The sequence below is a fragment of the Mobula birostris genome, chromosome 2 (assembly GCF_030028105.1).
Source record: "Mobula birostris isolate sMobBir1 chromosome 2, sMobBir1.hap1, whole genome shotgun sequence".
NCBI classification, from domain to species: domain Eukaryota; kingdom Metazoa; phylum Chordata; class Chondrichthyes; order Myliobatiformes; family Myliobatidae; genus Mobula; species Mobula birostris.
Window position 1 is genome coordinate 26,378,466 of NC_092371.1, and position 60,948 is coordinate 26,439,413.

Consider the following 60,948-nt stretch of genomic DNA (forward strand, 5'->3'; position numbering starts at 1 on the left):
CATCTATGGAGGGGAACAAACAGTCGACATTTCGGACTGAGACCCTTCACCAAGGCTCAGCATGAAGGATCTCAAACCAAAACGTTGACTATTTATTCCCCAACATAGCTGATGCTGGACCTGCTGAGTTCCTCCGGCATGTTGTGAGGGTTTTATTTTGTTTCAATGCATCACCAGATCTTCTAAACAGAGCACACTCAGTAATTTACGCCGTCTCTCTGGGACAGATGATCAAAACCGTTCGCCACCCACCTCCCCTGGCAACAGCTCAGCTGATTAGTGTATCCCAGGGTATGAACAGCCAATCAGCTCAGGGCCAGCCCTGAGCGGCTGGGTGGCCATGATAAGCAGTGAGTGAGGAGTCCTGATCCTGACTCTCCACCAGCTCTTAGGCTGAGACCAGAGGCCAAGTGTCTCTTGATAATCACCACAGCACTTTGCCTAACTGCATCCCACAGGCCCTTCCTTCTCCTGCAACGTACAAATCCGGAGGCCCTCCTGCACAGATGTAAGAGGTGCCGTTGTACACTATTGATAGCTCTGGCCAACTTTGGACTGACAGAAATCAGTTGGAAACAGACCTGGAGTGGAAAGTGTTGCACAGAGCATTACCACTGAGGAAATTGCGGGCCCAATGTCTGTGAACCCTCAAGTTTGCTGGAGGCCAGAGGCCGAAGATAGCCTGTCCTGGGGTTAGAGGACTGTGTATGTGGTGTGGGTGGGCAGGAGTGGGGCACAGGACTTGTTTTGTTTTGTTGCTTGGTGTGTTTGTTGTGCTCTGGGTCACTCTGCTGAGCATTGTGGCATGCTAACTTTGCACTGAAATGTGTGGTGACACTTCCAGGCTGCCCCAGCACACCCTTGGGTGCGTTGGTTGTTAACACAAATGACGCACTTCACTGTACATTCCAATGTGCACGTGATAAATAGATCCAAATTGGAATACCATAAGAAAAAGGAGCAGAAGTAGGCCATTCAGCCCATCGAGTCTGCTCCGCCATTTTATCATGAGCTGATCCATTTTATCCTATTTAGTCCCACTGCCCCGCCATCTCACCATAACCTTTGATGCCCTGGCTACTCAGATACCTATCAATCTCTGCCTTAAATACACCCAATGACTTGGCCTCCACTGCTGCCCGTGGCAACAAATTCCATAGATTCACCACCCTCTGACTAAAAAATTTTTTTCGCATTTCTGTTCTGAAAGGGCGCCCTTCAATCCTGAAGTCATGCCCTCTCGTACTAGACTCCCCCATCATGGGAAACAACTTTGCCACATCCACTCTGTCCATGCCTTTTAACATTCGAAATGTTTCTATGAGGTCTCCCCTCATTCTTCTAAACTCCAAGGAATACAGTCCAAGAGCAGACAAACGTTCCTCATATGTTAACCCTCTCATTCCTGGAATCATTCTAGTGAATCTTCTCTGTACCCTCTCCAACGTCAGCACATCCTTTCTTAAATAAGGAGACCAAAACTGCCCACAGTACTCCAAATGAGGTCTCACCAGTGCCTTATAGAGCCTCAACATCACATCCCTGCTCCTATACTCTATTCCTCTAGAAATGAATGCCAACATTGCATTCGCCTTCTTCACTACCAACTCAACCTGGAGGTTAACTTTAAGGGAATCCTGTACGAGGACTCCCAAGTCCCGTTGCATCTCAGAACTTTGAATTCTTTCCCCATTTAAATAATAGTCTGCCCATTTATTTTTTCTGCCAAAGTGCATAACCATACACTTTCCAACATTGTACTTCATTTGCCCATTCTCTGCCCATTCTTTCAATCTATCCAAGTCTCTCTGCAGACTCTCCGTTTCCTCAGCACTGCCAGCCCCTCCACGTATCTTCGTACCGTCAGCAAACTTAGCCACAAAGCCATCTATTCCATAATCCAAATCGTTGATGTACAATGTAAAAAGAAGCGGCCCCAACACTGATCCCTGTGGAACACCACTGGTAACCGGCAGCCAACCAGAATAGGATCCCTTTATTCCCACTCTCTGTTTCCTGCCAATCAGCCAACGCTCTATCCACGTATATAACTTTCCTGTAATTCCATGGGCTCTTATCTTGTTAAGCAGCCTCATGTGTGGCACCTTGTCAAAGGCCTTCTGAAAATCCAAATATACGACATCCACTGCATCTCCCTTGTCTAGCCTACTGGTAATTTCCTCAAAAAATTGTAATAGGTTTGTCAGGCAGGATTTTCCTTTAAGGAATCCATGCTGAGTTCTGCCTATCTTGTCATATGCCTCCAGGTACTCTGTAACCTCATCCTTGACAATCGACTCCAACAACTTCCCAACTACCGATGTCAAGCTAACAGGTCTATAATTTCCTTTTTGCTTCCTTGCCCCCTTCTTAAATAGCGGAGTGACATTTGCAATCTTCCAGAACCATGCCAGAATCTATCAACTTTTGAAAGATCATCGCTAATGCCTCCGTAATCTCCACAGCTACTTCCTTCAGTACACGAGGGTGCATTCCATCTGGTCCAGGAGATTTATCGACCTTTAGCCTATTCAGCTTCCTGAGTACTTTCTCTGTCGTAACTGTGACTGCGCACACTTCTCTTCCCTGCCACCCTTGAGTGTCCGGTATCCTGCTGTCTTCCTCAGTGAAGACTGATGCAAAATACTTGTTCAGTTCCTCTGCCATCTCCTCACCTCCCATTACAATTTCTCCAGTATCATTTTCCATCGGTCCTATATCTACTCTCACCTGTCTTTTACTCTTTATCTATTTGAAAAAGCTTTTAGTATCCTCTTTGATATTATTTGCAAGTTTCCTTTCATAGTTAATCTTTTCTCTCTTAATGACCTTCTTGGTTTCCTTTTGTAAGGTTTTAAAGACTTCCCAATCCTCTGTCTTCCCACTAATTTTTGCTTCCTTGTATGCCCTCTCCTTAGCCTTAACTTTGGCTTTGACTTCTCTTGTCAACCACGGTTGCATCCTTTTTCCACTCCAAAATTTCTTCTTTTTTGGAATATACCTGTCTTGCACATTCCTCATTTCTCGCATAAACTCCAGCCACTGCTGCTCTGCCGTCTTTCCCGCCAGTGTCTCTTTCCAGTCAACTTTGGCCAGTTCCTCTCTCATGCCACTGGGTAACAGATTCCCAAGACGGTTATGGATTCCTCAGCCACTTTCTCCAGCCGGGAGGAAACAGTGTTTCACTTATATAGGGAATAAATGCAGCCTCTGTATGAGTATCTGAAGAGTTTGCTTCTCAACTTTTAGTCGCACGTCAGCTCTGTATTCTTAGTCACCTGATGTGGAGGGGGAGCTGGGTGGTGGGGTGTGACTGTGTTCTGGATAGAGATGGCCGTGTTGTAGTTTGAAACTGTATATAGTGTGTATCATGAAGTACTGTAATATGATAATAATGTATTCTTGTAATCACTGAATAAACCTCACTTGGAAAAGGAAACAGATTCCCAGCACATTATCACGTTGCTGTTTGCGGGATTTTGAAGGTCAGGGAGGGAGGGAACAGCCAGCCAGAATACCACACACTGGGTCACAATTCTCACACTAAAAGATGGAGCTCAGTCAAACAGCTCACCCTGCTCCACTTTGTCCCATTCCACCCCACGCTGGGTGCTGCCCTAAGGAAGGACATCCTGGACTGCTGTGGGGCTTAGAGGGCTGACGTTCTCAGGACAGCCTGAATGATATTAAGCCTGTGCTGAACTGAGGAACGTTACATAAACATTGTACGAATATCCGCTGGAGTGGATTCAGTGAAATTATTCTCTCTGCCAGAGAACTGGCAATGAAGAACTTTGATTAAATTTAGGAGCAAGGATGCCGAGGAATAACACCCCAGCCACACGAGAGATAAAACTCTGTCACATGAGGGATAACACCGGCCACACGAGGAATAACACCAGCCACGCGAAGGATAACACTCAGGCCACGCGAGGGATAAAACTCCATCACACGAGGGATAACACCGTCCACACAAGAGATAACACTCTGTCCACAGGAGGGATAACACCAGCCACACGAAAAATAACACTCTGGCCACATGAGGGATAACACTCTGGCCACACGAGGAATAACATCAGCCACGCGAGGGGTAACACTCAGGACACGCGAGGGATAAAACTCCATCACACGAGGGATAACACTCCAGCCACACAAGGGATAAAACTCCGTCACACGAGGGATAACACTCTGGCCATGAGGGATAACACCAGCCACACGAGGAATAACACTCTGGCCACACGAGGAATAACACTCTGGCCACATGAGGAATAAAACTCTGGCCACACGAGGAATAACACTCTGTCCACACGAGGGATAACACTGTCCACACGAGGGATAACACTCTGGCCGCACGAGGGATAATACTCTGTCCGCACGAGGGATAACACTCTGTCCGCACGAGGGTTAACACTCTGTCCGCACGAGGGATAACACTCTGGCCGCACGAGGGATAACACTCTGGCCGCACGAGGGATAACACTGTCCACACGAGGGATAATACTGTCCACACGGGGGATAACACTCTGGCCACACGAGGGATAACACTCTGTCCACACGAGGGATAACACTCTGTCCACACGAGGGATAACACTCTGTCCACACGAGGGATAACACTCTGGCCACACGACGGATAACACTCTGGCCACACGAGGGATAACACTCTGTCCACACGAGGGATAACACTCTGGCCACACGGGGGATAACATTCTGGCCACACGAGGGATAACACTCTGTCCACACGAGGGATAACATTCTGGCCACACGAGGGATAACATTCTGTCCACACGAGGGATAACACCAGCCACACGAGGAATAACACTCTGGCCACACGAGGGATAACACTCTGGCCACACGAGGGATAACACTGTCCACACCAGGGATAATACTGTCCACACGAGGGATAACATTCTGGCCACACGAGGGATAATGCTCTGTCCACACTAGGGATAACACTCTGTCCACAGGAGGGGTAACACCAGCCACACGAGGAATAACACTCTGGCCACACGAGGAATAACACTCTGGCCACACGAGGGATAACACTGTCCACACGAGGGATAACACTCTGTCCACACGAGGAATAACACCAGCCACACGAGGGATAACACTCTGTCCACACGAGGGATAACACTCTGTCCACACGAGGGATAACACTCTGGCCACACGAGGGATAACATTGTCCACACGAGGGATAACACTCTGGCCACACGAGGGATAACATTCTGTCCACACGAAGGATAACACTCTGGCCACACGAGGGATAACACTGTCCACACGAGGGATAACACTGTCCACACGAGGGATATCACTCTGGCCACACGAGGGATAACACTCTGGCCACACGTGGGATAACACTCTGGCCACACGAGGGATACAACTGTCCACACGAGGGATACAACTGTCCACACGAGCGATAACACTCTGGCCACACGAGGGATAACATTCTGGCCACACGAGGGATAACGGTCTGTCCACACGAGGGATAACACTGTCCACACGAGGGATAACACTCTGTCCACACGAGGAATAACCCTCTGGCCACACGAGGGATAACCCTCTGGCCACACGAGGGATAACACTCTGGCCACACGAGGGATAACACTGTCCACACGAGGGATAACACTGTCCACATGAGGGATAACACTCTGTCCACAGGAGGGGTAACACCAGCCACACGAGGAATAACACTCTGGCCACACAAGGGATAACACTGTCCACACGAGGGATAACACTCTGTCCACACGAGGAATAACACTCTGGCCACACGAGGGATAACACTCTGTCCACACGAGGAATAACACCAGCCACACGAGGAATAACACTCTGGCCACACGAGGAATAACACTCTGTCCACACAAGGAATAACACTCTGGCCACACGAGGGATAACACTCTGTCCACAGGAGGGATAACACTGTCCACACGAGGGATAACACTCTGGCCACACGAGGGATAACACTCTGTCCACACGAGGAATAACACCAGCCACACGAGGAATAACACTCTGGCCACACGAGGAATAACACTCTGTCCACACGAGGAATAACACTCTGGCCACACGAGGGATAACACTCTGGCCACACGAGGGATAAAACTCTGTCCACAGGAGGGATAACACTCTGTCCACACGAGGGATAACACTCTGGCCACACGAGGGATAACACTCTGTCCACACAAGGAATAACACCAGCCACACGAGGAATAACACTCTGGCCACACGAGGAATAACACTCTGTCCACACGAGGAATAACACTCTGGCCACATGAGGGATAACACTCTGTCCACAGGAGGGATAACACCAGCCACATGAGGGATAACACTCTGTCCACACGAGGGATAACACCAGCCACACGAGGAATAACACTCTGGCCACATGAGGGATAACACTCTGGCCACACGAGGGATAACATTGTCCACACGAGGGATAACATTCTGTCCACACGAGGGATAACACTCTGGCCACACAAGGGATAACACTGTCCACACGAGGGATAACACTGTCCACACGAGGGATATCACTCTGGCCACACGAGGGATAACACTCTGGCCACACGAGGGATAACACTCTGGCCACACGTGGGATAACACGCTGTCCACACGAGGGATACAACTGTCCACACGAGGGATAACACTCTGTCCACACGAGGGATAACACTCTGTCCACACAAGGAATAACACTCTGTCCACACGAGGAATAACACTCTGTCCACACGAGGGATAACACTCTGTCCACACGAGGGATAACACTCTGTCCACACGAGGGATATCACTCTGGCCACACGAGGGATAACACTCTGTCCACACGAGGGATAACACTCTGTCCACACGAGGGATAATACTCTGTCCACACGAGGGGCGGGAGAAATGCAATAGCAAGAGGCTGCCAGGGGTTGTACACTCAGCTAGCTCCATCGTCGGCACAGGGTGCCTCACCATCAAGGATCTTCAAGCTGCAGCTACACAAGAAGATGGCCTCCATCACTAAGGACACTCTCCAGCCGAAACATGCTCTCTTCTCGTTACAACCATTGGCAGGAGCTCGAAGACCCACACTCAGTGGTTTAGGAACAGCTTCTTGCCCTCCGCCATCAGATTCCTGAATACCAAACAACCTTGTTATCCCTTTATTTGGCATTATTTTTGAATTTATAGATTCTTATGCTTTTGCACTCTACTGCTGTCACAAAACAAGTTTCACATCATATGTCAGAGATAATAAACCTGATTCTGAAAATCTTTTGAAAGCCTGTGAATCTGAGGGGTGGGCTTCATAGACACAAGAGATTCTGCAGATGCTGGAAATCTGAAGGAACTCAGCAGGACAGGCAGCAGCTATGGGCGATTAAACAATAGACATTTTGGGCCAAGACCTTTCTTCGTGACCGGCCATCTTCAACAGTCCTAAAAAAGGGTCTCAAACTGAAACATCGACTGCTCATTTCCCTTCACAGAAGCTGCCTGACCTGCTGAATTCCTCCAGCATTGTGTGTTGTGTGTTGCCCAGGGGTGGGTTTCAGTTTTCTAAGTAGGGGAAAGCAGGGACACATGCTAACTCAGGAAAATGGGAGGCAATGCACATCAACTCTTCGTGCTTTGAATGTTGAAAAGCTCAAGGTTTCTTGTGTGATGGCTGATATCTGGGACAGATGACAGGAGGCTACTAGAAATCACCCAGCTTCATTCAGTAGGGGTGGATCCTGAGGCTGTCTGCAGATCTCAGAGTTGAAGAGAAAAGCAATAAACTGGCAGTCCACCCAATATCAGGACGTGGCATCTTAGTTCTCTGTACTGCAAGTCACAAAAGCAGCAACAGAATAAAAAGAAAAGCTATTTTGATATTTTATGCTCTTTTAATATAACATTGAAAACATTTCTCCCAATACCAGCTACGGTCTAAACAGAATGGTGGTTGTTACTTAATTGTAGCTTTGAGCCTAAAATACTTCTGCTTTTTTAAAAAATACCTTCATTAAAAAAAAATTAAAAATTGCATTTATAACTTAAAACATCCCTTTCATTCCAGATGGGTTTAAAATGCAAATTTCAAATTTTCAGTCATTTAGTTTCTGAACGTAGCACGTCTTTTTAAAAATAAGTAGTTTCAGTACATTACAGGATATCACATAGATTGCGATCACTAAAAATTACTCACCTTTTCACAGATAAGTAAATTTTTAAAAAATATATACCCAAGTTGAGATGATTTTAAGATTAATTACAAAATTAAGAAAATAGAACAGTGTTCTGACTACAGAAATATTGCTTCCCTTCCAAGTTTTTTTTGCATATTGAAATTAATTAGCAACCTATTAGTTTATGATTTACTAAGAATAATTTACACAATGGTAGCTGAACAACTAAATTTTCTTCCTCTTTCCCCAGTTTTGAGCACAGATCATTGCAATAAATATGAAAAAGTTGACACATTTTTTTCTCCTCTGTAAGATGTTGATAAATTAAACATTTTTATACATCAAAAAACAGCATTTAGCGTGTTTTCTATTATTTGTTCTGCCGCACTTTGTACCTCACAACGAACAGCTTTGCTGCTAACACATGGGCAGGAGGAGGGAGTGTGACGTAATCGGAGAAGGCACAGGGAAGAACAGGAAGGCTGGAAGAGAAGAGGTGGCAAAAAAGAGGAGAGGTAACTGCTTCCCTGACTTGACCATTTTGCTTCCAGCCATTGGGCTGAGAGGGATCAGCTGTCCCAGTTCAGGCATCAGGCTGCTGCCATCTCTGTTAATACTTGAAGCAGCTCTCCAGGTCGAGCTGCTCAAAGATCCAGTAGCAATGTCGCATCAATCACCCACGTATCCGTCCACCACAGTTTTGTTTAGAAATGGAATCCCTTCCTGCTTCCTCCATTTCCCTTACTGCAGGCGATCGGGCTGCAGCAGCTGAGGGGGATACTGAACGAATGCAGCAGCAGCAGCGGTGCTGGGGCTGCCCCCCGCCACGGGCTGCGGTACGGTGGAGTAGCTGAAGCCTAGATAGCTGGTGGCAGGCGACAAGGCATACGGGTACTGCTCGTAGGCAGCGTACTGAGCGTAGCTGGCAGAGGTGGCATAGTCGATGAAGGGGGAGGCGACCGAGTGAAGCTGAGTTGGCAACACCACGCCAGGCTGCACAATCGCCTGTGGGTAGAGGTACTGGGTGGTGAGGCTGTAAAAGAGAATAGCACAGGTCAGCACTGCGGTGGAAATAAACGATGAGGAGAGAAATCAAACTGAACAAACTATTCAAAATGAAACGTTTCCGAATCTGCCGAAGGGGTGAAGAAGATTATATTAAAATGCATTACCGTGAAGCTTTCTTTGAAAAGGAGATAATGATGATAAACACCTGAAATAAGACCAGTGTCGTAGAGTAATACGACACTGTTCCAACCTGTTCACATCAACCACATTGCCTTCCAGAGCCAGTCCCATTCCCCCATGTTCGGCCAATACTTCTTAGCCATGCACGTATCCAAGTGTATTTTAAATATTGTTAATGTACTTGCCTCAACCAATTCCCCTGGCAGTTCATTCCATGTAACACCACACTGTATAAGTTGCCCTTCAGCTTCCTTTTAAATCTTTCCCCTCTCCCCTTCAACCCGTACCCTCTAGTTGTTTTTTCTCCCCCTTCCCCTGGGAAAACGACTCTGTTCTTTCATCCTAACTCTGCCCCTTTGATTTAACTGAACAAAAGGTCTGTGAGATCACCCTTCAGTCTCCTCTGCTTCAAGGAATAAATCCAAGCCTCTCTTACCTCTCTCTAGAACTCGGGCCCTCGATTCCTGGCAATATTCCTGAAAAGAGTGCAGAAAAGACATCTTTTCTATATCAAAGTGACCAAAACTGTACAGGGACGGCCTCACCAACCTTGCGCACCACAGCAGCACAACATCTCGCCACTTATACTCACTGCCCTGACTTATGAAGGCCAACACGCCAAACACCTTCCTCAGTGAATGTTGGACACAGAGAGGCGGTTCTGGTGGTCTGAAATATTCGCTCCATTTCTCTCCTCCTGTCTGCTCCCTGACTTGCCAAACGTTTTCAGCACTCTCTGCCTTTGAACCTTATTTTCAACTTCCAATTTTTAAAAATATAATTTACATTTTTATTCTTCTCATAGATTTATTTTCTGTTACAGAAATAATCAGCTTGCATTTACATAACTGCTTTTCGTGAGCACTGGACCGTTAGGACTACGAGCGGGATTCAGAGGGTCATTGACAAAGGTTAGTTCAATGAAGACTACAGTATAGCTACTGCAGAGAAGCAGCCAAATGCTAAAATGAAGCTGAGGAACTACCATGGTGTAAAGTTGAAATGTTTACCCGAGACTTTATCCGAGACTTTATCCAGTCAGGTCAGTGCATCTTGGTCTGCATGTACTCAAACCAGTTCCAGACACGACTGATAATAACTTAAAGGCCATCCATCTAGACAGCGGGGTCAAGCTCAACTTCCTAGGAATAGTTTAAAGTTATCCTAGATTCTTGCTCCAATTCTAACACCGTTGCAACAACTTCTTGGGGAAGCATAAATAGAATTGACTGATGCACAACTGATCCATCGTCAAGGACTCCCTCCATCCAGGCCATGCTCTCTTCTCACTGCTGCCAACAGGAAGGAGGTCCAGGAGCCTTAGGTCCCACACCACCGGGTTCAGGAACAGTATTACCCCTCAAATATCAGTCTCCTGAACCAACGTGGATAACCACACTGACTTCAACTCTGAGCTGATTCCACAACCTACAGACTCACTTTCAAGGATTCTACAGTTCGTGCCCTCAGCATTATTTATTTATTTCATACATGAGAAAATCTGCAGATGCATTTATTTGTTTTGGGTTTTTCTTTGTTTGTAATCCATTACGGACAATCAGGAACATCCTCTCCATGACCTACTGAATAAGCAGCGGAGCCCCCTTTCGAACAGGCTTATTCAGCTCTGCTGTCACAATGATCGTTACAGAAAATCTTTCCAACCAAATGCAACAAACATATACAACAGTTCCTCTGTGTGCAACAGGAGAACACACATCAGAGTACAATAGTCTCAGCTTTATTATTTCGTACATTATTATTGCACATTGGTAAATTACTATGGTGTATGTCATTATTCTGTACATTATTAGTTAATATTATTATATGTATTATTAGTAATTATTGCTAAGTGTGTTTTTAAATGTTGCTGTAACTAAATAATTTCCCACTCAGATTCAATAAAGTACTTATTATTATTATTATTATCAGTAACAGTTTATCTTCTTTTGCACATGGGTTCTTTGTCAGGCTTTGCATTTCACTGATTCCATTGTATTTCTTTGTTCTACTGTGAATGCCTGCAAGAAAATGAATCTCAGGGTAGTACATGGTGACATATACGTACTTTGATATAATTATATACTTTGAACCTATGACTACATTCAATTAATGTGGTTGCAATGTGAGCAGCAAAGGTCGATTGGATCCTACAGTTGTTGAACCGCAAGGGAGGAATGCTATGGTCCCATGTACTACGGGCAGATGTAGAGATGGGTGGGTGCACTTGGCACAGTTTGCTCTGTGTTCTCACAGAAGTGATCAAAACCACAGGCTGAGTAAGAAGAAATTCCCTCACTGTTTACTGGGAATATCCCTAGTTAGAATCATAGACTGGGTGAAGTTCACACACTCACTGCCTGTCCTGAGTTCTAAAGAAGCATGGTGCAGAGGTGGCCAGTTGCCCTGCCACAGAATGATTATAAATCATCTATCAAAGCACTTGGTTATCTCATGAATCATCTAAATTATCCAGCGAACAGTGGGACGATAATTGCAGGTAAGGTCAATGACTTAAGGCAAAGCAAAGCTGCCTGAGTGGAAGAGTTAGACCACCAGACCGCTGAGCACGAAGGAGACTCAACGTGGTGCATTAGAGAAGTCACCATGCCAGTCAGATGATCACAGTCAGGGCTGGACTGGAGATACACGATGGGTGACATCGAACTGACACCGACTCCCTTGAACAGCATTGAACAGCAGTGACTTACACCAAGAAGTTACAAGTCCTTCAGTTTGAGGAACTAATACAACATCAAACAACAATGCCTGGCTGAGGAAGACAGTGAACAGATCGAAGTTAACGTGACTACGTGCAAAGTGATGGATATTCATATATTTGTTTCAAAAAAGGACAACAATGAAGTAATAATTGGCACCTTAATCTTGTGTTCATAGAACATTCAACACAAGAGTTTCTACAGATGCTGAAAATTTTATTAACACACACACAAAGCGAACTCAGCAAATCAGGCAGCATCTAGAGAGAGAGAGAAATAAACACTCAATGTCTCAGGTTTCAGTAAGACTAGAAGGGAAGCCACAATACCTTAAGGCATTAGGAGCAGAATTAGGCTATTTGGCCTCTGAACAAGAAGGTGGAAGGAGTTGAAGGAGTAAAAGCGGCAAGTGACATGTGAGATCAGGTGAAGTGGAAGGTGGGTGGGTGGTGGGGGCTGGTGGATAAAGTAAGAAGCTGGAAGGTGATAGGTAGAAGAAAGGCTGAAGAAGGAGGAATCTGATAGGAGACAACGGTGGACCAAAGAATAGAGGGGAGGAAGGGGCAAACCTGAGGGAGGTGGTGGGCAGGTCACGAGGGCAGGGAGGAATTAGAAATGGGTGAGAGGGCAACCACAATGGGGAATGAAAGAGAGAGAAGTGGAGGAGGGTAGGGAAGAAATTATTCAAAGCTAGAGAAACCGATATTCATGCTATCAGGTTGGAGTCTACCCAGACGGAATATTAGATGTTGGTTTGCCTTTCGTTGCACAGAATGAATCTACACTTTTATTGTAAAGATGTAGATGTTATTTTATTGAGATATAGCACTGAATAAACCTTTCCAGCCCTTCCAACCACACTGCCCAGCAATCCTTGGATTTAATCCTAGTTTAATCAAGGGATAATTTACAATGACCAATTAACCTACCCCCCAATACGTCTTTGGACTGTGGGAGGAAGCTGGAGCACCTGGAGGAAACACATGCAGTCGCCGGGAGAACATACAAACTCATTACAGGCAGTAGCAGGAATTGAACCCACTGCTACCTGTAAGGTACTGTAAGGCGTTGTGCTAACCACTGTGCTACTGTGCCACTCCTGAGGCGACAGATCATCAGCTACCTCAGTATAGACCGGACCACCACAACATCAGGTCTGATAGAAATGCCCAGATGGCTGCTGCGTTATACTGAAGAGTCTTTTGTCTGCAGTTGTCACCCATTTCACTGTCCCAGGAATGGCCAAAGTCTCACTACTTCAAAGGGGTTATTTCCTCTGCACTCTGCTCCCAGATCTCCACACTGTACTCTTAATTTTAAATAAGGTTCAAAGTTCATGCTAAACTTATTATTAAAGTACATATATTAAAAGATAATATCCTGAAATTTATTTTCAAATAAAGACAAATAAATATACTTAGAACAGTGTTTGCATTCTAGCCTTATGGGATCCAACTAAATTTGAAAACAAAGACAGCATTAACTTAATTCTCTAATTCTTCCTAAAATTCAACAGTGCTAACCCTAAATTCCCTTTTTTGCTCGCCACAACTTCCTCATTCTTCAATGTTCTCTTCCTCTGGTCTTTGTACTCCAGTGAGTATAATTTAACTCATATGTACACTCAGTGGACACTCTATTAGGTACACCTGCTCTTGAAGACAAATATCCAACCAGCCAATCATGTGGCAGCAGCTCAATGCATAAAAGTATACTGACATGGTCAAGTGGTTCAGTTATTGTCTAGACCAAACATCAGAATGGGGAAGAAATGGGATCCAAGTGACTTTGACTGTGGAATGATTGTTGGTGCCAGATGGGGTGGTTTGAGTATCTCAGAAACTGCTGATATCCAGGGATTTTCACACACAACAGCCTCTAGAGTTTACAGAGAATGGTGTGAAAAACAAAAAAAAAATCCAGTGAGCAGTTCTGCGGGTGAAATGCCTTGTTAATGAGAGAGGTCAAAGGAGAAAGGCCAGACTGGTTGAAGCTGACAGGAAGGCGACAGTAACTCAAATAACCACACGTTACAACAGTGGTGTGCAAAACAGCATCTCTGAACACACAACACATCGAACCCTGAAGTGGATGGGCTACAGCAGCAGAAGACCACGACCTTTATTCGCTACAGGAAGTACCTAATCAATTGACCGCTGAGTGTACATTGCAGCTTGAGCAGCAGCTGTGAATTTGGAACGGGGTTGAGATATTCAGCCAATGATATAATTCTCTAAAAGGGAGACTTGCCTATTGAAGACAGTAGAATTACTAAACTTCACACTTAACCAAATCCTGAAACATACAACTCTTCTGTGGTTTAAAAAACAGACTGCTGGAGAAACTCAGAGGGATGTCACTCTTTCACCTCCTGATGCAGGATCTCAAACTGAAGTGTCAATCATACTCTTTTCCCACAGATACTACTCAACCTTGGCCTCACCATCTTCTCATTATGATCTTACACCTTATTGTCTACCTGCACTGTACTTTCTCTACAGCTCTTCCAATTTATTCTACACTCTGTTATTGCTTTCCCTTGTTCTAGCTCAAGGCACGGTGTAATGATTTGATCTGTGCAAGATAAGCTTTTGACAATAGTGACACTAGTAATCCTGATGAAGGGTATCAGCCCCAAATATCAGCTGATCATTTCCCTCCATAGATGCTGCCTGACCTGCTTGTTGTGCATGTTGGTCCAATTCAATTCTAACCCACTAAGTTCTTCCAGCAGTCTTTGGATTCTATCATCTGCAGTCTCTTGTTTCCATGGGTCTCCCCAGAGCTGGTCCACCTGGGGAGGTGCAAGAAGGGCACCTCCAGCGTGACTCTGCGCCTCTGGCCCACGTTGCGACCAGACGGACAGCGTGCAGTCCAGCCTCGAGGAGAAGCTGGTGAGAGGGTGCAGAATGCTGGCTGTGGGCTGAGAAAGGGTGAGGGGTTGGTGACTGAGGGCCAGCTTTGTGAAGCCTGTCATGAGATCATCCATTTTTGCTTCATCACCAAGGTGGAGTGGGTTTTCCTTTTGTTGCCCAGGGCAACTAACCATAGGGTGAGATTTCAATGGGAGGGAAGTGGAAGACCTCGCTGGGATAGAGGAAATATTGTATCAGGTGTATGAAGATAGGAACAGTAGTAGACGACTCCACTCCCTCAAGCATGCTGCACCATTCAGTGAGTGATTGGCCCCAGACCTTGTCTCTTCTTCTCAATACCCCAACCTTTCAAAGTTTTATCTACATCTTTAAACACTTCCATTGATCCTCCCTCCACAATCTTCTGGGATAAAGAATTACAGAGATCTTCTTCCTTCTGTGAAGAATCCCTCCCAAATCTTGTAACCATGTCCCCTTATTTGAGATTCTCCCACTGGTGAAAATATTTCAAAATCTACCTTGTTGTATCCCTTGAGGATCTAATACACTTCAACAGTTCATCTAAATTCCAAAGAATACACATTTAGCTGCTTGTGATAAAATAATCTTCTTTTCCCCAGGAATTAGGCCAGTGAACCTCTTCTGGACTGCTTCCAATGCCAGGTTATCATTCTTTAAGGGACCAGAAATGTGAAAATATTCAGCGTGCGGCCTCGCCAGTACCTTATCGGGACAAACACCTCAATAGTCCTGCCTAGCAAGAATTGCCTTTGTGTGATCCTCTGCTTTCTTTTATTTTAATGAATGCTCCTCCATTCTCTTCAAACCCAGCCCCACAGAAATAGCTTGTTTTGACTTCCATAGGCGAGGGAGCCTGATGGTTGCCACAGTCCCAAGCTTGCTACTGTCTCAGTCTCAACACTCTAGCAGATCCCAACTTCTGAGATGGTTTCCTTCCTACTGTCCCATGGTGCATCGCAAAGAGGATGTAACGATTAGGTGTGGTGTGGTGTGGTGTTCATGACCTCAGCACCCTGACCGTCATTCCTGTGCAAAGCCGCTCCCCGAACATAAAGGAGGTCATGCCATTGGCTGGCTCATTGAGATTCACTCATTAACCACTTTATTAGTTACTTTTTGTACTTAATAAAGTTGCCACTCAGTGTATATTCATGGTCTTCCGCTACTGTAGTTCATACCCTTCAAGGTTTGAGGTGTTGTGTGCTCAGAGATACTCTTCTGCACATCATTGCTGTAGTAGATGATTATTGGAGTTACTATCACCTTCCTGTCAGCTTGAAGCAGTCTGGCCATTCTCCTCTGACCTCTCTCATTAACAAAGTGTTTTCACCCACAGAACTGCTGCTCACTGGATGTTTTTGCTTTTCACATCACTCTCTGTAAACTCTAGAGACTGCAGTGTGTGAAAATCCCAGATTAGCAGTTTATGAGATACACAAATCACCCCACCTGGCACCAACAATCACTCCACAGTCAAAATCACTTAGATCACATTTCTTCCCTGTTCTGGTGTTTGGTCTTGACCATATCGGTATGCTTTTATTCACTGGGTTGCTACCACATGATTAGCTGATTAGATATTTGCATTAACGAGTAGCTGTACGGGTGTAGCTAATAAAGTGGCCACTGATTGTATTTACAGCACCTTTGGTTTTAATTTCAGATTTCCAGTGTCAGCAGCGTATTTTTCTCTTTGGTCCCTCTCCACCAAAAAAAAAGCAGCTAAAACATTCCCCATCTCTTTCAGTGCTTCACACCCAAATCATCTTCTGACCTTCTCTCCAAGGGTGATTCCCAGAGGCAGGACCAGCTTCCAACACCATGAAAAACCAATAAAACTGTACGTTCCCCCCACGACCCTGTGGGCTTCCTGCACGTGCTCCCGGTTCCCTCCACATTCCAAAAGATGTACAGGTTGGTAGGTTACTTGCCCACATGGGCGCTCACTGGCCCAGAAAGAGTTTTTACAAGGTGTATCTGTCAATAAATAAAATGAGCTCACGAGTCAGGCAGCATCTTTGGAGGGAAATAAAGAATCAGCATTTTGGGCCAAGGACGGGGTCTCAGCCCGAAACGCCGACTGCCCATTCCCTTCCATAGGTGCTGCCCGACCTGCCGAATCCCTCCAGCATTTTGTGTGCGTTGCCTCCCACGGCGAATATCTATCTCAGTGCCACCTGCCCTCTGAGTGACAGGAGCAGACGCGTGCTGGAGGGACACCGCGACCTTGGGAAGCCATAACCTGTTCACACTCTGACAGCTACTATTTCCAGCGGCCCAGGAGAGCCGGGGGGGGGAGACTTGGAGCTGCGTCGGTGTGTTGGGGGAGCTGTCCCTCCCGAGAGTCGCAGCTGCCAACGGAACAGCGGGGAGCCTTTCCACCCGACACCACAAGTGGATTAACCCAGACGCAAGACGACAGCTGCTTCTGTCCCATCCTAGACCTGGTGACATTGACACAGGCAGTGGCAATTACGAGGAAGACACACCAATGGCAATACTCCATTAGGAGTTTGAGGAGATTTGGTATGCCACCAAAGGCATTCGCAAATTTCTACAGATGTACGTGAACCGCATTCTGACTGGTTACATCACTAACTGATACGGAGGTTCCAATGCCCAGGATCGAAGGAGGCTGCATAGGGTTGTAAACTCAGCCAGCTCCATCACAGTCACAGGCCTCTCCACCATCGAGGACATCTTCAAAAGCCAGTGCCTCAAGGAGGCAGCATCCATCAATATGATTCCTTGCCATCCACGGCATGCCCCCTTCTCAATAGTACTATCAGAGGGGAGATGCAGGAGCTTTAAGACCCTACTCATCATTTTAGTAACAGCTTCTTCCCTGCGCCATCAGATTTCCGAAAGGTCCATTAACACTACCTCACCATCCCTCTTTTGCACTATTTACTATTTTTTTGTGGCAACTTTAGTCATTGTTATGTCTTTCACTCTACAGCTGTCTCAAAACAATGTTTCACAACATATGTAAATGATACTAAATCTGGTTCTGATTCTGACAGGCACTCACTCAGCACCAATTATCCACCCTAACACTGTATTACCTATCAGCTGTGTGTCACAGATCTGCAGTGTTACAAAGCTGCATGAGATCTGAACAAACTATTTTGAGTGAGGAGCGAAGATCAGACCCTCCTGAGGTACATAAGACTATTACACGGTAAGATCATAAAGCATAGTAACATAATTGGGCCATTCAGCCCATCAAGTCTGCCCCATGGCTGATTTATTATCCCTCTCTACTCCATTTTCCTGCCTTCGCCCCAGAACCTTTGACGCCCTGACTAATCAAGAACCTATCAACCTCTGCTTTAAATGTACCCAATGACTTGGCCTCCACAGCTGTCTGTGGCAATGAATTCCACAGATCCACCAGCTAAAGAAATTGCTCCTTGTCTCTGTTCTAAACGAATCATAAGACCGTAAGACATAGGAGCAGAATTAGGCCATTCAGCCCATCGAGTCTGCTCTGCCATTTTATCCTGGCTGACCCTGGATCCCATTTAACCCCATACACCTGCCCTCTCACCATATCACTTGATGTCCCGACCAATCAGGAATCTATCAAATTCCATTTTAAATATACCCACGGACTTGGACTCCACCACAGTCTGTGGCAGAACATTCCAGGCTCACCACTCTTTGGCTTAAAAAAAATCACTTTACTTCTGTTCTAAAAGGTCACCCCACAATTTTTAGGCTGTGCCCCCTAGTTCTGGATATCCCCACCATAGGAAACATCCTCTCCACATCCACCTTATCTAGTCCTTTCAACATTTCGTAGGTTTCAATGAGATCCCCACGCATTCTTCTAAATTTCAGGGAATACAGGCCCAAAGCTGTCAAGTACTATGTTAACCCCTTTATTCCCAGAATCATCCTTATGAACCTCCTCTGGACTCTCTCCAATGACAATACATCCTTTCTGAGATAAAGAGACCCAAAACTCCAAGTGTGGCCTGACTATTGTCTTATAAAGCCTCAGCATTATCTCCCTGGTTTTATATTCTATTCCCCTTGAAATCAATGCCAGTATTGCACTTGCCTTTTTTACCACAGACTCGGCCTGTGAATTAACCTTCTGGCAGTCTTGAACAAGGCCCAAGTCCCTCTGCACCTCTGATGTTTGAACCTTCTCCCCATTTAGATAATAGTCCGCACTATTATTCCTTTTATGAAAATGCATCACACATTTCCCAACACTGTATTCCATCTGCCACTTTTTTTGCCCATTCTTCCAATTTGTCCAAGTCCTGCTGCAATTGCATTGCTTCCTCAGCACTACCTACCCCTCCACCTATCTTCGTATCATCCGCAAACTTTGCCACAATTCCATTATCTAAATCATTGACAAACAATGTGAAACGCAGCAGTCCTAACATTGGCCCCTCAGAAACACCACCGGCAGCCAACCAGAAAAGGCCCCCTTTATTCCGTCTCACTGCCTCCTGCCTGTCAGCCATTCCTCTATCCATGCCAGTATCTTTCCTATAACACCATAGGATTTTATCTTATTAAGCAGCCTCATCTGAGGTACCTTATCAAATGCCTTCTGAAAATCAAAGCAAATGACATCCACTGGTTCCCTTTTGTCCACCCTGCTTGTTACTTCCTCAAAGAATTCTAACAGATTTGTCAGGCAAGATTTCCCTTAACAGAAACCATGCGGACTTTGACTTATTTTATCATCAGTCTCCAAGTATCCCGAAACTTCATCCTTAATAATGAACTCTAACACTTTCCCAACCACTGAGGTTATGCTAACTGGCCTACAATTTCCGTTCTTTTGTCTTCCTCCCTTCTTGAAGAGTGCAGTGACATTTGAAATTCTCCAGTCCTCCAGGACCATGGCAGAGTCAAAAATCCATTAATGCATCCAATGCAATGTCCTTCTATTCTGAGGCTGTACCCTCTGGTCCTAGACTCCTCCACTATAGGAAACATCTTATCCATGTCCACTCTATATACTGTAAAACTTTCAATATTCAATAGATTTCCATGAGATTCCCCCTCATTCTTCTAAACTTCAGCCAGTACAGGCCTTGGGTATCCGGTATAAAAGTAGGGAAATTTTGATGCAATGCTATAGGGTTATGGGTGATTTGCATCTGGAATATCGCCCATAATCCTGTTTTGGTCTCGATATCTCAAGGAGGTCATACTTGCATCGGAGACAGTGTGGAGAAGGTTCAACAGCTTGGTTCCGTGGATGAAGAGGCTGCTGAATGAAGAGAGATCAAATTGTTTGGACTATGCTCACTGGAGTTTAGAAGAATTGAAGGTAATCTTATCAAGTCAAAGTTCAAAGTAAATTTATTACTAAAGTACATATACTGCATGTCATCAGAGTCAATCTTGAGATTCACTTTCACGTGGGCAATCACCGAAACACAATAGAATCAATGAAAGACCATACCCAACAGAACGCACAAACGGCCAATGCGCAAAACAAACAATGAACACACTGAAGCAAAGTCCAGCAGACATTGGGATACGGTGGGATGAAGTGAGATATAGGATCACTGCCCTGTGGTGCTCTCTACTTTGCGGGCCAGCCCACTGTGGCTGCTACCTAGCAAAACCACATGCCTACCACCGGAAGCTCAGTGCAGTGTTTGAGTGCCACATGTAAGGGGTTGCTTTTTTGGGCTGATGCGGCAGGTCCTTCACCCCTCCCCGATGACTGAGGAGCTTGAAGTCCACCTCCTCTCCTGCACCCAAATACCGTAACCTCTTGATGCTGTGTCAGTGTCACAGGCACAAAGGTTGCAAAGCATTTTACTTTCCTCTTCAATGAGTTATTGTGCTCCTCAGAAAGAATAATGGCATGTTTTGTAGGTCAGTGTATGCAATGCAGCTGTGTATTGTACGGCAGCAGGGTAGAGGAACAATGTGGTCATTGAGGAAGGGCCTGACAACTGTCTCACTAGCCTGGAATATCAATATGGATCCCATCACCACCATGGTGCTTTTCCCTGGTTTTCTGCCTCCTCGTTTCCCAGTTCACTCTGAGCAGTTACTGTGTCAGCTCTCAGCAGCGCCTGGGCACTCATACTCCCTGAGTCTGATCAAACAATATCTTCAGGTTCAAATTCTCCTCCTCCTTTATAGACCCTCCACAGACCATCCCTGCCCACCTCTACAGTCTCTGCCCCTTCCTCTCTGTACCCACATTCTCTACACACCCTCTGCTGTCTCTGCCCCTCTATCTCAATGTCCCCCCTCCTCTGTCTCAGTGGCTAGTAAGATGTTGGAGTCCATGGGCTGAACAGCTTAATTCTGCTCCTATGTCTTATTGTATTATTATCCTTGCGGTTTCCTCATTACTTGCAACTTTCTGTATGTCATGATGACAATCCTACAGTACCACAATGCTTTGTAGTCTTGTTCTGTTTAACGATTTGCCATTTCATTCTTCCTTATAAAGTAGAAATCCTCACATCTTCCCAGCTTGTACTCCATCAGCCAACCTCTTGCCCACTTATTTAAAGGACAGGTCGATTGAGATTCAGTGGCAGAGGTTGAAAGGGATCTATCATAACATGCGTATGAACAGATCCGTTCAAGGACAGGAAATAATCCACGGGGTGGATCTGCAGTTCACGGCTAACTGAAGATAAAGACAGTATCAAACTTTTAAAAAATATAATTATTTAAAGGCGCGTAGCTTATCTGATCATATCAAATATAAACATAAAAACAGCAATAAGTGATTAAGTGATTTTTAAAAAAGGAAGGAGAGTAAAGGGCTAATTTAAAATATTAAAGCAGATAGATATAGCTTCTATAGATAGTTATGAAAGAATTTATAAAAGTCTAAAACAGAGTCTACTGGAGGCTGTAGAAGTCTTCGGGTTAGAGGACTGTGCCTGCGGGTGGGTGAGAGGGAGAAACCAAGTTTGCTGTTGTTGTTTTGTTGCTTGTTCTGTCCTGCTTTGCTGTTCTGCTGAAGATTATAGGCAAGCTACATTGGTATCCGAATGCGTGGTGACACTCGGGTGTTGGTTGTTAATATAGACAGCATATTTCACTGTATGTTTCAATGTTCATGTGATAAGTACACTTGAATCCTGAGAAGAGCTGCTCCAATAGAAAGTGAGTTTAGAGAATTAATAATCAAAAACAGGGAGGTGGCAGATAAACAGGCATTTTTAAAGTTTCAATCACAGAAGATACAGGTGATATCCTAGAATATATCACCTATTAATGGATCAGAATCCTAGAACTCCCCCCCCCCCCCCACTTCAAGGACTGCACCAGTTCCTGAAGACTGCTCACCGCCAATTTCTCAGGGGTAATTGGGGATGGATAATTAAATGCTGGCTCTGCTAAGAGCCCCGAAATCACTGTGTGGGGCTTGCCATAATATTTTTCTTTGATCAAACTCCTGTGAGGCATCTTGGACAGTTTCAACATTAAAAGCGTTAGATAAATAGAAGTTGTTGCAATATAATGCTAGCCAGAAAATTTGAAAACCATGGCCAATCAAATGGCATGTGTAGGAAGAGAAATAGAAATAGATATAGATCTAACACACGGTAAAATAACGGTTCAATATGAACAATGACTGTGGATGTGAGCCGGGTTTACATAGTCTGCAGGCGAAGCATGGAAAACAAGTAGCAGGTGACTCCTGTTAGCTGGGTGGAGACTGGGAGACTGATAGGACCCCACCCATCAGGGTGATCTGGATGGTTCCACTGGAACTCCTTGACGAGTGATGGATCCAAGCTGAAACTGGATGGCACCCAAGACCTCTTCTCTGGGCCATACCCTTCCAAGTTGTCCAGGGAGGGCGGGTGAAACCTTAGGAAAATAGCAATCACTAAGGCAGTGGCACCGAGCAAGTCATGGCTGACAGATCTCTGAGCCCTATTGAACATCATCATAGAAGTGAGATTGCTAATGAGTTGGATTTATTTTTTCAGAATTCCCTAGATTCAGGAGAAGTTCCTCTGGCAAATATGACAAGCACAAAATGCTAGAGGAACTCAGCACATCAGGCAGCATCAATGGAGGGGAATAAACAACCGAGCTCCTTCAGCAGAACTGGGAAGTATGTGAAAAAGGTGGTGAGGGGCACCTAGGTGAGTCCAGGTGAGGGGAAAGGTCATTGGTGGGACCATGCGAGAAGCCGAAATGTGACAGGTGAAAGAGGCAGAGGGCCGCAGAAGGAAATGTAGAAGGAAGAAAAAATGCAACTCTTATTCAAAAGAGAGGGGTTCAGAAAGCAGGAAACTATGTACTAATTAGCTTAATGCTTGTCATTGGGAGCTAATTGTCAACACAAGTTTCTGAAAGGTAAATCATGTTTAGTTAATTTATTGAAGTAACGTGCTGTGGACGAAAGGGAATGAACAAATGTACTGATCCCAGATTTCAAGAAGCAGCTCCTCCGGTGTGACATCAGATCTTGAAGATTGGGATGTAGCCCCCTACACCACGAGGGAGATGGGAGATTGACTGAGTAGCAGAAAACTGAGAGTAGGTCATCCTCAGGTAGGCAACCTGGAATCAATTGCCTGTCACAGGGATTGGTACTGGGACTCCAACCTTTTAAACGACATGGCTGAAGACACCTTGACACTGATACAAAGAAATGTAAGAAAGTAACTTATAATGGTGGCAAAAGACGGTTACAAAGGGATGTGGACAGGTTAAACAAATGCAAAATAATATGACAAATGGAGTATAATGTGGGAAAATGGAAATTACCTATTTTGGCAGTGAAATATTTTTTTTTTAAGTATTATGTAAGTGGTGAAAATCTGAAGAACTATGGGGTCCAAAGTGATCTGGCGATCTGAGTACACGATTCACAAAAGAAGTGTATGGAAGTAATTAGAATATAGAGGAAATTGTCACCATTCATTGCAAGGGGAATGAGTATATGCTTTTGATCTCCTTACTTAAGCAAGGAGATAAGTCAAGCAAAGAACTGATACCTGGAGAGGATGGGTTGCTTTCTCAGGGAAGACCAGATAGGCAGGGCTTGTACCCACTAAGCTTTGAAAGAGCAATACATATTTAATTTAGGATCTGGAGGAGTCTTGACGGAGTGAATGTGGATAGGAAGTTGTTTCCTCTTGTTGGAGAATAAATATCGTTGGCGGTTATTTAAAAATAAATGGCTGCACCCTTAAGGCAAGATGAGGCGAATATTTTACTCTTAGATGGCTCCAAGTCTTTGGACCTCTTCCTCAAAGGATAGTGGTAGCAGAATCTTAGACGATTAAAGCAAAAGTTAATAAACAATAATGGTGGGGTTGGAAAAATTACTGGGAATGGGCCGCAGTGTGGAGCTGCAGTCACTGTCAGATCAGCAGTGACTTTGCTAAATTGGTGAACAGGCTTGAAGAGTCTGTTCCAGCTCCTGATTCATACACTTTGAAGTTCGACTGCACTCAGAGTATTGTGTTCAGTTCTGATCACCTCGTTATAGGAAGGATGGGGAAGCTTTAGAAATGGTGCAGAGGTGATTTACCAGGATGCTCCCTGGATGAGTTAACATGCTTTCTGAGGAGGGGTTGAGTGAGATAAGGCTTTTCGCTTTTGAGTGAAGGAGGATAAGAGATGACTTGATAGACATCTATCAGCCAGTGCCTTTTTGCAGGGTGGCTACGGTTAACACCAGAGGACATAATTTTTATGTGATGGTGGAAGCATAAGGGCGATGTCGGAGGTAGTTTTTTCCCCCCACACAGAGAAAGGCAGGTGCCAGGAATGCTCCGCTGTGAGTGGTGGCATTAGGGACATACTTAGATAGACACATGTATGTAAAAAAACATGGAGGGTTACGGGCTGTGCAGCAAGGAAAGTTTAGATTTGTCGGCACTCATGGTGGGCCGAAGGTCCTTTGCTGTGCTGTAGTGTTCTGCTTGCTATGTTCTAAGTAATTAAGCATCAGAATCAAGCCTCAGTGTAGTTGCTTGGTGCCCAGTTCCAGATGGAAATCACCCCACCTCATTACACCCTCCGGAACTTCTCACAAGTGTGACCCACCATCGATCTCTTTGCGAGAGCCGCTGAACCCCTTGGGACATCACACTAGAGCTGAGACAAACTGGCTGCAGTCACTGTACCTGGGAAAGGGGCAACAGCCATGAACGCAAAGTAATAAGTTGGACAGGGGAGAGTCTAGATTGGAAACAGGCTCCAATTCAACAATGGAAGAGGATGAACTTGCCCGTTTCTCCCCCACCCATTCTCATAGCAAGAAATACTTGAGTCTAATTTGCCAGCCAGATGGATGACATTTTTCTGCAGTGGCCTTGTGACCATGGAAATCACCATGTCATCGTCACAAACAGTGAAGGGGTGAGCAATGGCAATGTGGGTCCAGGGGATGAGCCAAGATGATGTGTTGCAGAATCACTGTAGATGTAGTTCCGTACAACTGGCTCGAATGTGAAGTTGGATTGCTCTGGGTGCCGAGAGGAGAAGTCGGGGCCCGGGCAGAGGCTATTCGATGCCTGTTCAACTGGCCCGGGAGCGAGCTTGGATCACTCTGGGTGCTGAACAGATCGGCGCTTGAGAGTGGCTTCGGTCTGGGCCCGGAGCGAGTCGCTGGGTGATGTGGTCTGGGCCCGGAGCCTTTTGCTGCAGCAATGCCCGTGTCCCAACGTGCTGTTTGGACAATTTAAATGCTGGCCCAGATCGGAGGCGACAGCAGATTTCGCTCATTCTCCGCAATGATCACTCCTCTCTTCATGGTGCTGAGACTATGAAGACTGCCCCCACTGCTGTGCTCCGTGCCCCCTAATATGATGAATTGACAAGCGAGGGTTTGGGCCTACTCCAGGCTGCAGATCAGAGGACTCAATTTTGGTTCGGATTTTCATGGTTCGCTTCAAGTGTTTGCAGGATTTGTGTTTCTCCCCCCTTTCTCTTGCACATCGAGTACTGGTCTAGTATTGGTCTTTTCATTCTTTTTTCTTTCATTTGGTTCTTTTGCTTTATGGCTACCTGTGAGCAAACAAATCTCAAAGTTGTATAATATATACTTTCTTTGACTTGAAATGTGCTTGAATCTTGAAAGCATATTACCGCACTCTATGAAAATTAAATTTGAGCACATTAAACTAAGGTTAAATCACCAGGTGATCCAGTGTCCAAACTAAGTATTCACTGAAATCAGATTACAGTATATCATCTTCAATAGAGGGTTTATTGAAATCTATCAGTAAAACATCAGAAAAAGGAGGACATCCGTTCTTCCCTTTCTATTTGGCCAGTCACTTTACTACCTTCCTGTCCCATACACTAACCAGTACACCCCAAGTACCTCAACATGAAAATGGAGGGGGGGGGGGGAGAGAATACTGTCCATCTGCAGTGCCTATAAAACGTATTCATCATCCCCTCCCCAGAAGTTTTCATGTCTTATTACTTTACAACACTGAATCAGAGAGGATTTAATTTGGCTTTTTTTGACATTGATCAACAGAGAAAGACTCTTTTGTGTCAAAGTGAAAACAGATCTCTGGGTGAATACTTTTTATAGGCAGTGCACATCCCAGCTCTTCTCCTCAGCTCAACCAGAGGCTACCTGACCTGCTGACTTCCCCCAGCCTTTGTTGATCCAGATTTCCAGCATCCGCAGCCTCTCTACTCCCCTCTTGCTCATGTCTGAAGAGGGGCTCCCTTATCTGAAACATTCACCATTTCCCCTCTCCATTGATGTTGCTCAACCTGCCCAGTTTTCTTTTTGTCTCATGTTGGCTCAGCTTCCTAATCCTACTCATCCAAGTTCCACCTTAATGGGAAGGTGGTGGGACTTAGACGAGTAGAATAAGAAAAAACAACACATCTCTCAGACTAAGCAGCTTTTGGAGCTGCTCACTGCTGCCAGTAAGCCACCTTAACTTGTCCTATCACAGACAATCCTTTTGTTTACTTTAGAAATACAATACAGTAACAGACCCCTTCAGGCCAACAAGCCCGCGCTGCCCAACTACACCCATGTGACCAGTTAATCTACTAACTGGTACATCTTTGGAACGTGGGAGGAAACCAGGGTCCCCAGAAGAAACTGACACAGTTACTGGGAGAAGATCCACACTCCTCTATATATCCCTCCCCCACCTTCTCTCCACCTAAAGGCTTCCTGCCATCTCTCTTTCCCAGCTCTGATAAAATGTTGACCGTTTCCCTTTCCACAGATGCTGCCTTGCCTGCTGAGTGTTTAAAGCACTTTGGTGTTTTAATATCAGTGATTTAATTTCCTATTTTGCAAGCTTCACCCTCCCATTCCATATCACCACAGTCTAGACTCTGGATGCTATCAGCTCCGTTGTTATCATTTGCTCTGATACTGGAGGTGCTGGAACTAGGGTACTAAGCACAGTCGAGGCCCTTCGGCCCACGATCTTGTGCCAACCTACATTCACTATGCCCCAGCCCCATCAGATTCTTCCTGTAACTTTAAGGCCACAGACAAACTGATCTGGCAGTACATCACTTAAGGACACACTGCAATCGCCAGAGTGCCGGCTGGTGGCGTAGTGGCATCAGCACTGGACTTCAAGGCAGAAGGTCCCGAGTTCAAACCCAGCCGAGTCCCAACCTGGGCAGCAGCAGTATCTGCGCGGAAGAAAGGCCTGGCAGTCTACTTCTGTATCTTGCCACGATCTTTCAATAGGGTTTCTGGTACAATCAGATTACATTTGAGTATGTATCACAGAGCAATTAAATTTTCCCCATCGTACTGAAGCTGACTTACATCTCACTACTGTCTTCTAGGTTCACACTGCTTCATAAACATGTCTGCAAGCTCCCTGCAAATACAATAATGCAACTTTGACAATGGACACAGGACAAAAGTTCTCAGCAAGGGGCCAGAGGTGGAGAGCAGGAGCAGCTGCAAGTTCCTGGGTGTCAGTACCTCAGAGGATCAATCCATGGCCTTTTGATGAATTCACAAAGAAGGCACACCAGCATAGTTCTACTTCATTAGGAGTGTGAGGAAATTTGCTATTAAATGTCTGCAGATGTACAGGGGAGAGCATTCTGACAAGCTGCATCAGCGGCCGGTATGGCGGCTCCACGGCATAGAACTGAAAGGAGCTACAGAGGTTGTAGACACTGCCAGCTCCATCACAGGCACAAGCCTCCCCGCTTTCAACAGGCTGCGGCTCAAGGAGGCAACATCCATCATTAAGGATTCTCACCTTCAAGGTTATGCCCTCTTTTCATTACCATCAGGGAGGAGGTACAAAGACCCAAACTCAAACTTTTAGAAACAGCTTCTTCCTGTCCACCATCACATTTCTGAAAAGTCCATGAATGCACTATTCCTCTTTTACACTACATATTTATGTGCAAACTTAATAGCAATTTTTATGTCTTGCACTGTACCGCTGCCACAAAATTTAGCAGGGGGATGGGAACCAGAGGGATAGGGCTGAAGATTGAACAGTTGGTATACAACTAGATGCAGTATGTAGTGAGGTTGTCAAGAAGGACAGGCAGATGATAGGGCAAAATGCCAGTCAGTGTAATATGGGGGCAGAATCAAAAAGGGTAATAAATACAGGACTAAAGGTGCTAAGAGTTTCATGCACCCAGTATACAGAATAAAGGAGATGCTCTTGTAACGCAGTTAGAGATTGGCAGGTATGATGTTATGGGCATCACTGAGTTGTGGCTGAAGGAGGATCATAGTTGAGAGCTTAATATCCAAGGATATTGAAAGGGCAGGCAGGTCGGCAGTGGGGTGGCTCTGTGGGTAAAAAATGAAATCAAATCCTTCGAAAGAGGTAATAGGAGATCAGCAAATATAGAATCCTTGTGGGTAGAGTTAAGAAATTGCAAAGGTATAAAGACCCTGATGGGAATTATATACAGGCCTCCAAAGAGTAGTCAGGTGTGGGTTGCAAAGGAAGATAGAAACCAAGTAGAAAGGGAAAAGCTGTGATAGTCATGGGGGATTTCAATAGGCAGGTAGATTTGGAAAATCAGGTTGGCACTGGATCCCAGGACAGGGGATACGTAGCATGTCTATAAGATGGTATTTTAAGAGGAGTTTGTGGTTGAACTCTTGAAGGAAAAGGCAATACTGCATTGGGCATTATGAGATGAATCAGATTTGATTAGGGAGCTTAAGTGAAGGAACCCTTAAGGATTGAGTGATCATCATATGATAGAATTCACCCTGCAGTTTTGAGAAGGAGAAGCTGAAGTCAGATGAATCAGTACTACAGTGGAGTGAAGGGAATTACAGAGGCATGAAAGAGGAGCTGGCCACAGTTGATTGGAAGGCGTCACTAGCAGGGATGACAGAAGAACAGCAATGGAAGGTGCAAGATAAATACAGCCCAAAGAAATAGTAGTATTCTAAAGGGAGGATGAGGCAAATGTGGCTGACAAGTGAAGTCAAAGGCAGCATAAAAGGAAAAGAGAGAGCATACAGAATAGAAAAAAAATGGGAAGTTATCGAAAATCTGGAAGCTTTTGAAAACCAACAGAAGGGAACTAAGAAGGCCATAAGGAGGGAAAAGTTGAAGTATGAAGGTAAGCTAGCCAAAGTTTTTTTCCACATATATAAATAGTAAAAGAGAGGTAAGAGTGAATATCGGAACGCTGGAAAATGACACTGGAATAGTAATGGCAGAGAAATGACATACAAACTTAAAAGTATTTTGCGTCAGACATCACTGTGGAAGACACCAGCAGTGTGTCAGAAATGTGAAAGTGTCAGTGGTAGAAGTGAGTGTAGTTGCTATTACTAAGGAGAAGGTGTTTGGGAAGCTGAAAGGAAGATAAGTCACCAGGACCAAATGGATGACACCCCAGGGTTGTGAAAGAGGAAGCTGAAGCAACTGTGGGGGCATTAGTAATGATCTTTCATGAATCATTAGATTCTGGAATGGTTCCACAGGACTAGAAAACTGCAAATGTCACTCCACTCTTTAAGAAGCGAGGGAAGCAGAAAAAAAAAGGAAATGATAGAACAGTTAGCCTGACTTTAGTGGTTGGGAAAATGTTGGAACCCATTATTAAAGAAGAGGCTTCAGAGTATTTGGGGGCACATGATGAAATAGACCAATGGTCCTCATGGGGAAAACTTGCCTGATGAATCTGTTGGATCTCGTTGAGGAAATAATATGCTGGATAGACAAAGGAGGCAGTTGATATTGTTTATTTGGATTTTCAGAAAACCTTTGACAAGGTGCCACACATGAAGCTGCTTAACAAGATAAGAGGCCATGGTATTGCAGGAGAGATACTAGCACGGATAGAAGATTGGCTGACTGGCAGGAGGCAAAGAGTGAGATAAAAGGATCCTTTTCGAATTGGTTCCATCAAGACTAGGGTGTTCTACAGGGATCAGTGTTGGGACCACTTCTTTTCATGTTGTATCTCAACGTTTTGGATAAAGGAATTGATGGTTTTGTGGCCAAGTTTGCTGATGATATAGAGATAGAAGGAGGGGGAAGTGGTGTTGAGGAAGTAGAGAGTCTGCAGAAGAACTTAGACAGATTAGGAGAATGAGCAAAGAAGTGGTAGACAAAATACAGTGCAGGGAAGTGTATGGTCATGAACTTCGATAAAAGGAATAAAGGCTTAGATTATTTTCTAAACGGAGAAATTTCAAAAACCAGAGGTGCAAAAGGACTTGGGAGTCCTTGTTGAGTTGGTGGGAAGGAAGGTAAATACTATGTCAGCATTCATTTCCAGAGGATTAGAATATAAAAGCAAGGATGTCATCCTGAGGCTTTATAAGGCATTGGTCACACCACTTAGAACATTGTGAGCAGTTTTGGGCCCCTTATCTGGCATTGGAGAAGTTTCAGAGGAGATTCACAAGAATGATTCTGAGAATGAAAGGGTTAACATATGAAGAGTATTTGATGGCTCTGGGCCTGTACTTGCTGGAGGTAGTGAACCTGTGGAATTCATTACCACAGACAGCTGTGGAAGCTAAGTCATTGGGTATATTTAAAGCAAAGGTTGACAGGTTCTTGATTAGAGAGGGCTTCGAAGGTTATGGGGAGAATGCAGGAGAGTAGGGTTGAGAGGGGTAATGAATCAGGCATGATGGAATGACAGAAGACTTGATGGGCTGAATGGCCTAATTCTGCTCCAATGTTTTAGGGACTTAAAATAACAAATTTCACGACATATGACAGTGACTCTGAGTCGATGCTTCGTCACAAAACATGGAGCTGTTGTTGAGATGGCCGTGCTTTAAATGAGAACAGGATTCACAGACAATTAAGTCTTCTTCAGTTCAGTGAAGAAGTCATGAATGTGGGTTAGGCCAGCAGCGTGTCAGTGTCTGGGCTTGCTGTTGTTAAACAGGCCAGCTTTCTTCTTCACTGCTTTGGGACAGGAGGGAGATTTTACCATCTCAGAGAGAGTTTACTCCGTTTTAAAAGCTGCTAACAGCGCAAGAGGTGAAGCTCAGATTGCCATGTTGATGAGCACAGAAATAGGCCTTTCGGCCCACCGAGGTTGTGCTAGCCATTGCACAATCACATCAATCCCAGTTTATTCCTCTTACACTCCCATGGATTCTACTATTCTCCTACATACTGAAGGCAACTGACAGTGGTCATTTACCATTCAGGGTTGGCGTCATAAGGCTCCAACAAGCCGGAGGAAAATCTGTAAATGTAAGCCAGTCAATGAAAGAAACAAACCCGCAGATATCAACAAGCAATAAGCCATAAGGAACAACAAGACTTCCAATACTGGACAGTATAGTCCGTAGTGATGCTCCAGGAACCCAAGTTCGATCCTGACCTTAGGTGCTGTCTGTGTGGAGTATGCATGTTCTCCCTGTGATCACCTGGGTTTCCTAAAAGCACCCTGGTTTTCTCCCACATCCCCAAGTATAAGTTGGTACGTTAATTTACCACTGTACGTTTCTCCCAGTGCAGAGGACTTGTAGGAGAATCCGGGGTAGTAGGTCCATGCGAGAGAACGGGTTTCAGAGAAACAGGGTTCATGGGATTGCTCCTAGAGCTGTTATAGGCTTGATGGGCCAAATGGCCTCCGTTTCTATCAACAGGATACATGCAAATGAGTAATTGTCATTTGCATTGTTGACATTTTTGCACTTCGCCTGCTCTGTACTTGCTCTGTAGCTGTTACACTTTATTCTGCATTGCTATTGTTTTACCTTTTTCTATCTCAATACACTGTGTAATGATCTGATCTGTAGGAACAGTAAGACAAGCTTTTCACTGTAATTGTGACAATAATAGGCAGAGGCGGCGGCATTTGCTGCATGATTAACTCGTCCCGGTGCACAGATTTTGTGGCCGTGTCTCAGTCCTGCTTCAGTACACATCTAACAGTTAAGTGTTCTCTATTCTATCCGCTGAGCGAGATTTCCCCTCATCCTGTTTGAAGTGTACATTCCGTCCCTGAACACTTCAGGTTGGCACTGGAGGAGGTATGCACTTTGATCAGTAGTCACAAGGCAGCACACCCTAATGCCTTCCCAGCCATTGTGAGAGCTTCAACCAAGCCAGCCTGGAGAAGTCTCTGACAAACTACCACTGAAATGTAACCTGTGGTACCAGAAGGCGACATCCCTTGTAAAGGACCCTCACTACCTGGGACACACCCACTCCTCATTACTACCATCAAGCAGGAGATACAGAAACCTGAAGACCCACACTCAATATTTTAGGAGCAGCTCCTTCCCCTCCACCACCAGATTTCTGTAAAGTCCACAAGCCCACAAACACCATCTCACTATTCCTCTTTCGCACTGTTGGTTTATTTTTTATTTATTGAGATGGTGCGCAAAATAGGCCCTCACGACACCCAGCAATCCCCAAATTTAATCCCCGCCTAATCACAGGACAATTTACGATGACCAATTCACCTACCAGCCAGTACTTCTTAGAACTGTGGGAGGAAATCTGAGGAACCCATGCAGTCACAGGGAGAACATACAAACTCCTTACAGGCAGCAGTGGGAATTGAACCTGGGTCGCTGATAATATAAATCATTGTGCTAACCACTACACTACCGTGTCACCCTGTAACTTATCGTAATCTTTTTGTGACTTGCAATACTATCAGGCAGGAGGTACTGTAGCATTAGGACAAGGACCGTTAGGATGGGAAGCAGCTTCTTCCCCCAGGCTGAGAGACGACTGAACTCTCTGCCACCACCCAGGTCCCATCGCGTATGAAGCGCCATTAACGTCCTACTGTTTGCTTTTTAAGCTTGTGTTGTAAATGCACCTTCTGCTAAATGTCAGTCTTCAGGGATATATTTTATCACCTATAATTTATCTGTAGTAAATTACTTAATGTGTTGTGTGTGAGTTATGTGTGCTGTGTTGAGCGCCTTGGTCCGGAAGAACATCGTTTTGCTTAGCAATATGCATGTGTACTGTTGGATGACAGTAAATTTGAACAAAACAACAACTTTCATCATTTCTGTCAGTGACAATAAACCTGATTCTGCGTAAATCAATGCCAATACTTAGCGAATAACATGGGAAAAGTATTTTCCTCACATCGTAATTATGAATACATGTTCCGATACAGGCGCCTTCGGGGCCGCAGACTGGTGCTGCAGACACAGGAAAGGTCAGGCTGACCTTTAGCGAAGAGTCAGGCAGGTGCTGCTAATCCCTTTCAGAAGAGGCTGGATGGTGTTGACAGGGAATAAACAACAGATGTCCAAGAGAGCAGGCCGGGGAGGTGGTGTCCCGGGGAATGTCTGCTGCCCGGGGAGGGGGAATGTCTGCTGCCCAGGGAGAGGGAATGCTGAAGCTGAGTGTGTCGTTGAGTGTGGCAGGGAAGGCGGTAGTACCAGGAAAGAGGGGCGCCAGATTGGGGTAGAAGAGAGAGGTAGAAATGGAGGAAGGAAGGAAGGGTGAGGAAGAGTGAAGGAGACTGGGGGAGGGGAGGGTGATGGAGAGGGAGAATGGGGAAGGGGAGGGGAGGGTGATGGAGAAGGAGAATGGGGAAGGGGAGGGGAGGGTGAGGGAGGCTGGGGAAGGGGAGGGGAGGGTGAGGGAGACTGGGGAAGGTGAGGGGAAGGTGAGGAAGACTGGGGAAAAGGAGGGGAGGGGAAGGGTGAGGGAGACTGAGAAAAAGGAGGGAAGGGCGAGGGAGACTGGGGAAAGGGGAGAGCAGAGGATGACGGAGACTAGGGAAGGGGGGAGTGGAGGGTGACGGAGACTAGGGAAGGGGCACATTGAAAGTTGGGCAGTTCTGGATGGTAGAAGTGAGGGGAATTCTGGGCAACGTGAGTGAGCGGCAGGGGGGAAAAGAAGTTAGCCTGGGAGATTGAAGCACAGGAACCACTCCTCCACACCCTGCTTTTCTCGGAAGTAGTCACAGACAAATTTCCCTATATTTGACAGATCAGTTGGAACTGTGGATTGATGACGAGTTCACAGGTTTTGGATTCGGATTCTAACATGGAGCTGGAAGCCTTCACTAACCTCACCAAACCAGGGCCAACATTTAACCAGCTCAGAGATGTAACCAGCAACCTGAGACACGGGAGGACACAACATGTGGTCTTATTGCCAAGTGAGGAGGAACGCTGCTGGACCTAACCCCAGAATGATCAATGTGGCACTTGCAAGCAAATGATCCCATATCAGTCAGGCCTTAGCAGGTCACGCCCTGGCTACTGAATTGAAAACCATCCTTCCTCGAGAAACAGTATAGATAGCAGTCAGACACAGCAACCAGAACATAATAAATCACAAAGATCAAGTTCAGATAACCAGCCTTTCCAGTTTGTGATGGAAGGTCAGTCACTTTCTCTCTCCACAGGTGCTGCCTGGTCTGTGCATTTCCAGCAACCGTCCCCTGCTCTTTATTTGACTACCAGCTAGACGAGAACCAGCCTCCCCTCCATGAACTCTAACAATACCTCTTGCTGCCTTGGTAGAGATTCTCGCTTTTTCCTCCTCCCATCAGGCAGAAGATACAAAATTCTGAAAGCAAGTACCACCAGGCTGAAGGGCAGCTTCTTTCCACAGTTACACAAATATTGAACGGACCTCCCGCATGTTAAGATGAACGCTTGACCTCGCAATCTACCTCAACATGGCCTTGCATTTATTCTCTGTTTGCACTGCACTCTCTGTAACTGCAATACTCTTCTGCACTTCCTTAATGTTTTCCATTATATTACCTCAGCTTACTGAAATGATGAAATAATCCTGCAGTCCACTGGCCCCTGTCAGTTTCCGCAGTGGGAACACTAAATACAATCAGAGACAACAGGAGTGGGACTGAGCCAGACAATGGAATCACAGTCAGGCTCTCCCTGGCACCTCCCAGTGCTTGTGAGATGAACCTCTCCTTCCTAGCTGCACATCTAACTCTCGCTCAGATTTTGGGGAGCATCTTGTTTCCACGTCCTTCTGCTAATATCCAGGGAGATGAGGACACTGAAGGCACGCTGACTGCGCAGACCAGATAAGGGCCACCGAACCCTTCCAAAGCAGGAGCCAGTAGTGAATGGTGGCAGCCAGAGCAACTGGGCAGTAGGGATCCCACTCAAAACCTCCCTCACCTCCTACTGGCTGGAAAGACAACCAGCGAGTTCAGCTAGAGTGTGGAGATGTGAACTGCTGGCCTGGTCTATAATCGGCTCGATCTCTTCTCAACAAGGTCCAGCAGTCACTCCGAGGAACCAGCTCCAGACAAGCACTGCATCAGTGAAGACACGAGACTGCAGATGCTGCACGCTGGAATCCGGAGTAACACCCGATCTGCTGGAGGAACTCAGCAGGTTGAGCACCATCTGCTGGAGTGGTGGTGGGGAAGAACATTCACTGTTTTGAGTCAAAACCCTACATCATGGGCAATGCCATCCCTCCCACAGACGCTACTTGACTTGCTGGGTCCCTCCAGCAGCCTGTCTGTCTGACACTCTGGATTAGGGTTTAAAGAATTCACACAGCTATGGGGAAAGGAGAGAGTGAGAGACACACAGAGATACGATGGACTGAATGGCCTGCTTCCCTGGTGTATTAGAAATGGGCAATATAAACCGCCCTTGCCAGTGACACCTGTAATCTTCTAGAAAATTTATTTATTTATTTTTTTTTTAAATGGGGCTGTTGTGTTCGAAAAACCTCCTCCAACCGAAACAAAGTCACCCACACCACACACAGCACCGGATAAATCCCTGGTTACGAAGCACCACAGCTGTAAACAGCAAAGAAACCCACATCCCCACAGCAGTCCTGCCCTCGAGCTTCCCTCATACTCAGTATGCACATCTCACACTTGTCTGCATTAACTTCCACCTGTCCTGCACCACTTGGGAGGGAGACTAAAGTTACAGAGCAACTTGTCCAATGTAATGAACAGTGTAAAAGTGCTGTCTGGAATTCAACCTTGCAAGGTAATGTCACAACTACAGCAGAGAGCTGAGGAGATTTAATTGGCATTTCCTTCCTATGAATTACTCAACAGTGATATAGTGTGTACAGGAAGATTATTTTGACTGTGAGACACCAGGCAAATCATGTATATGAAGGATGTAAGTAATAAAATCAATTCAATGACAAAGAAACAACTTAGAAATATGGCATTATACATGACATGCTACAATTGCAGAGAGTGCATGAGTCACACACAGAAACAGACCCTTCAGTCCATCTGGTTCATGCTAACCTGATCTACCTATTCACCTACCTGCACCCCAACCATATCCCCTCGAACCCCTTCCATATACCCATCCAAGCTTTTCTTAAATTCAGCCCGCATCTACCACTTCCACACTCACACCACTCTCCGATTCTATGAATATTTCACACTGGCGCAAACCATTCGACCCCAGAGAGGATAAACACTTCAACGAAAAGGAAGATACGGTGATGTTAATAAAGAATGGGGTAGTGGGTGTGTCTATCGATTGTCAAACACAGACTTTGTCAGCTGAATGGCCTCTCACACGTAAAAATGTATGTTTCTTCTACGTAATCAGAAGAACCCCAGCATTCAGGAGCCAGCTAAAGCCATCTAGCATGGATCTGATTTTAAAAAGATGGACCCAAGCTTCGCAGCAACTCCCTGTTGCCATGGAAGCAGCAAACACAAGATGGAATCGGGCTGATTGAATGAAATCTTTGACTTGCGTTGAAGGGAATCCAGTCCGCCAAAACATTTGTACAGGAATACTGCAGCGACATCTGCCTGATTTACTGATCCACAATGCACAAACCCATCACTTAAAATTAAAGCAGGAAATATTCAGCAGGTCAGGCAGCATCTGCTTGGCTGAGCGAAGTGAGGAAACTCCTCAAACGGGAAAGAAACGCTTGCAATGTCACCACCTTAATGACTATAAAGCAAATGGATTTCAAAAGCAGAGAAAAACACTATTTGCTTAACACACAAGACAGAGGATTTATTTTCAATGATCACAACCAGGGCAAGTTGAGGGGGTGGAGGGTAACAAGCAGGAAGGAAGAACAAAAGGGAAGGCCTGTGTTACACATGATTAATTCAACTGACAGCAGCAGTGATGGTGCTGCTTAAAGTGTGGTGAAAACAGATCAAGGGTGCAGACGAAGGGCCTCAGCCTGAAACACTGACTGTTTATTTCTCTGAAGTGCTGAGTTCCTCCAGCATTGTTACCTTGTTTCACTTTGCCACTTAATGTCACCCATCTCCTCCCTGTAAAGCCTTGCTCTACCTCCCAGCACTCTTCCCTACTTCCCTCTTGCCCCCAACTCCTTGCTCTTTCTGCTCCCCCCCCACACCCACAGTTCTGTGGAGAGGCAACTGGGCCGGAGCACCATCTCAGTGTCTCTCTCCATAGCTGCAGCCTAACCTGCTGAGTATTCTCCCAGTGGTCCCAGCTTTAACCAGCACAAGACTAACGCGCTCAAAGGGTAAACCAGACAAACTCAGACTTCAACCTGAGCCTCAGTGAAACTCAGCTCTCATCTCACTATATATAAAAAGCATTGCTGTGATCACAGGCTTGCCAGCTCATTTCCATGGCAACTGTGGCTTTGACTGCACTAGTGCAGAGCAGACCTACTTCCTGTACGTTTAGGAGTATAACAGAATGCGAAGAACACTGAAACAACATTACAAGTACACATAAACACAATGTTGTTTTCAAATGGAGCAAATTCCTGAGCATGCATTACTTAACTCACACACACTCTCTCTGCAAAGTTCACTCCCATTTCAGTTTTAAGAAAGGCTTCCTACCAAAATTTACTACAAAGCATTGAACCATGTAGGTTCTTAACATGACATTTTTCCAATAAAAAAAAACTCTTTCCCACTTTCCTGGTGATATAACATCTTCCTACACCACAGAGCCTCACACATTTCCCACCTCAGCCACCCCACATCCACCACGCATTCTCCACCAGCTCTCAATAGCCAAATCTGCTCCTTCCCCTTGTCTTCACTCCTCTTGACAATGAACAAAAATCTCTGGGTCTTCATCTTCCATCTCACCAACCTCCCCTTCAGTAGATCCTCTGCTAAATTCCAGTTACTTTAATGAGGTCACAGGGGGGAAGGCCCTAGAGTTTTTCAGCAACACAGTCCTGCCACCTAACATCTCCCCTTCTCTTTCAGGGAAGGTTCCACCTTTGCTTCTTCAACAGCCTTTGACTCTTTCAAACACGCAAGGGAAAACTCACCCACTTAGTTTTCCTCAAACCAACATCACTTACACGAGAAAAAGGAGACTCAAAACACGGCCATTACACACTGGGGTTCTCCCCTGCTCTGAGAAAATGGATGCCAAGCATGTAATGCATGTCCACACTCCCACTACTGCAAAGACGATGCATGATGAATAGCATTATTACTTGAACGCATTAGGAAATGCTAAGCTAGTTTCCACTATTCAGGAAGCAGGAGCTGTGTGGCACTATCTATAGTCTGGAGATGCTGAGAAATAGAAGTGTGTTGGCAAGCTCCCTGGAAAGGGCTCAGCCAATGGTGTCAGTCCACCCGGGTTGAAATAAAGAGCAGAAGCAGAAAGAGGCAGAATTACCACTCTGTGGCCACTTTATTAGGTACACCTGCAATTATCTAATCAGCTGGCAACAACTCAATCCATAAAAGCTTGCAGACGTGGTCAAGAGGTCCGCTTGGGGAAGGTGATTTGATTTTGATGCTGCCCCCACAGGAGACATGGCTAGGTTGGGAGTTGAAGACAGGAAGGGATGATGTCATGGTGATGGAGGTAGCGAGCAGGAGATGTTATTGGGTGATGTTGTATGGAGGAAGGCAAATGGCAGGTTTCTGGGAAATGGAAAAGTAAGCGGTAATTGAGGATTGCAGTGGCTTATCATCCAGTGATGAAAGCAGTAGACAGGATTTAAATAAAGAGTTTAAGGTATTGCTGAGTTTTGGATGTTGATCTGTTTCTGATATCAATCTGATCAAATTAACTATAAGGATTTGAAAAAAAAGTGTTAGAAGATGTTGTGGGTGCAAGACCTTTAACAGAAGGGGCACTCGTAGTGTTTTGTAAAGATAGTAAGCAACATGAGAAAGCCTTATGGTTAAAAGCTGTGGGAGGAAGGAATTATATTGAATGACAGTGGCTTTGAGGAGTAATCACAGGAGTGTCTCTACATTTATCCATGGACCTAATTTAGTCAGGGAAAAGTTGTAGACACCAAGTGTTTAAAACAGTTCCATGGTGGAGTAAGAACATATTGCTCATCAGAGTTGATTAAATTAGATGTTAAAAAGGCTGCTAGATAGGGTTACTTTAGGTTCTAAGATAGTTTGAGTTGGTATGCTGCACCATCTGAGAAGATTTCAGTGTCAGAGGTTTGGGCATGTAGCAGTTGTGTGTAGGGGCAAAAAGCGGTGTGGTAGATGTGGTGGAGAACATGTTATTGTTAATTGTGGAGAAGGCATTAAGCCAAATGTAGCACTTGTGAAGGGGAACATAGCTCTGCTCATGCAGGATGTCCTGTATATAAGAAAGCTATGGAAGTGCAGATTTTCGGGTAGAAATTGTCATATCACGTGCAGAGGCCCTTCAGAAAATACAAAAGACAGTGTCAATGGGACCGATTAACATCCAGAATATGGATAATTGTGTAAAGTACATGATTTTATAACAAAGGATTGTTGATAAACTGAAGTTTATTACTTTTGTGGCAGATATGGTGAATTGTACAGCACAAACTAAAGGCAGGACAGAAAAAAATTTAAAGTTATATTTAAAGCTGCAAAAACCATCCAGAGATGAACGACTTAACTTTAGAACAGGGGTTCCTAATCTTTCTTATGCGATGGATCCCTACCATTAATCAAGGGGTCCATAAACCCAGGTTGGGAACCCCTGCTCTAGAAGTTATTAATGGTGCTTTACAACAAGTAAATCATGTTCAGAATTCTAAGGTTTTAATGGGTTTTTTTCCCTTTTTACATTTTTTCTTGTCTTTGTTGTTATTCAGACAAATCATCAGAATCGGGAAGAAATGTCAAAGTGATTTTTGGTGCCAGACAGGGTGATTTGAATATCTCAGAAATTGCTAATCTCCTTGGATTTTCACACACACAGCAATCTCTAGAGTTTACATATAATGAAGCGAAAAACAAAAAACGTAAAATCCAGTGAGTAGCAGTTCTGCGAGCAAAAATGCCTTGTAATGAGAGAGGTCAGAGGAGAATGGCCAGATTGGTTCAAGTTCACAGGAAGGCGACAGTAATTCAAGTAACTACACATTACAGAAGAATAGCATCTCTGAATGCACATGACAAATCTTGAAGTGAATGGCTACAGCAGCAGAAGACCACGAACATACTCAGTGGCCACTGAGTGTATATGCCTATTGCACATTTTCAGGAAGTTACAATGATCAAAGTATTCTTGAAGCAATGACATGCTTCAACTGAAGATACTACTACATGATAGCGTAATGCCAATACAGCGCAAGTTGTAAGATCAAGGTTGGATTCCGCCATTGTCTGTATAAAGCTTGTACATTGTCCTTGTAACCTCATGGGTTTCCTTCTGGTCATCTGGTTTCATCCCACATTCCAAACACTTTCGATTAGGGTTATTGACTTGTTGGCATGCTACGTTGCTGCCAGAAGCGTGGCAACATTTGTGGGCTGCTCAGCGCAATCCTCACCGATTTAACTTGACGCACATTGTGGTATGCTTTCATGTACGCGAGACAAATGAAGTTAATCTCTTTCAATGTAAGAGACACATCAACCAGTCATTGGCAAATGTAAAATGCACAGAAAGAAATGTCCTAAATTCCTGATGTTTTGTGATACGCAAATGCTGTCCTTGTCACTGAGCAGAAAGGCCAGAAGTTCTTCAAAGTGGCGCTGGACAGATGTTCTGAAACTGCTCACCCAAACAGTAGTAGCTCACTCGTGCAGCACTCCCACAGTAAGGTGGATGGTCACAATCTTTTTCCCCCACAGCATCATCAACAACTAGAGGGCATAGATTAAAGATTACAGGAGAAAAGACTTAAAGGAACCCAACACAGGGGGTGGTGGGTATATAGAAAAAGCTGTTGAAAAATGTTAGAGGCAGGTGCAATAATGACCCCCCCCCCCCCCAAAATACACTTGGACAAGTAACTGAATAGGAAAGGTTTACAGGGATATAGGCAAAATGGGACTAGCTCAGACAGGCATTTTGTTTAGTATGGTCAAGGTATGGATAATCTCCATGCTGCGGGAATCGAACCGCAATCAGTGATCACTTGTGATGTGAAGCGACTGTGCTAACCACTACATTTCCATGTCGCCCCTCCCCTTATGTGAAGGGGGGGGGGTTGCAATGTTGAAGAAAGGTGGGTAATACATGCCCAAATCAAAACGGTTTGTGAATTGGGAGGGAACTGGAGTTGGTGATGTTCCCAAGTACTTGCTGCTCTTGTTCTAGGTGGCAGAATGCACAGGTCGGGGTCGGGGAGGTGCGGTCAGAACCGGTGTGAGTGAGTCATGCAGACGGCACTCTGCACCAGTGCTGGGGAACCAACGTGCAGTGTGCTGGATGAGTCCCAGTAAAGAAGGGCATCAGTGAGCAGACTGTTGGACCTTCCATCACTTCACCGGAGACTGAGGGCAATCATACTGGGCAGAGATTAGCTGAATTCAAATGTGGGCAGTAAACCTATCACATCCAGACCCAGAGTCCAGATGAAGGGTCTCTACCGAAACATCAGCTGAGCTCCTCCTGCATCTTGTTTGTTGTTCCAAATTCCATCATCTGTGTCCCTGAATTCAACGTTATCTGATTTTTACTACTTGGGCATACCAGGGCAATTTTCCACAGCCAAGTACTTGTGAAGCCCTAGATGTGGAGAGTAAGTTTTCAGACCACCATGTCAACGAACTTGTATATTGCCGAAAGGACTGCAAACTTCCAACACTACCCAACTTGATGGAGAATTATTTCCTCCCACCCCTTCCATCAGTCAGAAGATGCAAAAGTCTGAAAGCACGTGCCACCAGGCTCAAGGTCAGCTTCTATCCCACTTACAACACTATTGCAGACTTCCCTAGTACACAGAGATGGACTCCTGACCTCAACCTACTTTATGACCTTGAACTTATTGTCTACTTGCACATCACTTTCTCTATAACTGTAACACTTTATTCTGCACTCCCTTATTGTTTTACCTTGTACTACCTCAATGCACTGTAATAATGAATTTATCTGTATGGACAGTTTGCAAGGCAAGTTTTTCCACTGTACCTAGGTACATATGACAATAATAAACAATTTACCAGTTTAAAACATTAGCAAACCAACATGCACACCCATTCTCCGTGAAGTCTATCTTCAATTTCTTCCTTCTCTTAAGGGTGTGACCTAACTGGCTATGATTAATCATATCTCCAGGACATCTACATGCAACTTACCAGCGCTAGAAGCTACCTTTCAAACCCTCAAGCCCTCGAGTTTATTGGTTTGGTCATCTTCAGCTGTCAGTAAGGTTATATTATAGCAGAACATCAGAAACAGGAGCAGGAGTCAGCCAGCTGGCCTCATAAGCCTGCACCACCACTCAACAAGATCATACTGATCTTCCATCCCAACATTTTCACATCCTAACATCCTGATTCTGAAGAAATTTTGCCTCATTTAACTATCCCCATTCTGAAACGGTTCTTGGCTCCACAATCAGGAGATACTTCTGCCCTGTTGAGCTCTCACATTTTTCTCGTTGCTGCATTCGAACTCAAGCGTGCTTAGCTGGCTAGGTTTGTGTAGCCAACACGTTTCTGACCGCCAGACAGTCTACCCTTTATCTCATTCAGAGATACAACACAGTAACAGATCCTTCCGGCCCAACAAGCCTGCACCACCCAATTACACCCATGTGTCCCGTTCACCTACTAATCCATATGTCTTTGGAGACCAGAGCACCCTATGGAAACCCACATGGTCACGGGGAAGATGCACGAATTCCTTACATGCAGCAGCAGGAAATGTGGCTGCATTAGAATTTAGAATTGTTAATTTGGATTAACAGTTCTGGAGCCGCAATCCAAAATCCTAGCCAGCAGATCACGACATATTCCAAACATACCACACTGGATCTTTATTCTTTGGAGCACAGGAGAACGAGAGGTGATTTCATACAAGTTCATAAAATCATGAGGGGTATGGATCAGTGGACGGTCATAGTCATTTGCCCCCTCAAGGATGGGTCTCCAAATTTACAGGGCGCAGACACAAGCCAAGGGAGAGAGACCCGAGAGGTAACTTCTGTACACAGAGGACAGTGAATACCTGGAATGAGCTGCCAGTGGAAGTGGTCAAGGCAGGGTCAGTTGCAACATTTAGGAGGCATTTGGGTCAGTACATAGAGGGGAATGGCTTAGAGGCCTATGGTCTAAATGCAGGAGAATGGAACCAGCAGGGAGGGTACAGTTGTCAGCATGGGCCATTTGAACCAAAGGGCCTGTCTCCGTGCTGTATCACTCCAAGACTTTACATCTGATTCACCACGTTCCCTGGGGCAATGGAATTAAATGCCCCTTCTCAGCCTGCCCCCTGTGCACACCAACTCCAGGGAAAGTGACTATGCTCATCTAGGGACTCCTCAAGATCATATTAAACAAAAATAGTTAAATTATCAGTGCATCCTCATGTAGGAAAAATATACCCACACAAGGAGGAGTCAGAGGTATCAAAACATTAAGAGAACTTGCAAATCTCAGGTAGAGCGGTTGGCCAAAAGGTGAAGGAAGCTTTTGCCCCTCACTCTGGTTCAAACTCTGTCCCAGACGGGTAAGAACAGTCCAAAGGTTCAGACTCTTTCTGTATTTACAGCAGCCAATCTTCACCTCCAGGCAACAGCAAGAACCCGGAAATAAAACCTGGATGTGCTTGGCACAGTACAACCCGGCTTAGAAAGTAATGGCACTATGAAGGAAAGGCAAGTTACAAAAACCTCAAGCTGGCACACAGAGGAACAATGTGTATCTGAAGGTGGGGGTTTAAGAAACTAGACTGGCTACAGAGGTGGATAGGACGGTAAAGGTGTGTGGCATGCTTGCCTTTACAAGTTGAAGCACTGGGATTCAGAGCCAAGAGTTAAGTGCCACATTCAAGTTTAAGTTTGCTAAGGTGGCCAAGTCAAAGGTGGTGATGAATCAGCACATAGGAGGGAGATTGAAAATCTAATTGAATGGTGTCACTCAACAACCTCTCACTCAAAGTCAGCAAAGCCAAAGAGCTGATTGTTGACAACAAGAGGAAGTAATTGGAGGTCCACAAGCCAGTCGTCATTAGGAGATCTGAGGCAGAGAGGGTCAGTAATTTTAAATTACTTAGCTTTATAATATCAGAGGATCTGTCCTGGGATCAGTATGCAACTGCCGTTACAAAGAAGGCATGACAGCGACTCTACTTCCTTAAAGTTTGCAAAGATTCAGCATGTCATCTAAAACTTCGACAAACTTCTATAGACGCACAGTGGAGAATATATTGTATCACGGCCTGGTGTGGAAACACCAATGTCCAAGAACAGAAAAGTCTACAAAAAGTAGTAGATACAGCCCAGTCCATCATAAAAAAGCTCTCCCCACTACTGAGCACATTTACAAGGAGCACTGCCACATCCATCATCAAAGACCCCCACCAACCAGGCCATCCTCTCTCCTCACTGGTGCCATCAGGAAGGAGGTACATGAGCCTTAGGTCCCACACCACCAGGTTCAGGAACAGTTATTACTCCTGAACCAGTGTAGAAAACTTCACTCACCTCAACTCTGCATTGACCCCACAACCTATGGCCTCACTTTTAAGACTCTACAATTCATGTTCTCAGTATTATCTATTATTATTGTATTGACACATCTGTTGTCAATCTATGTGTGTGCAGTTTTTCATTGAGTCTATTGAATTTCTTTATGCTACTGTTAATGCCTGCAAGAAAATGTAGCATGGTAGCGTAGTGGTTAGCAAAATGCTTTACAGTACAGGTGACCAGGGTTCAATGTCTGCAAGGAGTTTGTGTGTTCTCCTTGTGACCACATGGGTTTCCTCCCTCAGTCTAAAGACATACCACTTGGTAGGTTAATTGGTCATTGTAAATTGTTCCGTTATTAGGTTCGGATTACATTGGGGGGACTGCTGGGCACTGTGACTTGAAGGGCCTGAAATTTACTTTGAACTTTGTATATTGCAGCCTCATAAGCTTTGATAAGGTCACATCTGGAGGATTGCATTCAATTTTGGTCACCCCATTATAGGAAGGATGTGGAGTCTTTGGACTGGGTGCAGAAGAGGTTTACCAGGATGCTGTCTGAATTAGAGAGTATGTGCTACAAGGAAATGTTAGACAAACTTGGACTGATTTCTCTGGAGCGCTAGAGGCCAAGAGGAGACCTGACAGAAGTATATACGATTTTGAGAGGAGTTAACAGCCAGGATCCTTTTCCCAGGGTCAAATATCTAATTACAGAGAGCATACGAGGTAGCAAGGAAGTTTAAAAGAGATGTGCGTGGCAAGTTATATCTTCTGTGCTGTAGTTGACAAACCTTAAGCCACTAAGTATGAAGGAGGAAAGAATCAAAGTGTCAGAATTTTGCTGTTATTTGAAAGCCTGTGGATGGAAGGGAGAGGGAAAGATGACCTATTCAGTTAATGTAATGCCTAGCAAATTCACCTTAGATCAGTGACACCACTCCCTTGTCTGAGGGACAACTCTGAATCAGAACAGGCAGCAGCTTTGGGTTTTCCTGACCAGAACAGCTCAGAACCCCAGTCTGCAGCAGCAAGACTGATAGAGAGCAACGGTCTCAAAAGCCTTTTCTCCCCCAGAAAGAGCAAAATATAAAAGGAAGGGAGGATCAATCAGACAAGGACACAAGAACCTCTGTCAGAGCAACACAGAATTCTATCATAAACACAAGAGATTCTGCAGATGCTGAAAATCCAGAATAGCCCACACACAAAAAGAGAAAATCTGCAGATGCTGGAAATCTCGAGCAACACACAGAAAATGCTGGTGGAACTCAGGAGGCCAGGCAGTGTCTATGGAAAGGAAGCCAGAATAAAAAGATGAAGGGAGTGGGGGGGGGGGGGGGAGGAAGAGGAAGGAGTACAAGATGAAAGGTGATTGGTGACATTCCTCTGGCCAGGGATCTAACATGATGTGAAAGATTCAGTTCAGTATGAGCTCATCCAAACAACACTCAAAAACACTGCTTATCCAGGGAATGGGAATTCAGCACACTGTACTCAGGGCTGCAAGTTCTTCAGCAGGGGGTCTGCGACTGTGTGTGTGTGGTCATGCACAAGAGCAAGTATGTGCAAGTGAGGGTGGCTGACATGTGTAAGTGGGTGTGGGTGTGAATGTGTGTGTGTGTGTGTGTGAGGCAAAATGTGAGCACAAGCATACGAGGGAGTGTGTGTATAGGTGCGTCTGTCTGTCCGTCTCCGTAACACCAGAGAATCCACAGATGCTGGAAACCCAGATCTTCCTCCTTCATTTCCAGTCCCGACGAAGGGTCTCAGCCCAAAACGTCAGCTGTTTATTCATTGCCGTAGATGCTGCCTGGCCTGCTGAGTTCCTCCAGCATGTTGTGTGTCTATTTGAGCATGTTTGGTGCCCTTGTTCACAAAGCCCAGACATAAAACGCACATCACCTGCAAGTCACCGGAGGTTCCAAACTCTACGATTGTACAAACCACAGCTGTACCCAGCACTAGGTCCCACACATGCACCATATACAAGGAGATAAATAGGAAGACCAATCAGTAGTTAGACAGGGAATGGGGCCGGAGGCAGCTGAACATTCCAACAGCAAGATGAAGGCAGCTTAGTCTTAAGAGTGCCATGGATATGGAGTTACCCACGTCCTATCTGACTGGCAGCCTGCTCTTCCAGTGCTCCGGGGATGGAAGATTTCTGCTCCTCTCCCGATTCAGGGACCCCTGGCTCGACTCAGCAAGAGTCACACCACTCTCACCAGCTGTCAGCAAAGGCTCAGCCAGCAGCATACTCCTTTCCAAGTCCAAAGGTTGCATGATGGAAAGGCAGTGTACAAATTATTTATAAAATAAACACTCTTTGCTCTTACCCGAGAGGTCGCTGGATCAGAGCTGGGTGGATCTGTTGGACACCCAGAGCAAGCCCTGGAAGAAAAACAGATTGGAAAGATGATAAACGAAACATAATCAACACTGGCCACAAAAGGCAGAATCTTCTGGTGCCTATCCATTTTAATTCCAATCCCCATTCCCATTTTGACGTGGGAGTCCACTACCTCCTCTACTGCTATGATGAGGCCACGCCACACTCAGTTTGCAGGAGCAACACCTTATATTCCATCTAATGGCATGATATTGATTTCTTGAACTTCTGTTCATTTCTGCTCCACTGCCACTTCTCTCTTTTTCCATTTCCCATTCTGGTTCTCCTCCTCGTCACCTGCCTATCACCTCCCTCTGGTGTGCCTCCTCCACCCCTTTCCTCCATGGTCCACTGTCCTCTATCAGATCCCTTTACCACTTCCTTCTATCACCTCCCAGCTTCTCAATTCATCCCCCCTCTCCCACTCACCCACCTTCCCCCTCACCTGCCAGTTGTACTCTCTTCCCTCCCTCCATCTTCATATTCTGGCTTCTTCTCCCTTCCTTTCCCATCCCAATGAAGGGTCACCAACAGAAATGTCCACTCTTTATTCTCCTCCAGAGATGCCGCATCACCCGAATTCCTCCAGCATCGTGTGTGCATTGCTCTGGATCTCCAGTTTCTGCAGAATTACTTGTGTTTATGGTCGACGCCTGGGCTGAAGCTCGGCCTCCTCACTTTCTATCCCAGCCGGGCTTTCTTCCTCATCTGTCAGGCACGCAAAGCCAGATCATGGCCTCTGAGCACAGCTTGCCCCCAGTCAGTACTGACTCTGCTCAACATCTGCCTCCAGAGGAAAGAGTGTTGTGCAAGCTGGAGTCATAGGCACAAGAGCTTCTGCAGATGCTGGAAATCTGGAGCAACACACACAAACAAACAAACAAACAAAATGCTGGAGGAACTCAGCAGGTCAGGCAGCATCTATGGAGGGAAATGAACAGTCAATGTTTCAGGCAGAGACACTCCTCGGGTGACTATTTCCCTCAACAGATGCTGCCTGATCTGCTGAGTTCCTCTAGGATTTTGAGAGAGCCCAGGTCATTGTCCACATGACCCAAAGGGCCAGTTGCCTCAGCCAGTGTCCTGGGAACAAGAGTGACATTTCTGTCATGGTTTTGACAGCTTAGAGGTGGGAGATCCTTCTCGGACAGGACAGAGACGTAGCTTGGTGGTTAGGCAGTTTGGGAGGGACCGTGCTCTTCTGCTGCTCACAGAGAAGGAGGTAGTCTTCTGTGTGTGGCTTGTACACAGCCTCCTGATCCCCAAGTGATCCTCCCTTCACAGCTGGTCAAAGCCGTGTAACGTCACTCAGCCACCCCATCGCCACTCCAGCCTGGGGCGGGGGGGACTAGGGAGTAGTGCCACATGCGAGGAACTGTCAGCTGTAGCTGATGGTCAAACCACTGCACCCTCCCCCCCCACCCAATCATCAACAACAACGAATGACCTACTGGAGTAACTCAGCAGGTCAGGCAGCATTCATGGTGGACAGAAATAAATTGGGAGAACAGACAAAGAAGTGGCAGATGGAATATAGTGTAAGGAAGAGTATGATCATGCACTCTGGCAGAAGGAATAAAGTGCAAACTAATTTCCAAACAGGAAGCAAATTCAGAAATCAAAGTTGCAAAGGGGCTTGGAAGTCCTTGTACAGCATCCTCTAAAGGGTTAACTTGCAGGATGAGTCGGTGGTAAGAAAGATGAATGCAATACTGGCATTCATTTTGAGAGGACTAGAATATAAAACTAGGATACAATGATGAGGCTTTATAAGGCATTAGTCAGATCTAGAGCTGTTTTGGGCCCCTTATCTAAGAAAGGATGTGCTGGCATTGGAGAAAGTCCAGAGGAGGTTTATGAGAATGATTCCAGGAATGGAACGGTTAACATACAAGGGTCATTTGGTGGCTCTGGGCCTGCACTGTTTAGAAGATTGAGGTGATCTCAATATGCCTAGTGAATATTGAAAAGCCGAGACAGAGTGGACACAGAGAGGATTTTTCCTAGAATTGGGGAGTCTAGGACCAGAGGGCACAGCCTCAGAATAGAAGGACATCCTCTAGAACAGAACAGAGATGAGGAGAAATTTCTTTAGTCAGAGGTTGGTGAACCTGTGGAATTCACGGCCAGACAACTGTGGAGATCAAATCATTGGGTAAACCTTAAGTGGAGTTTGATCGGTTCTTGATTAGTCAGGGTGTCAAAAGTTACAGGGAGAAGGCAGGAGAATGGGATTGAAAGGGATAATAAATCAGCCATGATAGAATGTCAGAGAAAACTTGATGTGCCAAATAGCCCAAGTCTGCTCCACCGTTCTATAGTCTTACGGTTTAATTGTCAACAAGACTAGGAGGGAAGTAGGAAGGGAGACAATATAAAAAGGGGAGGAGGAGTGGAGAGGTAAGGGCCAGAGGTAATGGGTGGACTGAGGGGAGAGGAACAGAGGTGATGGGTGGACTGAGGGGAGGAGGACGGTGAGGTAAGGGCTGGAGGTGGTGAATGGATTGAGGGGAGGGGACGGTGAGGTAAGTGGTGGACTGAGGGGAGGGGGACAGTGAGGTAAGTGGTGGAGGTGATGAGTGGATTGAGGGGAGGGGAACAGTGAGGTAAGGACTGGAGGTGAAGGGTGGATTGAGGAGAGGGGAATGGTGAGGTAAGGACTGGAGGTGAAGGGTGGACTGAGGGGAGGGGGACAGTGAGGTAAGGACCGGAGGTGATGGGTGGAGTGAGGGGAGGGGGAACGATGAGGTAAGGGCTGGAGGTGATAAGTGGATTGAGGGGAGGAGAACGGTGAGGTAAGGACAGGAGGTGATGAGTGGATTGAGGGGAGGGGAACGGTGAGGTAAGGACTGGAGGTGATGAGTGGATTGAGGGGAGGGGAACGGTGAGGTAAGGACCGGAGGTGATGAGTGGATTGAGGGGAGGTGAACGGTGAGGTAAGGACTGGAGGTGATGAGTGGATTGAGGGGAGGGGGATGGTGAGGGAAGGACCGGAGGTGATGAGTGGATTGAGGGGAGGGGGATGGTGAGGGAAGGACCGGAGGTGATGAGTGGACTGAGGGGAGGGGGGACGGTGAGGTAAGGACTGGAGGTGAAGGGTGGATTGAGGGGAGGGAACGGTGAGGTAAGGACTGGGGGTGATGGGTGGACTGAGGGGAGGGGGAATGATGAGGTAAGGACTGGAGGTGATGGGTGGATTGAGGGGAGGGGGACGATGAGGTAAGGACCGGAGGTGATGAGTGGACTGAGGGGAGGGGAACGGTGAAGTATGGACCCGAGGTGATGGGTGGACAGAGGGGAGGGATGGATGAAGAACAACGGAGCCAGAGACAGGGAGGGCCAGGGTAGGCTGGTGAAAGATGGAGACAGGAAAACAAGTGAAGATGAAGACAGATAGGTGGAACACACAGGGTTACCAGAGCTAGAACATGATAAGGAAGGGAGAACTTAGAACTGTACAGCATACTACAGGCCCTTTGGCCAGCAATGTTATGCCAACCTTTGAATCTAACCCTTCCCTCCCACAGGTGATCATGGGAACCATCAGGTGAAGAGGTGCACAATGGATGAACGGATGAAACCAGAGAGGATGGGGAGAGCCAATGAGTGGAAGTGTGTGGGTGGAGCTGGAAAGGGGACCAAAAAACATGTAGAGGGGAGAATGGGAAAAGGGGACAAAATAGGGGGACTGGAGAAGGACAGGGAGAAGAGGGGTTGGGAGCCAGCGGTGAGGGTTTAGCTCTCATACACAGGATAAGGCTGGTGTTGGTAATCTGGTCTCTCCAGAACGCTTCAGCTGGCTCCAACTGTGTCACCAGCCGGTCTGGTTGCTCCAGATCCCATTAACCTGGGAAGTCTTTTGAGTTAATCCAACTGGGACACCCATATATGACAATCAGAAGAGAGATTAACCGATTCCCATCAAGTCCCAAGGAAGATGTGGACAGGGAATTAGTTAAGAGTAATCTCAAAGGAGCAACTTAGAATCGGGTTTTGGGTAAAACCTTGTATCAGGACTAACAGTGGAGAGTGAAGGTAGATGGGGAGCAGTAAGGGAGCAGGCTTTAACCAGGAGTGAGGGGCCCATGCCACAGAGAGAGTACAAGATCCAGTTGGTCAGTTTGGGTTCACTGAGGAACACATCCAAACAGGTTGTCACAACAAGCACAGTGGTAGCTCAGAGTTACTCACCAGTTTGAACAGCTCTTGGCTTCGCCCCCAGATAGGCCAGATTGACGTTGGCTTTTCTGCCATCGATGATGGGGTTGGGATCCTTACAGGCCCGTTCTGCGGAGATTCTGTCCGCCATGGTGACCTACCAGACAGATGGAGAAGTCAATGACGTGGAGCATGCAGAAGGGCAGTAGAGGCGAGCACCAACGAGCAAGGTTCAATTCCCGCTGCTGTCTGTAAGGAGGTTGTACACGCTCCCTGTGATCGTACGGGTTTTCTCTGGGTGCTCCGGTTTCCTCCCACATTCCAAAGACGTACTGGTTAGTAAGTTGTGGGCATATAACGTTGGTCCCTGAATCGTGGTGACATTTACTTGCTCACTTATGCAAACAACGCATTTCACTGTATGTTTCCACATTTTGATGTACATGTGACAATTAAAGCCAATCTTTAAGCCAGCCGAGAAACGGCCATGCTACACCCAGACCCTGGGCTGGAGAGCCTGAGTCAGCTGCACACTCTTGTCAACACTGACCCTGTCAGCCATAGCACCCACTGGCCAGAGAATCTGAGACACCGGGCTGGCTGGTGACGCAATGATATTGGCGCCGGACCTGGGAGCGGAGGTTCCCGGGTTCGAAACTAGTCGGGTCCGCTCCTGAGTACACTTTCCACCCGTGCCGGGTTGAAGGTCGAGATCGCAACTCCACCTCGTAAAATAAAGGGAAAATACTGCGAAAATGTCTGTGTGAGGAGTGGCGCTCCGCGCCTTGTAAAAAGCCATGAAAAAGACATCATCACAGACGCACGCATGGACACGCAGACGCACGTGCACAGACTTGCACGCAGGCACAGGCAAAAAATGGAATCTGAGACACCATGGACTGGACTGAGGTATGTATGGGGGGGGGGGGAATTAAAATTAACCCAACACTCACAGAAACTCACAAATTATGTGGGGCTTTTCCTGTCTTCTGGGAGCCTCAATGCAACAACAGCCATGTTGTGTACACAGCAGCCCTTAGACGTAAACGAAGTCAGGAATGGCTACAAGGCTACAAGTCGGCAGATAGGATTGGCTAGGACGCCCAACAACATCTACGTTTCTTCCTAGAATCAGAATCAGGTTTAATATCACTGACATATATTGTGAAGAGTATTGTTTTATGGCAGCAGTACATAAAGCTTAGGGCATTTCGGAGTCTGGAGTTTGCAGATCAAATCTGGCGCTGTTCTGCAAGGAGAATGGGTGTGTTTTATCTGGGTGCTCCAGTCTCCTCCCACAATCTAAAGACATACCAGGTACATTAATTGGCCATTGTAAACTGTCCTGTGATTAGGTTAGGGTTTTGGGGTTGTGGGGTTGCTGGCATACTGTGACTCTAAGGACCGGAAGGATCTACTCCACCCTGTATTGCTAAATAAGTAAAAAAAAATTTTAAATACCATAATTTACAATAAATATAAATTAAATTAGTGGTGCAAAAATAATGAGCTTGTGCTCAAATGTTGTTTCATTGTTCATTCATCCAAACACTTCCCACAATCCCCTTCCTGCCCCTCCTCCTACCAGACCACTTCCACAGCATTCAATAAAGAGTGACACCCAGCACTCCCTCAGTACCGAGCTGGGCCAAAAAGCTTGGGTTTTGCATGCAGTTCTTTGGAGTGGACATGTACCGTCAACTTCCTGAAAGCTGCTTTGGGAATGGGACAGGATCTTTCTGCTGGATGGGGCTGCGTTTACAGTTTGGCGCAGGGTTCTGACATGGGGCAACTTGGAGCACACCCCTATTCATCCATTGAAAACAGGTCCTGCGGATCCCCAGCTCAAGTCACAGCCTACTCTCGGCCAATGGTTGTACACAATTAGTTCTCCAACATCTCAGGACATCCAGTGGCTGCGCTGGAGAACGGACTGGGGCGCAGAGAACATCTTCTGCTCCTGACAGATAACACACCAGGCACAGAAGTGGTCAACTCCCTTCGACAGCTATTAGCCACGGCAGACGGGGAACAGGATGAGGCTTTTACTTCACTCTCACAAATTGTGCAACCTCCCACCTTCACTACTTTTGCAACTAGGCAGCTGGTTTGAGCTGTGTCTGATTTCGCAAACAACAGCAAGCTGTTTGAATTCTTCCCCCCCAACCCCCAATGACCTCCTCATCTTTTTCCTGTAAACAAACCCTGGCGCAAGGTCTCGTCAAAGCTCTTCAAAACAGCAAGACCCTGAGAAAGCAATGGCTGGGATCTTGCTGTGCTCAACACGACCATGCTCTTGTATTCAGCAGGTCAAGCTCTCTTCTTGCTTCTGCCTTAGGGAAGGAGGTGCAAAAGCCTTGGGTCCCACACCACCAGGTTCAGGTACAGTTACTACCCTACAACCATCAGGCTCCTGAACCAGTTTGGATAACTTCACTCACCTCAACTCTGAACTGACTCCACAACTTTCAAAGACACTATAAATCATGTTCTCAGTATTATTTATGATTATTGTACGTTCTTTTTTGTATTTGTCCAGTTTGTCTTCTTTTGCACATTGGTTACTTAACAGTCTGTGTACAATTTTTCATTCATGCCATTGTATTTCTTTGTTCTGGACTGAATGCCCGCAATAAAATGAAACTCCAGGTAGTATATGTACCTTGATAATAAATTTATTTTAAACTCTGACCACTACCTCTCCGCCTCCACCCCCCAACACATACAAATTACAACAGCAGAGTCGACTGCAGGAGCACCCACGGTTACAGCAAGCAGCTCGAGGGAATGTTCCATCTTACCAGAAATGAAAACTTTACGCCAGCTCTTTCTGCAGCAGGGTCCCTTCAGAAAGGAAAAGAAGATACCACTGCATCTGTGGTATGGGGTTACCCCCGCACCGGGCAATGAGCACTCCAGAAGCACTAGAGCATTGCAGCATTTACCAGCCCTATAGATCATTTCAGTTTTTGTTGCAGAGAGGGGAAGAAAAAAGTTTGTGCCATGTCTAATCTTTGGCCCCAGGAACCATTTAAATTCGAAAGTGTTAAACAGATGAATGAATGATAAAGGAAAAACAGTCACCCTGGCAGCTGCTGATACTAAACTCAAACATTTCAAAAACAGAACCAACTAGCAACAACATTCCTTTGTGTGGGTGCCTTGGTGTCTCAGTAGCAAAAGCTGACAGTGCAGGTCAGGTGAGAGTGGGGGGGGGGAGGGCAGTTGGGGGGAGTGGAAGGGAAGCAAAACACTACAGATGCTGGATATCTGAAATAAGAACACGGGGCTGGAAACACTCTGCAAGTCAGGCAGCATCTGTGGGGAGAGGAAGGGAGTTAACACTGCAGGTGAGAGTTATTTTTGTGTAAGTTCTCAGATGGATCCAGATTCAGGATTGTTTAATGTTATTTCCAGTACACAAGTGTAAGGGAGAACAAAATAATTGTTACTCCGGATCAGTGTGTGTCGTTAACCAGGAAACAACCAGATCTCCTCTCGCTACCGACACCAACCAATCACATCCACTCCAGTTAACCCTGCCTCTCCTTCCGACATTAATGCAAATCCCTGCCATCTCTGGGCTCATCTCATTTCTGTGGAGCTGCTGTCACAACAGGAGATTGTCAGAGCCTCGACAGAAAAGGGTGCATCTCTTTAGAGAGATTGGAACATAAGAACACAAAACATTACAGGCCCTTCGGCCCACAATGTTGTGCCGACCATGTAACCTACTCTAGAGACTGCTTAGAATTTCCGTAGTGCATAGCCCTCTATTTCTCTAAGCTCCATATACCTATCCAAGAGGCTCTTAAAAGACCCTATTGTATCCACCTTCACCACCACCACCACCAGTGCATTCCACTCTCTGTGTGGAAAAACTTACCCCTGACATCCCCTCTATACCCTTTTCCAAGCACCTTAAAACTATGCCCCCTCGTGTTAGCCATTTCAGCCCTGGGAAAAAGCCTCTGGCTATCCACACGATCAATGCCTCTCATCATCTTAAACACCTCTATTAGGTCACCTCTCATCTTCCGTCATTCCAAGGAGAAAAGGCCAAGTTCACTCAACCTATTCTCATATGGTATGTCCTCCAATCCAGGCAACATCCTTGTAAATCTCCTCTGCACTCTCTCTATAGTATCCACATTCTTCCTGTAATGAGATGACCAGAACTGAACATGGTACTCCAACTGGGGACTGACTTGGAGATGAAGTAATGGTCTCATTCCGTCTGTGTTCCACTGCACTCAGACAACATGCCTGAATGAGAAACAGGAAATGCTGGAAATACTCACCAATATTGACTCTCATTTCTTTCTCCACAGATGCTGCTTGACCAGCTGAGTGTTTCCAGCATTTCCTGTTTCCATTTCAGATTTCCAGCATCTGCAGTTTCTTTTATGTTTATGCAAATCTGAATAATCTAAATCAGTTCTATAGAACTCTGGTTAGACCACACTTGGAGTATTGTGTTCAGTTCTGGTCCCCTCATTATAGGGAGGATGTGGAAGCTTCAGAGATGGTGCAGAGCAGATCTACCAGGATGCTGCCTGGATTTGAAACAGGATAGGCCGAGTGAGGTAAAGCTTTTCCTCTTTAGAGCGAAGGAGAATGACAGGCGTCTTGATAGTGGTGATAATCGGACAGCCAGGAACTTTTTCTAAGGGCAGAAATTAATAATGCAAAGGAGCATAATTTTAAGGTGACTGGAGGGAAGTATGGGGAGGGGATGTCAGGGGTAGGGTTTTGTTTACTCAGAGTGGTGGGTGCACGGTACACTGTGCCGGGGGTGCTAGTAAAGGCAGATACATTAAGGACGATTAAGAGACTCATAGATAGGCACATGGATGTTAGAAAATTGGAGGGCTACGTGGGAAGGTTTAGCTTGATCTTGGAGTAGGTTAAAAGGTCTGTACAATATCATGGGCCGAAGGGCCTGTACTGCACTGTAACATTCTATATTCCATGTTCTAAATGGTTATAGGAAAACTACGAACAGTCAGATTTCTCTCTTCTTCCTGGACTCTCCATACACCTCCCTGACCCTTCTTCCATCTTACTACCTCCAGCGCCAGAGCCAGTCATTCCTCAGTGGCCTCTTGTCACACACCATCTGGGGCAATGCACCCTGTCTGGCTGCCCCACTGAGAGAGGCACCACATTCTGGATGAGAACAACCAGTTGCTCAGATGTTAGACCCCTGGGTGATGAGGGAAGTTAGACAGCACCCCTCCCTAACTCACTGGCATGTGGAACTCAGCACAGTCCACACTCCTCCCAGGATCGCTCAACATTACCCAGGGCTGGTACCAATGGGAAATGATGCCCAGCTACCACTGGCCATTGGAAACTGATGCCAAACCGCACTGTCCATTGAGAACCTGCTACCCAGCCAACACTGCCACTGGCACATGGGAAGCTGCCTCTGTGTTACCATTAGCCACCTGAGCCAGTGGGGAACTGCCATCCAGCTATCACTGGACACTGGCACCAGGGGGAGCCCACCCATCATCAGCCACCTCTGGGCACTTTTGCTTTGTGGTCACGGTTCCCAAAGTAGGGGCCACCCTATCCCCTCTCATCCCTGTGCCACTCCACAGCAGATCCACTCCCCGCCCCCATTCCTGCAGCCCGTCTCTGACCCTACCTCTCAACCCCAGCCTATTTCCCCTCCCAGCCGATCCCCCAAAACCTCCTCCATCTCCTCCCTAACCCTTACCCCTAGCACTGACCCTTCCTGCGTCTTTGCCTACCTTCAATCTTTGCCCAATGCCCACTCTCATCCTCTCTCCAGTATCCTCCCCAACTCCTTCCTCTTCCCGATCCCTACCACCTGTCTACCTCTCCAATTCTGCCCCACACCCACCCCTTCTTCAGAACTGATCATTGCTCTATTTGTCACATGAGAGGGTGAAGCGGTTTGATGGTGGACCATCCAGACACATCATTCAGTAAGCACGCAGAGCAAGGCGGTACTGCATAATGTGGAGAAGGGGTACAGAATTCAAAATAGTGTGTTACAATTCCCAAAAGACAGTGCAGGCAGATAAATAAACTGCAAGGCTATAAAAATAAGCACGTGCTCATTTTTATCATGCCAGAGGCCCGTTTAAGTGTTTTATAGCAGCTGTTCCCCTCTTCCAGCCCAGTGGGGTAGAGTCCCCACTCTCCGCCCATAGACACAGACGGTGAACCGGGGGCCCTCCCCACTCTGGGGACGGGCTCATTGACAGACGGTGTAAAGCGGAATGAAAATACCGAGGGTGTGGGGATTAAAAAGCAGCCGCACTAAACCACGTCAGGTCAGCAAAGGGCAAGATGGCAATGCTTTAATTTGTAACCATTGGATTGAGAACGGCTTAAATATGGCTCATATGTAAGTAAACCTCGGCAATTTCTTTTTTGAAATTAGCGAGTGAGGTTGGTGCGGTCGGGAGCGCAAGGAGCCGGGGACGAGCACCTGTTGCCCGCTAGTTCAAGCATTTCCTTCCAGAGCAGGAATTCGCTCAAAACACACCACACCGCGTCGGTTGAGAACTTCTGCTTTTAACAGCAGTGAAAAGAGGAAGGCTCGGTTCTCAGTGGGACTGCAGGTGCGGCGAGAGGGGAGGGAGAGCTCAGCTGGAACCGGCGGCAAAACGGGGGGGAAGAGGGAACTTAGTGAATCAGCCGTGGGGGGGGGGGCACGATCAGCCCGGCATTTCCCCCCACACACACCCTAAACGGGAATATTGCCCCGATCGATCCTTGGCGTTTTGAGCCATCCAGATGGTTTAGTATTGTTCCCCCCCCCCCACTTTTGAGCCACTGACTCCCAGTCCTCGACCTGAGCCATTGCCCTAGTCGTGAGGCTCGAGTTTTGAACATCTCTCGACCCTGGGGGACAATCTTACTCCCTCTCTTCAGCCCTTGGATCCTGGTTTATTTAATCACACCCCTCCTGGACCCTGAAATGTTCATTCATACCCTCCCCCCCCCCAGGACTCGTGGCAATTTATTACCCCGACTGCCCCCCCACACCGGACCCTGACAGGCGGACATCGCCGCGCTCTCCCCGGGACTTACGAAGCCGTATCCGCGGGATTTGCCGGTCTGCCGGTCAGTGATCACCACCGCCTCCTCGATGTCCCCGAACACCTCGAAGTATCTCCGCAAGGACGCGTCGGTCGTGTGGTAGGGCAAGCCGCCCACGAAGATCTTGGTGAAGGTAGTGTCCTTCTGCAGGGTGTGCATGCTGCCAGGGGCTGGAGAGGGCGGCTGGTGACGGGGGACAGCGGGCTGTCCATGCAGACACACACCAGACAGCACTCGCCTGCCGCCCGCCGCGGACTCGCTGCTTTTAGTACGAGCCCGCCCCCGGGCCCTGGGCCCCGCCTCACCGCTGCTCCATTGGAGCGGGCTGAACCCGCCCCTCGCTCCGCGGGCCCGGCGGGGACTGGCGTCCTCGCACGGCGTGGCGTGGCCTGGCCTGCGGGCGGACAGTACGCTCGCTCGGCCGCGGGCTCCGTGCCAAAAGTAGGGCGTCTCCAGGCTGAAGCCCAGCGCAGAGGCAGAATAACTGCGGGGCACTCGCCCCTGCCACTTGGGACAATGTGCAGCGTAGACACAAGCAATTCTGCCGACACAGAAAATTCTGAGGGAAAGGCCTCCGGCATATGGGGCTACAGTGCCGTGGAGGAACTTTTAGTGCTCTGCGAGTATTGCTCATAATTTTCAGCGTGCTGGAAATCGGGGAGACGGCGATGGCGGAATTCCCGGCAGTACGTGTGTGGAGGGGGAGAGGAGTGTGAACTCAAAAAGCTAACCTCTGATCAGGAGCGCCCGGCGCCGACACCAATTTAAGGTTGACTTTTCCGACTCCACCAATCCCACCACCCTCCCTCCCCACACAGGGGAGACAGTAAGCGGCTGTTCCACTCTTCCCAGCGCCCAAGAATGCGGGCAACCCTAGCAGGAGATGGACCCTCAACTTCCTACCACCTGCACTTAACCCTCAGTCCCACATCTCCATCTTCGGCCCCCTTCCTCACTGTTCCAACAAGGCCCAGCATTAACTCGATCGACATTACCACATCCATCACCCACGTAAGTTGCAGGCCAACCCCGTGTGAACTGTGTTGCTTCAGAAGGTATTCCCTTTCCTAACCGGGGGGAGGGGGAGTGGAGAGTCTAAATCCCAGGGTTTGGTACCCCAACACGATCCATACCCAGGAGAGGCTGGATCCGCCCTGGAATCCAAAGGGTTTCCGCCAGGATCTCGGGTTCCCTCCCACATCCCTATAAACATGTTGGTAGGTTAATTGGTCGTTGTAAATGTTCCCTTGCGTTTGTGTGAGTGGTAGAATCTTCAGTGGGTTTGAAGACGTGGAGAGAATAACAAATGAGATTGATGTATGATTAGAGGCATTGGGTGGTTGGCATGGGTGATGGTCTGAATGGCCTATTTCCATATCTCTAGGACCAGGGCTCTGTGACTCTGCTTCTCCACTGCACCCCCATGCCCCTGATTATGTGGAAGGTAAGCAGCAGGGTACACTAACAATCTCAACCAGCTGGTAAAATGGGTTGAAAAAATGTCAGGTGGAATTTAATACAGACAGGTGTGAGGTGTTGCACTTTGGGGGGATAAGCCAGGGTAGGATTTGCACAGTGAATAATGAAGCAAAGAGAATACTGATGCAATGCAGGTAAGTGGGCCATAACGATAGATTTTGGCACATTGCTTCTAGTCAAGATGGCACCGAGCTATGATCTCCATCTAGTTGTGGCTCTGTCTTGGTTGATTTTTTAGATTCACAGGGAAGGTTTTGAGGGCTGCACAGAGAGGGGACAGATTAGGGATTAGGGGTTAGAGGTCAGAGGTAGTAAACAAAGAGTTGGGGCCAGGAGCCCAAATCCAGATAGGAACACTCTGCAGTAAAAGACCAACAATCCCCATGGGCAGATCTCAGGTCGGCACTGAGGATGCAGGCCAGCAATCCCTGTGATTGGCCCTGTGGATGAAGGCTAGTAACCCACCCTTGCAGGCTGATGTCCTGGGATCAGACGCCCATTCAGGCAGGAGGCATGAGGGCTAGTAAACTGTTTCTCCCCCCCCCCCCCCCCAGCCGGTCAGTGAGTCCTGGGGTCTGATGTCTATGCAAGACTGGAGTTTGGGGCTCGGAGTTCAAAGCCCATGAAAAAGTGAGCAGCTTCAGAATCTTCAAGGATCTGTCCTAGACTCAACACGTTGATGGAATCATAAAGGCACATCAGTGGCTCTGCTAGGAG

At 46.4% G+C, this 60,948-nt stretch overlaps 1 protein-coding gene across 2 annotated transcripts; it reads right to left on the reverse strand.

Annotated features, from left to right (window-relative positions):
- Positions 1-7,830: 7,830 nt before the first annotated feature.
- LOC140185606 (RNA-binding protein 38-like) lies at positions 7,831-59,029 on the reverse strand. Of its 2 annotated transcripts, none has more exons than XM_072239011.1 (4): positions 58,744-59,029; positions 51,706-51,829; positions 47,462-47,516; positions 7,831-9,165 (listed from the first exon to the last, which is right to left on the reverse strand). In XM_072239011.1, exons 1-4 carry the CDS (start codon positions 58,909-58,911, stop codon positions 8,874-8,876), a joined length of 639 nt encoding a protein of 212 aa, XP_072095112.1. In that variant the 5' UTR covers positions 58,912-59,029; the 3' UTR covers positions 7,831-8,873. The 2 variants fall into 2 exon arrangements, with proteins under 2 accessions (XP_072095112.1, XP_072095121.1); XM_072239020.1 differs by lacking the exon at positions 58,744-59,029 and adding an exon at positions 54,474-54,631.
- Positions 59,030-60,948: the final 1,919 nt, after the last annotated feature.

What these genes read in the sequence shown, in the direction of transcription:
- LOC140185606 (XM_072239011.1), bottom strand. Translation starts at nt 58,911, where the DNA reads ATGCACACCCTGCAGAAGGACACTACCTTCACCAAGATCTTCGTGGGC. An exon ending in AATCCCGCGGATACGGCTTC is followed by an intron (nt 51,830 to 58,743) that starts GTAAGTCCCGGG and finishes TCTGTCTGGTAG; the next exon opens with GTCACCATGGCGGACAGAAT. An exon ending in GCCAAGAGCTGTTCAAACTG is followed by an intron (nt 47,517 to 51,705) that starts GTGAGTAACTCT and finishes TTTTTCTTCCAG; the next exon opens with GGCTTGCTCTGGGTGTCCAA.